The sequence below is a fragment of the Schistocerca americana genome, chromosome 3 (assembly GCF_021461395.2).
Source record: "Schistocerca americana isolate TAMUIC-IGC-003095 chromosome 3, iqSchAmer2.1, whole genome shotgun sequence".
NCBI classification, from domain to species: Eukaryota; Metazoa; Arthropoda; class Insecta; order Orthoptera; family Acrididae; genus Schistocerca; species Schistocerca americana.
The window spans coordinates 212,980,811-213,052,899 of record NC_060121.1 but is presented as its reverse complement, the minus strand read 5'-3'; positions in this window follow the sequence as shown (position 1 = coordinate 213,052,899).

The window sequence follows — 72,089 nt, the reverse complement described above, 5'->3', positions numbered from 1 at the left end:
GACCTCTGGTCCGGATGCATGCAGTGATTCCTTTGGGAAGGATGTGACGAAGTCGTTGTACTTTCTGCCGAAGAAGCTGGCCCACAGCTGTTGTAACTGGGCCTTGATATCTTGAATAATGGCACAGTGACAAATTCGATGTCCGAGCTGGTCAAACACGTGTGATTTGGAGAACTTGCTGGCCACGAGAGCGCAATATCATGCACACAGTTCATAGTGCCACATGGCATATGTGGACAAGCATTGTTCCTGTTGAAAAATGGCACCATGATACTGTCGCATGAGGGGTAATACATAGGGTCCAACACGTAGGGACTGAGGTTGCCTGTTACATACCGTTTTGCTGTCCAAGTTTCCTCATGTCGTGTCTGACGCCAGGAGTTTGAAACTTCTTTATTTAAATGAGTGTGTCTGTATTTAAATTGCAGAATGACTGAGAAGATGAAACTTCTACGTTATTTGATTCTGAAACAGCTGAGTAAAACTGAACGTACTGAGTCTACTTTCTCTTTACTTTTTCTTATCATGGCAACACTGACCCACAATACTCTAGCGCAATGCTATCTGACTGCTCAAAAAAAATTACAACCTTACTTCAAATAATTAGTTCAGAAGAATGGCCCTGACTAAAAAGAAATCTTAGCGATAACCTATACATTTCATTAAGCATTTACCTCATAAAAATCTTCATTACGCCAACTACTGTAGTATAGCGAGCGTCAGTACTGAAACCGAGCGAGGTGGCGCAGTGGTTAGACACTGGACTCGCATTCGGGAGGACGACGGTTCAATCCCGCGTCCGGCCATTCTGATTTAGGTTTTCCGTGATTTCCCTAAATCGCTCCAGGCAAATGCCGGGATGGTTCATTTCAAAGGGCACGGCCGACTTCCTTCCCCGTCCTTCCCTAATCCGATGAGACCGTTGACCTCGCTGTCTGGTCTCCTTCCCCAAAACAATCCAACACCCTAGACTTACACACATACTCACTTCAATACTGAAAGCTAAATAAAAGATTCTAACTACTAAAGCCACTAACTACTAATAGGCATATGGTTAGCAAAGGAAAGTTTTTGTTGCAAACCGAATAATGCATTTTTTTTACCTTAATAATGTGACATTCAGTTCAAACACGTATATAAATCGTCATTGACATCTAGTACAAGGGTATATAATCATGAACAGCATTCAATCTCCAAGTCGAACATGTACAGATCGTTAGTCTACGCTAACACTTCAGACCTCTACTCTACATCCATCACTGCTGGATGGTCACCTCCAATTATCCAGCAATACTTCCATCACTGCTGGCGACTAACTTCCAACTGCCCAACAGTACTGGTGATTCACTTCCAACAATGAGTCCAACCAGCCACAGCGTCCCTTACAAAAAAAGCGCAGTAAGAGATCTAATGCAAAGCGCTACACAGCGCTGCCAACACAGAAGCAGCCCACTTACAAGTTATACCAATGCGCCGCGTCAGAACCATGAAAAATGGGACCTCTCCCCAGGTCGCCATCATAACCACCGACAATGATCATCTGGGCTAGTGTTGAAACGCAATTCATCACTGAACTCAACTGGATGCCATTCATCAGCGGTCCTTGCTTCTCGGCAACACTCCAGTTGTTTGTGTTATAGTGATGTATGTATCAATGTGCATGTTGCTAGGGCCTCCTGTAGGGTGAACTGTTCACCTGGTGCAAGTCTTCTTAGTTGATGCCACTTCAGCAACTTGGCGTGACGAAGATGATGAAATGATGATGAAGTCAAGAAGACACCTGGTTCCCGATTAGAGAAAGAATTCCACTGGGCCAGGAATCGAAACCGGGAGCCACGCATGAAATTCTGTCGCACTGACGCGGACGTTACGGTGTTAATGGCAACCAACGCAAGGCACAGTAATTCCCTAGTCTGGGCGCTGCAAGTTTCCAACCAACGGATCAGGTTGAAACAGAGTATTGCAGGGAATGTATTACCTACTGGAAGGCAGGCGCAGATATGCTTGTTGTTTAGTAGGACGATCGTTCCCATGGTGGACAGCCGTGTTCGTCCGGAACCTTGATGATGAGTATATGCACCCTCACGTTCCCATGCACTCCATCACTGGACTACTCTCCCCTTAAATTCGGATACTGCACGATTCGACCGTAAGATGATGAGGTCCCATACTCCGAGGAGTGTAGGGGACGATGCAGGAGACCTGCACCGACGTACTAGGCAAGGTCCTAGCGGAGGTGGCTTGCCATTGTCTTCCTCCGACCGTAATGGGGATGAATGATAATGATGAAGACGACACAACAACACCCAGTCAGTTCGAGGCAGGAAAAATCCCTGATTCCGCCGGGAATCGAATCCGGGACCCCGTGTGCGGGAAGCGAGAACGCTACGACAAGACCGCGTGCTGCGGACTCCGGTCGTATGGAGACCCACAATGAAGAGCCGTTAAAACTCCGTCAGGCACTGACAACGATGTCACTCACGAGTTCAGAGCATCTCCATGTTCTTCACAAGGATAGTTCCAATCTAAACCTGCTCATGGTCCTTATATACCCTGCTAAGCCTATTAACAACACTAAACGTAAGCAACACTGTTACAGTCTGGTGGCCACTCTACTTGTCACACAGAATTGCAACTCTGATCAGTTACATACTCACCACGCACAAAGTTACACTGGCATCCTAACGTGCTTTCTGGGTACTTCACGTTTTTCTCAGTCAGTGTATTAGTTTGGTGCGTAAGTTCGTAGCGTTTTTGTTTGGCATGTTGCTGTACTTGTTACTATGTGGTTATTTGTCGATTGTCATTTTTATTTGTATTTCACTGTTGCTATTTGAGTTTACATATTATCATTTAGTCATTTGGAGATACCGAGTGAAGCAATGGACGATAGAAAATTGAGTGCCTAGTGGAGAAATAAGAATATTTCCAACATGCTCATCTGAGTCCAATAGAGAAGTGACAGTAGTGGGGGCACCGGAAACATCTGTGCCGTGCATGAGGATAACGCCAGTGGAAAGAGCACGGCAGGAAAATGGTTTTCTCGTTTTAAGGGAGATTGTTTTGACATTAGTGACTCTCCACGTTCAGGAAGACATTAGGGGTTTGACGAAAGTCGTTTAAACGCATTAATTGGCAATGATCCACGTCACTGTACACGAGAATTGGCAAATGTGATTAACTGTGATCATTCCACCACCGTGCGACATTTGCATGCAATGGGGAAGGTTCAAAAACCAGGTGTATGGGTACCGCGTGCCCTAAGACAGAATCACAAAAGTCAGCAGGTGGCTACATGTGCATCTCTGTTTGCTCGTGAACAATACCGACCATTCCTGACCTGCATCCTGACTGTTGACGGGAAATGGTGTCTTTATGCTAACATAAGGGAAACAAAGACAGGAATGTTGCACAGGTCACACCAATATTCAAGAGCGGTAGTATTAGTAATGCACTAAATTACAGGCCCATATCGTTAACGTCGACATGTAGCAGGACTTTAGAACATATATTGTGTTTTAACATTATGAATTACCTCGACGAAAACTATCTATTGACACACAGTCAGCATGGGTTTAGAAAACATCGTTCCTGTGAAACACAACTAGCTCTTTATTCACATGCAGTGCTGAGTGCTATTGACAAGGCATTTCGATCGATTCCGTATTTCTGGATTTCCGGAATGCTTTTCACACTGTACCACACAAGCGGCTAGTATTGAAATTGCGTACTTATGGAATATGATCGCAGTTATGTGACTGGATTTGTGATATCCTGTCAGAGAGGTCACAGTTCTTAGTAAATGACGGAAAGTGATCGAGTAAAACAGAAGTGATTTCTGGCGTTCCCCAAGGTAGTGTTATAGTCCCTTTGCTGTTCCTTATCTATATAAACGATTTGGGAGACAATCTGAGCAGACGCCTTCGGTTGTTCGCAGATGACGCTGTCGTTTATCGACTAATAAAGTCATCAGAAGATCAAACAAACTGCAAAACGATTTAGAAAAAAATATGTGAATGGTGCGAAAAGTGGCATTTGGCGCTGAATAACGAAAAGTGTGAGGTCATCCACATGGGTGCTAAAAGGAACTCGTTAAACTTCGGTTACACGATAAATCAGTCTAATATAAAAGCCGTAATTTCAACTAAATACCTAGGTATTACAATTACGAAAAACTTAAATTGGAAAGAACACGTAGAAAATGTTGTGGGGAAGGCTAATCAAAGACTGCGCTTTATTGGCAGGACACTTAGAAAATGTAACAGACTTACTAAGGAGACTACCTACACTACGCTTGTCCGTTCTCTTTTAGACTACTGCTGCGCGGTGTGGGATCCTTACCGGATAGGACTGACGAACTACATCGAAGTTCAAAGAAAGGCAGCACGCTTTGTACTATTGTGAAATATGGGAGAGAGTGTCACAGAAATGATACAGGATTTGGGCCGGAAATCGACAAAAAAAAAGGCGTTTTTCGTTGCGACGGAATCTGCTCATGAAATTCCAATCACCAACTTTCTCCTCCGAGTGCGAAAATATTTTGTTGACACCGACCTACATAGGGAGCCACGATCACCACTATAAAATAAGGGAAATCAGAGCTCGTACGGGAAGATATAGGTCTTCATTGTTTCCGCGCGCTATACGAGATTGGAATAATAGAGAATTGTGAAGGTGGTTCGATGAACCCTCTGCCAGGCAGTTAAATGTGATTTGCAGAGTATCCATGTAGATGTAGAAAGGAATGGTTGAGTCCAAACGAAGCAGCAACTCCGGCGCGCATCCACGAAATAATGTTTTGCATCAGGTGGCTCAAAAATGGCTCTGAGCACTATGGGACTTAACATCTCAGGTCATCAGTCCCCTAGAACTTAGAACTACTTAAACCTAAGGACATCACACACATCCATGCCCGAGGCAGGATTCGAACCTGCGACCGAAGAGGTCGCGCGGTTCCAGACTGAAGCGCCTAGAACCGGTCGGCCACATCGGCCGGCTACTGCATCAGGTGAACTGCGACGGAGTAGTATACTACGAATTGCTTCCCCGACGTGTAAACCATCACTGCTGACATTTATTGTCAACAACTGAGACGTCTTGATAACGCATCCCAAGAACAACAACCAGGAAGACTGTGTGAAGCTACTCCATGATAAAATCCGTCCGCGTTCTGCTAGACTGACAAGAAACACCATACAGGCGTTAGGTCGGAAAGTCATTCTGCACCCACCTTATTCACCTGATCTAGCGGCCTTAGATTTTCTCCCTTCCTCTCTCTATCGAACAGCTTTTAACGAACTTCTTTTCCAGATTAAAATACGCTCCGAACATGGCTCGACAAGTTCTTCGCTCAAAACCACGTGATTACTACAGTCGTGGAATCGAAAAGTTACATCAGCGTTGTCACACTGTTGTAAACAGTGAAGGAGAATATATTACTGATGACTAAATGTTGTGTTTATCTGTTGTGTAAACTTAACGAAAATACGCTACGAACTTATGCACCAACCCAATATATTGCTCCTATGCTATGACCATTATCAGTAGCACATTTTTCCTAAAATTTCTTTTCTTGATATTGTATTGACATATAGTCCTCTCGACATAAAAACATGCATCACAGTAAGTGGATAGAATTAAATATGAGAAGAGTTTTTGGCATTATTTTTATCTATTAAAACTATATGCTGCACTGGGCCTCGAACGCAGAACCTGACCTTTCGCGGGGAACGCTTTTGCCGGTTGAAACGTACTGGCAAGTGACAAGCCCCGCCGTCACGTCTCCACTTTTGCCAGCAGGTTTCTCCCATATTCCGAATTTCACAGAAGTTCTGGATTCCTTGCTGCACTAGCGTACCTGGCTGAAAGGATACTGTGGAGAGGTTGACTTAACCACAGACAATGCATCTGTTTCCACAAGTGAAGCTCTGCGGGCAGTCGTCATCTGTGGGTGCGGAGATGAATCCGTAAGAACACGGGCCGCGATTGGCAATGTTCTTGGTTTGAATCCTGGTCCAGTACTCAGTTTTAAACCGCAAGGAAGTTCCAGAATACCGTACACTCCGCTGAAGAACGCAAGTTTACACGCGGATGAGTATTATCGATTGTTACTCTACCTGAAGATATGCCATCTGTCATTTTCTAGACATACTGCTTCAGTCCCTTTCATATTAAGCGGAAGACCCAGAATTTTTATAAAACAGACCTTCCAACTTCGCACTATTTCTGCTTCGTGTAACAATAAGACTGGTAGCAGTTCACTTCTCCATACATCATCTTGTTGGTACAACGATGATGAAGATGATGATGATGTGTTCTCCTCAGTAGGCAAGTCCAGCACTGCGAGTTGAGATTCTTGAAAGGATCCAGTGTCAGCGGAATTTCATGTAACAGTCATTTGTAATACCTCGCTTACTCTCACTTTGTTTAGTAGACTAGTCTTCTATTATCTTTTGCTATTTTATTTCTATGATGGGAGAAGGACTGCATAGGCTGCTATTTTTATTGACTATTTGAATTTCACATCAGCACCCTGTTTTACTCTTTACCGTAAGCCTTACCATTATTAAGGTACGCAGTATGTAGATCTGCGGGTAATTGGATGCCTATATATACCAGTAGTTAGCAGCATTTTTTTTCTTACTTCCCTCTGCAGAGTCTTTGCAACTTTCCATTCAGTCTTGTTCAAATGTGGCTTAGGAGTTAATAAGGCTGACATATCGCCATTTATACAGGGTGTTACAAAAAGGTACGGCCAAACTTTCAGGAAACATTCCTCACACACAAAGAAAGAAAAGATGTTATGTGGACATGTGTCCGGAAACGCTTAATGTCCATGTTAGAGCTCATTTTAGTTTGTTCTTCCACCTACGCTCAATGGAGCACGTTATCATGATTTCATACGGGATACTCTACCTGTACCGCTAGACCAAGTGCCTTTACAAGTACGACACAACATGTGGTTCATGCACGATGGAGCTCCTGCACATTTAAGTCGAGGTGTTCGTACTCTTCTCAACAACAGATTCGGTGACCGATGGATTGGTAGAGGTGGACCAATTCCATGGCCTCCACGCTCTCCTGACCTCAACCCTCCCGGTACCATATGTAGAGACTCTTCGTGCTCGTATTGTGGACGGCTGTGATACAATACGCCATTCTCCAGGGCTGCGTCAGCGCATCAGGTATTCCATGCGACGGAGGGTGGAAGCATGTATCCTCGCTAACGGAGGGCATTTTGAACATTTCCTCTAACAAAGTGTTTGAAGTCACGCTGGTACGTTCTGTTGCTGTGTGTTTCCATTCCATGATTAATGTGATTTGAAGAGAAGTAATAAAATGAGCTCTAACATGGAAAGTAAGCGTTTCGGGACACATGTCCACATAACATACTTTCTTTCTTTGTGTGTGAGGAATGTTTCCTGAAAGTTTGGCCGTACCCTTTTGTAACACTCTGTAGTGTCCTCCTAATTGGACAAAAGCGTGGCGCTTCGTTGGTGGTTTCTGCAATTGGTCAACCATACCCAACTCTGTAATTACGCGGCAGACAAGCGAGGGAATCTAGAGTAGTTTAGAGAAGAGACAGATCCTAGTGACGGAATGGTGTGCGGATCGCGCACTCCGAAGCACTCTTAGTGTAAGTTCCAGCTGTGGTCGGAATCGGCTAAAAATTTCACTTTTCGATGTAGGTAGTCCTCAACTAACAGAATAGTGCTCTTTAGTCACGTTTGAAGTGAATAGTTGCTTACAAGGGTGTAGTCCAATCCGACATGTCGAAACCTGCCCTGTAATTTTTCATATAGAAAAAATACATCGAATGGAATGCACTGCCAAAATTTCAGCTGTTAAGGCGCACTGTAATTATTTTAAAAAGTTGCTCATATGTTCCCCACAAAGAGCCCCTTATACACCACTGGCCATTAAAATTGCTAGATCACGAAGATGACGTGCTACAGACGAGAAATTTAACCGACAGGAAGAAGAAGCTGTGATATGCAAATGATTAGCTTTTCAGACCATTCAAACAAGGTTGGCGCCGGTGGCGACACCTACAACGTGCTGACATGAGGAAAGTTTCCAACCGATTTCTCATACACAAACAGCAGTTGACCGGCGTTGCCTGGTGAAACGTTGTTGGGATGCCTCGTGTAAGGAGGAGAAAAGCGTACCATCACGTTTCCGACTTTGATAAAGGTCGGATTGTAGCCTATCGCGATTGCGGTTTATCGTATCGCGACATTGCTGCTCGCGTTGGTCGAGATACAATGACTGTTAGCAGAATAAGGAATCGGTGGGTTCAGGAGGGTAATACGGAACGCCGTGCTGGATCGCAACGGCCTCGTATCAGTAGCATTCGAGATGGCAGGCATCTTATCCTCATGGCTGTAACGGATCGTGCAGCGATGTCTCGATCCCTGAGTCAACAGACGGGGACGTTTGCAAGACAACAACCATCTGCACGAACAGCACGACGACGTTTGCAGCAGCATGGACTATCAGCTCGGAGACCAGGCTGCGGTTACCCTTGACGCTGCATCACAAACAGGAGCGCCTGCGATAGTGTACTCAACGACGAACCTGGGTGCACGAATGGCAAAACGTCATTTTTTCGGATGAATTCAGGTTCTGTTTACAGCATCATGATGGTCGCATCCGTGTTTGGCGACATCACGGTGAACGCACATTGGAAGCGTGTATTCGTCATCGCCATACTGCCGTACCACCCGGCGTGATGGTATGGGGTGCCATTGGTTACATGTCTCGGTCACCTCTTGTTCGCATTGAACTTTGAACAGTGGACGTTACATTTCAGATGTGTTGCGACCCGTGGCTCTACCCTTCATTTGATCCCTGCAAAACCCTACATTTCAGCAGGATAATGCACGACCGCATGTTGCAGGTCCTGTAGAGGCCTTTCTGGATACAGAAAATGTTCGACTGCTGCCATGGCCAGCACATTCTGCAGAACTCTTACCAGCTGAAAACGTCTGGTCAATGGTGGCCGAGCAACTGTCTCGTCACAATACACCCGTCACTACTCTTGATGAACTGTGGTATCGTGTTAAAGCTGCATGGACAGATAAGCTGTACCTGTACACTCCATCCATGCTCTGTTTGACTCAATGCCCAGGCGTATCAAGGGCGTTATTACGGTCAGAAGTGGTTGTTCTGGGTACTGATTTCTCAGGATCTATGCACCCAAATTGCGTGAAATTGTAACCACGTGTCAGTTCTAGTATAATATATTTGTCCAATGAATACCCGTTTATCATCTGCATTTCTTCTTGGTATAGCAATTTCAATGGCCAGTAGTGTAATAGCGGTTTGTACAGGCGGTCGTGCCGAGCGCGCGAGTCGGAGAATAAGCATACGCATTCCTGACAAGAAAACTAACCACCGCGTAGCGCCTAGTCCAGAGTGCTGACACGCGAATTTTAAGTACTTAAAATACACCAAAATGCCTGAAATAATTACATAGTCGAATAACTTGCAGTTTATATGGAGAGCTAAACAGTTGTGATTGTTACACAAGTGCATAGTAGAGGAAAGAAAATCAAGGCAATCAATGATCTTACATTACAGACGACTTTCATCAATTGAGGCTTTAATTTGTAGACGTGAAATATTTTACAACATTTCCTGTAGCACAGCTCTTATGATAAGTTTCAATTATTGTATAGTTTGCTAGTCATGAAACTCTTTCTTGTTTATTTCTTGTCCTAACACCAGGCACACCTCATAACAAAAAGAATTAATACATTCAGGCACTCCACAGTAATTGCTAGTTTCATTTAGATAAAACTGGGACGGAGAAAGAAAGATTGTATACCGTACGTGGAAGACGCCTGGAGACGCTGGAAGGGTTCAGATTGATTACATAGTGGTAAGACAGACATTTCGAAACCACGTTATAAATTGTAAGACAATTCTACGTGCAGATATGGACTCTGACCACAAATTATTGGTTATGAACTGCAGATTAAAACTGAAGAAACTGTAAAAAGGTGGGAGTTTAAGGAGATGGGACATGGACAAAGTGAAAGAACCAGAGGTTGTAGAGTGTTTCAGAAGGAGCAATTGGGAACGACTTTTGTGGCACAACTTTACTAGGAGAAGGAATCGGTTGGTAGGACACGTTCTGAGGCATGAAGGGATCACCAGTCCGGGGCGATACGATCTTTATGAACAGGGGCTCTGTCTTCTTGGAACAGAGCCTCACCACTGAGGAACAAATATTGTATTATGGGATGGATCCATCAGCCGAACTGGTTTCATAAACCTTGTCAGTAATGCGACCTTGCAGAGTAAGCATGAAATACCACATTATGACTCCCAAACTCATCATCGAACCCACACCATGTTTCACTCTTCGGATATAAAGTACGCCGGAAGTTGGAAACAGAATGAAACAAAAAGCCCACCGAACGACTTTTTTCCATTGCTCCACAGTCGAGATTTTATGGCTTTGGTATCAAGTTTTCCTGTTGTGGGCATTTCCATCACTGATGAGTCGTTTTGGAATTTCAGCTTGCCTTGCATTCCCTGTTTATGTTTCATGTTTTGGTGCTGACAGGGTTCGCGAGTGCGACATTCGGTTCTGCAGTGATGTTCACAGCTGTCGTCCTCTTATTTTTCGTCACAGTCATTTCCAGTGACCATCTGCCATGATCACTCAACACACACGTTCGTCCGCATTGTGTCTTGGCGGATGATGCTTTTATACTTTGCCTGTATTTGGTATAAATCTTCTGTACGGTGCCTGTTGAATCACCAGATATTTCGGCTGCCTCGGTTATCGTAACACCCACCATACGTGTACGAACAGTCTGCTGACGTTCGAATTCCGTTAGCTCCGATATTACGCACTCATGACTACACAGAACACTGTGCCGACCACGACTAACTTGCAATATATTACGTGTGCCGTTCGTCGTTCAACACAACGGCGCAACCTGCAGGTTTTACTGCCACCTGTAATTATGCTCAAGGATGCATTTCTCAGGGTTTTTATATATTTTTGTTCAACCCCTGTAAATCGTATTAGAGGCAGTCATGTGATTCTCATTCGCATAAAGGGAGTATCATTCTTTCCGTTGTTGTTTCGTGCGTGATGGAAAGTATTAATATTATCAGAATAAGTTTGGTGAAGAGTAACTGCAGTCATTCTAGTCATGGTTCAGGTATACTGTGTGGAAATAAGTGATTTTTACATATTTCAGTTTTTTTTATATTTTGAGCTTTTCCTCATTACAGAAGCTTATCTCCAACATAATACTTTACTCGGAAATTACTATACAAAGAATAAACGTTCTTAAACTATATTTTCAAAATATTCCTCCAGGTGTTTCGATCTTGTGTGTCCTCGTCCTCTGTGCCCATTCTCCTCATTGTGTGCTGTGCATTTTGGAGCCAGGTGGTCATAGGTCGTCCTCTTCTTCTTCTCCCCTCCGGTTCCCACTCCAGTATCAATTTTGATATTCTGGTTTTCTCCTTTCGTCGTACATGCCCGTACCACTGTAATTTCTTCCTATCCATTACGTCATATATTCTTTCATTTATTTCCATTATCTTTATTACTTCGGTGTTCCTTATCTTTTCTTTCCTGGAGATTCTTGCCGATCTTCTCCAGAAGTCCATCTCTAGAGCTCTTAATTTTTTAATGTGCTTCAGGTTAATTGTCCAGGTCTCCGTTCCACACAGAACCACACTCTCTAATATAGATGTGTATATTAATTTTTTAGTTATGCTCATTACATTCCTGCTTCATAAGACTGAGTTAAGCATCCCAATGACCTCCGTCCGCTACTATTTCCTTTATTGATTTCTGACTCTGATTTTCCCTCGATTTCTAAAATGGATCCCAAATAACAGAAAGTGTTTCAGTTTTTATTTAGTTATCAATAGGAAATGCTGTACTTAAATGTAGTCATTATACACCTAATAAATGTGATTAACATTAGATTAAAAATGTGAGGCAAACCAAATTCACCAGTACAGTGCCAGAAATTAGTTGATACCACGAAACAAAACGGAACCCCTGAGAGGTAATTTTGCCTTCATAAAGCGAAGTGAACGCTGATTGGTAACACGAGCTTCGAAATAATTGGTGGTTAGTGGAGTTATCATAAACAACGTCAGATATGCTGATGACAGTGTCTCACTTGCAACCGGCCTAAAACATCTACAAGACGTACGAAACACTGTTGCTAAAGAGAGCAATGCAAATGGGTGACGTTTAAACATCAAGGGTGTTGTGTGAGGTACTGCGTGTGTCAGCATCGACACAAAGAAGGGAGGAGAGAAGGTCCGATGGCCGGTGGCAAGAATCCAAAATGATCTGTACAAAACACTTCCAAATTGTTAGAACAATTTATTTCTAAAGAGGAAAGAAACGTAGCTCAACTTGTCGTTATGATGCGGCTTCACGTTCTTCCTGTGCCTCCTACTTGCAGTTACGTTTATACGTTATTACTGCTTAGCTGGGCGTAGGCTAAGTATCGTCTTCGCATTAGCCATGGCTGATGTTCTCGAAGTCTGCGAATCCTGTCTTCCTGGAGGTGTGGCGTTGTCCGCTCTTTCAACTGGCCGCGCGGGTCAGCGCCTTCTTGATGCTGTCTCGCGGCCTTGCGCTGGTCACTGTACAGTCGATGCTTTATGACTGCATAAGGAGAACAATGCTGTTAATTGTCAGCAAAACCCTAGATCAAATCCAGGGCACTCTTGCGCTCGGGAAAGATAAGGTTGAAAAGCTTTCATTATAAAAATATCTAAGGTCTCAGAGCAACGATAACTGGGATTTCTCTCAAGAAATTAGCTGCAGAACTGAACAGTCCACAAGATTTTTCCAATGAAGAAACTTCTGACAAATCGTGACTTACGTAAAACGTCGCAGTATCGCCAGACTTTTAAGATTTTTAACTCGATTACTTCCGCGTATAATGCTTAACAAGTACTACCTGTTGCAACCAATAATTCAAAAAATATGAAAGGCTGACGTGATACAGGAAGTCAAAGTTTTCCCTGGCTACAAACCTAAACCAGCGATTTGAGCTGATCATAGAATCGCTGTGCAGAAAAGCCACGGACAAACAACAAGCGATGCTACCGTTAGTCATTTCTTGGAGGACGAGGCACTTGAAGAAGAAGAAGAAGAAAATTATAAACCCTACATGATTTTTGTGTGCTTTTCGAAGGGGAACGTTTAAATAGAATGTGCGTTTCGCGACATTTCCCTTGACTTAGTAATATTCTTTGGGAAGAAGCGTTACTGACACGCCTGCCACATATCTGTATAGAAGCCTTGTTTTCTTAAGGCCTAATTTTTGAATTTTTTGCTTGAACTGTGATTAACAGCTCATGATAAATATGAGTCCACTATTTTCGAAAACAATGACCTGACCGGTGTCAGTTTTATCTATTATTTGCTGTTCATTTTCGAACTCCTTTCATATTTAACTTATATTGTGTAACATGTTAAGTAAGGGTATCTCAATCCAGCTGCGACTACGGCCTCACCTAGATTGGTAGTGGAAACATCATCTTGCAGCTGAGTCAGCGGTGTGTGTTTTTCTGGCTAGATGCCACATCCAGGTAACTTACCTGGACGAGCGCCATCAACGTACTGTCTGGCTCACAGTATTAACTAGTTGTGGATGTACTAACTAAACATAAGAGTCAAAACACAAATTGGTAAAATCAGTGATTATTTAATAGTTGGTGGCATTGACATTTCCTACACTGTCTGCTCGACACACTAAAGTTCACATGATCACAGATGAAGAGCCCACGGGAAAAACGAGGTAAGTAACATTTAGTACATTATTCAGAAGAGCAGGTTCAATATTTCAAAATTACAAAAAAATTCTTAAATATTCTAATCGAGAGTCCACAATATACCTACAATGCCAAATTCAATTATTGTAGGGGAAGTACCTAAGAAAAAATAACAGTTGAAATTAAGTGATTAAAAAAATGCGGGCAAAGAAAATACATCTTTTCCACGAAAAGAACTTGGTAAGCCCATTACTTTTTGGTTGGATTTCGTCCCATCTTTGTGTTGTTTAGCTTTGGAAATTTTGCTTTATTAGTCTTGAATTTTGGTTCGTTATGTAGTAGATTGGAACAGAGATTTCTTGCGTCTTGATAACAAAAATCTTGCGTCTTGGCCAAGAAACTGTTTATGTTTTTGAAACTCTGCATATGTTTCGTAAGATATTGGCAGGAACTTCAGACCAAACTTCAGACCGCGAAAACCGACAACGGTCGCCATAGCAGTGTGCTGACCACATGCCCATCCATATCCGCATGCAGTGGCGCTTATCGGCTGACGCTGGCACGGCGATCGGTCAGCACCGTTGAGCCTTCCGAGGCCTGTTAGGACGGAGTTTAGTATTGGCAGGAAGTGTGAAAAATATGCTTCTAGAATTAGTTACCTGCACAACGGTCTTCCTTTATCTCACAAAAAGTTTCATATTACTAAACATACAGGGTGTTACAAAAAGGTACGGCCAAACTTTCAGGAAACATTCCTCACACACAAAGAAAGAAAAGATGTTATGTGGACATGTGTCCGGAAACGCTTAATTTCCATGTTAGAGCTCATTTTAGTTTCGTCAGTGTGTACTGTACTTCCTCTATTCACCGCCAGTTGGCCCAATTGAATGAAGGTAATGTTGATTTCGGTGCTTGTGTTGGCATGCGACTCATTGCTCTACAGTACTAGCATCAAGCACATCAGTACGTAGCATCAACAGGTTAGTGTTAATCACGAACGTGGTTTAGAAGTCAGTGCAATGTTTACAAATGCGGAGTTGGCAGATGCCCATTTGATGTATGGATTAGTACGGGGCAATAGCCGTGGCGCGGTACGTTTGTATCGAGACAGATTTCCATAACGAAGGTGTCCCGACAGGAAAACGTTCGAAGCAATTGATCGGCGTCTTAGGGAGCACGGAACATTCCAGCCTATGACTCGCGACTGGGGAAGACCTAGAACGACGAGGACATCTGCAATGGACGAGGCAATTCTTCGTGCAGTTGACGATAACCCTAATGTCAGCGCCAGAGAAGTTGCTGCTGTACAAGGTAACGTTGACCACGTCACTGTATGGAGAGAGCTACGGGAGAACCAGTTGTTTCCGTACCATGTACAGCGTGTGCAGGCACTATCAGCAGCTGATTGGCCTCCACAGGTACACTTCTGCGAATGGTTCATCCAACTATGTGTCAATCCCCATTTCAGTGCAAATGTTCCCTTTACGGATGAGGCTTCATTCCAACGTGATCAAATTGTAAATTTTCACAATCAACATGTGTGGGCTGACGAGAATCCGCACGCAATTGTGCAATTACGTCATCAACACAGATTTTCTGTGAACGTTTGGGCAGGCATTGTAGGTGATGTCTTGATTGGGCCCCATGTTCTTCCTCCTACACTCAATGGAGCACTTTATCATGATTTCATACGGGACACTCTACGTGTGCTGCTAGAACACGTGCCTTTACAAGTACGACACAACATGTGGTTCATGCACGATGGAGCTCCTGCACATTTCAATCGAAGTGTTCGTACGCTTCTCAACAACAGATTCGGTGACCGATGGATTGGTAGAGGCGGACCAATTCCATGGCCTCCACGCTCTCCTGACCTCAACCCTCTTGACTTTCATTTATGGGGGCATTTGAAGCTCTTGTCTACGCAACCCTGGTACCAAATGTAGAGACTCTTCGTGCTCGTATTGTGGACGGCTGTGATACAATACGCCATTCTCCAGGGCTGCATCAGCGCATCAGGTATTCCATGCGACGGAGGGTGGATGCATGTATCCTCGCTAACGGAGGACATTTTGAACATTTCCTGTAACAAAGTGTTTGAAGTCACGCTGGTACGTTCTGTTGCTGTGTGTTTCCATTCCATGATTAATGTGATTTGAAGAGAAGTAATAAAATGAGCTCTAACTTGAAAGTAAGCGTTTCCGGACACATGTCCACATAACATATTTTCTTTCTTTGTGTGTGAGGAATGTTTCCTGAAAGTTTGGCCGTACCTTTTTGTAACATCCTGTATATCATTATATCATCGATGATGCCATAAAAATTTGTCAGGTCCCTACACTTGATACTCATGCCTGATGTGTACGACTAGACCACCAGAACATTCCTAATCTACTGGTGCCCAGGTTCCACTGTAAGTAGTCCAGTGTTTAAGCAACTTACCCTCCTTTACAACCAGAGTTTCTCTTAGCGGTCGTGTCTTCGAAGAACACTTCAGTTTGTAACATGCTTTTAAAAACGTTGTCATGTCTCACATAATTTCTTGTTGGACAGGAATGACTTCGTAAGGCCTTGGATTGCCTCTTGCGGTACCAAAATGCTTAATACAATCTTTTGGTAACTCTGTAGTACTTCTCTGTTTCTTCAAACAACGAAATTTTTATCGTATTCCATGTAAGAGTGTCCTCTTATTGGAAATACTGCTTTGGTACCATGTAATCTCTCAGTGGTGTGAACTACAAGGTGAAGGTGTAAAGGAACTGCATAGTTCTTATTATGTCCTGAGCATAAATCACAAAATATTACAAGGGCCGGCCGAAGTGGGCGAGCGGTTCTAGACCGTTCAGTCTGGAACTGCCCGACCACTACGGTCGCAGGTTCGAATCCTGCCTCGGGCATGGATGTGTGTGATGTCCTTAGGTTAGTAAGGTTTAAGTAGTTCTAGGTTCTAGGGGACTGATGACCTCACAAGTTAAGTTCCATAGTGCTCAGAGCCATTTGAACCATATTACAAGGATCTTTACTTTCGGAACAAGGATTTCACTCTCATAATTGCGCAAAAAGCTAATACATTGAACCGTTCATTTTCTCCCTACACGTTCATTGTAAGTATAATATACTGCATAACTCCTAGAAATTTGATGAATGTGGAAACTGTAAAACCATATTGGACGAACGTAATAAAAAGCAGTGGTGCTGGTACTTGCCAAGGGTAGGATTTTTTTTGTAGTCCATGCATACTGCTTCATTTTCCTCTATCGTTTGACTTTCTTGCGTTGTTCTTCGCTTCCTTGAATAAAATATAACAGCCCTTAGCTTATGAACCTGGTATTCCGTTACAAGTACTTTAATTTAAGTTGTAATTTCTAACTTTTCTTTTTCAGATATATTTTGTTAAAGCTTTGCATTGAAACCTTTTAATTCTGCATGAAGTTTGTCAGATGTTGAGCAGGTATGCGTATGCAGGTACCCCAATGACAAGCTGAGTTTGCTGTTAAATATTTTCGATTATGTCCCGTATGCAACAGGAAGTTCACGGTATTTTTCTTCATATAATTCATGGAATTTTTTATTGATAGATTTTCTTGGAGGTGCAGTCTGTCTATCTTTCTCTTGTTGTAGTGGGTCTGTTTTCCCTTAAATGCACCTATGTGGCTTATTACGGCTGCATCATTTTCTTTGGACAGTTTCAAAGGCCAGTTAGCAAACATATCTCTTTTCTCTTTGGGAGATATTCGAGTATCCTTTCTAGTCGACCTATTCTGCCGAAAGGCCTTCATTGCTTTGCATGAAGTAACAAAAGGCAGACTGCAAACAACAATTCCACTCATCGTATCATTTCGCTTGATTCTTACAGTGTGTCGGAAAAAGCAATCTCTGGCACTGGAATCGTGATGCTTAAGCCTTCTACGAGCAAATAATGTAACGGAAATTAAGCTGGTTAAATAGGAAGAGTGATCGTTTCAGTTACCTAAAAAATTAAAATTCCTGATAAGATGCTCTTTTTATTGTGGGGTCTGATCTGCTTGAAACACTCAAACAGTGAGCATTAGCAGTCGCTACCTAACTCTCGAGACATTACCCAATAACCCTACAGACATTACTCATGCTACCATTACTTATCTCTTTTTAGCTAATCGATTAACACATGGTTTCTCACCATCTTGTAATGATCCACATATTTTGAAAACCGTGAGAGGACGGCACTACTATCACACCTCAAACTAAACACTTTTGCTATAAGGAAACAGCACAGAGTAAGAAACTCAATCGATCTCGTTTGCAGTCGCAATCTAACTGATCTAGCAGGTGTAATGTTAATAGGGGAAGCAAAACCTGGACTTACCCCATTCTTTCCGTGAAAATACCGACTTAGAATGTTCTTTCCGTTACCACTAAAAATGCAGTCCTTTGTATCTCCGTGACTTGCCGCTTTATTTCAACGTCATTTTAACTGCCTTGAATACCAACGACTAGCAAACCGAATGTGCCATAAACTCATTTCCTGATTAAATGGACTTCCGTAGGGTCTTCAAATATGAAAATTTTGCTTTATAATACTGAATTCAAACAGGTCGTATTGATTAAATACTTATCTGTATAATAAATTTGTGCGGACTTGATCTTGAGTGAATTATATTGACTGTATTGTCAGGGACGATGAATTTTGGTGATTCATCATGTTCCTGAGTATAAGAATCTGTGAAAAGGGGACTCCCCCATTTTCAACATACAAAATCTTATCGTAACAGCGGTATTATTGGATTAATGCGGTTATATGTATATGCTGATACCAGTCACAGTTATAACCAGTCTTTGTTTTTATATAGTTTAGAGCCATCTGTGGTTTCTTCAGGCAACAAGGCATGACAATGACTTAATTATTATTTATATTACTGATATAATGAAGTCTGTTATCGTCAGTTTGTTAAGTTGGCAGCGTCTTTCGTAAGTTCAGTTCATTCGCTTCCCGCATGTTTGTGTACTGACTGATGTAGTGGTCAAGCATCTGTGCTCGTTTTGTAGAACTTCTCTATATTGTTGTTGACCACGAATCACACAGCACCAGGTTTCCGATAACAGATTCAGACGTAGTACATTGTACACATGCATAACATCACGATGTAAGTTCGCACGAAACGTCACAACAAAAGTACAAGTTGGTCGTTATGTAAACACTCATGGCGTCGTACGATCTGCGCCTAAAGATGATCCTCTCAACAAACTATCAATAATATAGTTAACTGAATAACGTCGATGACATTTAAATGTTTCGTATTCTTCGTTGACTGAACATAAGCTCCAGTGGCATGAAAGGCGTCACAAGTCAATTAACTTCTTTGACAGTTTCGTAATTTTATTGGAAGGTATTAACGGTAGAAAAATAGAGTTTGTTGTTTCGATTAAATTATTTGCAATTCGTGATCGGTTTGCGATAAAAAATGTAGCACTGGATTTGGTTGGAGTAGGGTTCGGACTGGGGGGGTTGTGAGGGCGTGAGCTCAATTTTACAAAAAAAAAAAACAATTATCAAACATAAAATATTGTTTTTGAGAAAAGAAAAATAATAACGAAACAGTATTTCTCGTACAGCCCAACACAGTTCGAGGAGACAGGGCTCAACAAGAGAATAATTTAACTCCAGTTAGGTTTAAGTTGTTCTAATTTCTAGGAGACTGATGGCCACAGAAGATAAGTCCCATAGTGCTCAGAGCCATTTAAACCATTTTTGAACCGGGTCTAATGTTTCCATTCAGACACTCGTCGAGCAGTCTGGTTGGGCTGTGCAAGATAGGAAGAGGAAGGCTCAAGTTTCAAATTCCACGTTTAAGAAATCGTACACCCTGGCGAATTGTTCAAACGTACCGTCGGTTGACCATGGAAAGGAGTCCCGTATGGATGACATACACTACTGGCCATTAAAATTGGTACACCAAGAAGCAATGCAGATGAAAAACGGGTATTCATTGGACAAATATATTATACTAGAACTGACATGTGATTACAGTACCCAGAACAACTACCCCTGGCCGTAATAACGGCCTTGATACGACTGGGCATTGAGTCAAACAGAGCTTGGATGGCGTGTACAGGTACAGCTGCCCATGCGGCTTCAACACGATACCACAGTTCATCAAGAGTAGTGACTGGTATATGGTGACGAGACAGTTGCTCGGCCACCATTGACCAGACGTTTTCAATTGGTGAGAGATCTGGAGAATGTGCTGGCCAGGGCAGCACTCAGACATTTTCTGCATCCAGAAAGGCCAGTACAGGGCCTGCAACACGCGGTCGTGCATTATCCTGCTGAAATGTAGGGTTTCGCAGGGATCGAATGAAGGGTAGAGCCACGGGTCGTAACACATCTGAAATGTAATGTCCACTGTTCAAAGTGCCGTCAATGCGAACAAGAGGTGACCGAGACATGTAACCAATGGCACTCCATACCATCACGCCGGGTGATACACCACTATGGCGATGACGAATACAGGCTTTCAATGTGCGTTCACCGCGATGTCTCCAAACACGGATGCGACCATCATGATGCTGTAAACAGAACCTGGATTCATCCGAAAAGAATGACGTTTTGCCATTCCTGCACCCAGGTTCGTCGTTGAGTACACCATCGCAAGCGCTCCTGTCTGTGTTGCAGCGTCAAGGGTAGCCGCAGCCATGGTCTCCGAGCTGATAGTCCATGGTACTGCAACTGTCGTCGGACTGTTCGAGCAGATGGTTGTCGTCTTGCAAACGTCTCCATCTGTTGACTCAGGGATATTGTCGTGGCTGCACGATCCGTTACAGCCATGCGGACAAGATGCCTGTCATCTCGACTGCTAGTGATACGAGGCCGTTGGGATCCAGCTCGGCGTTCCGTATTACCCTCCTGAACCCACCGATTCCATGTGCTGCTAACAGTAATTGGATCTCGACCAAAGCGAGCAGCAGTGTCGCGATACGATAAACCGCAATCCCGGTAGGCTACAATCCGACCTTTATCGTAGTCGGAAACTAGATGGTACGCATTTCTCCTCCTTACTCGAGGCATCACAACAACGTTTCACCAGGCAACACCGGTGAGCTGCTTTTTGTGTATGAGGAATCGGTTGGAAACTTTCCTCATGTCACGCACGTTGTAGGTGTCACCACCAGCGCCAAACTTGTGTGAATGCTATGAAAAGCTAATCATTTGCATATCACAGCATCTTCTTCCTTGTGGTTAAATTTCGCGTCTTTAGCACGTCATCCTCGTGGTGTAGCAAATTTAATGGCCAGTGGTGTAGTAATAAGTATCGTTGGCGTAGAGAAACAACTGAAATAGTTGAAAAGAAACAAGTCGTCAGTTTCGAAAAGAATCGCAGTTCAACTTTACAATGAGTACGCTACGTCACTGACCCCTTGCTTAGTTTACATGTATCCCGAATCTCTCGACCAGCTCAAAGAGCCAAGCGACTGGAAAAAAGCTCAGGTGACTCCTACGTATAAGAAGGATAAAAGAGCGGACACGCAAAATTACAGAGCAATATCTTTAACATCGATTTGCCGCAGAATTCTAGATGATATTGTGATTTGGAATATAATAAGTATCCTAGAGGTAAAAGCTCATGTCTACAAATCAGCATGTCTTTATAAACCATCGTTCGTGCGAAACGCAACTTGCTTTTCTCACATGATTTATTGCGAACTATTGATGAAGGGCAGATACCATATCTCTAGGTATCCAAAAAGTATTAGACGCAGTACCCCACAGCAGACTGTTAATGAGGGTACGTGCATACGAAATAGGCTCCCAGATATATGACTGGCTCAAAGACTTCTTGTCCTCGACGGCGAGTGTTCATCGGAGACAAGGATAACAACAGGAGTGCCCCAGGGAAGTGTGATAGGACCGTTGCTATGTAAATGATCTGACGGACAGGGTGGGCAGCAACCTGCGGATGTTCGCTGACGATGCTATGGTGTACAGGAAGGTGTCGATGATGAGCGCCTGTGGGTTGATACAAGATGACCAAGACAAAATTTCTGTTTTGTATGATGAATGGCAGCTGGCTCTTAATGTAGAAAAATGTACGTTAATGCGGATGAGTAGGAAAAGCACACCTGTAATATTTGGATACAGCATTAGTAGTGTCCTTGAGCCGTGGTAAAAATTGCCGTTTTGAAGAGCGCGCTGCAGCGCGTAGTGTGAAGCAGTCGCCCTCCGTTTCCAGCGGTGGCACCGCTGTGGCCATCGCAGCTTTGGTGTCTCGCTCTGGTGGGAAAGGGGAAAGGTTGCCTGTTCACATGCATTTAAGGGGCGCTATGGGCTCGCCAATCGGTCAGTCTGGGCCAGTCTCTCGCGTCCCCAGCTTGCTAGTCTGCCTCTCGTCCGCATTTGTTAGGCAGTTAGTGTCTGTCTGTCGTTCGGAGAGCTAGTATGTCTGTCGTTCGGATCAAACTTTAAAGCCGGCAAAACGAGAGTCTTTCCACTCCGCCAGTAAGAGAACTCAGCGAGTGATCGCCTGGTCGGGGCTTAGTTCCTGCATCTGAGTCTGCGCGTTAGGCCGCCAGTCTGCTCGAGTTCGCTCATTGGCGGTTGGATCGATGGGTTGGTCGGTCGCGCACTGAGACACAAGATGACTTGTCCGTCTTGAGCGTCGGCGCATGTGAGGTCGCCACGTGAGTCCAGTGGGCCGCGCCGTATAGCGAGGGGTAGTGACTTCGCGGTCGACACGAGAGCAACAGGAGTCAACCCACGACATCAGTCTGGCCGGTGCGAGCTGCGACGCCGTGAGACGGGAGATCGGCGCGCCTTCCTCCGTCCGTTGAAGCGGTTAGCAGCGGACGGTTCGCGAGTGCGGTTTGGGGGTGCTGCGCCAGGTCTTCTCGAGAAATAGCAGTTTATTAGAAGTTAAGTGATTGGTAATGTGTTGTTTGATTTACTCTTGTTAAATTGTTTTCTTAGCGAGGTCACCAGCCGTTTTGCTTTGGGGTCGTCCCACCATTCTTCTCCGTTTGCCCACCCGCGGGAAGGTGGTTGTTTATAAATTGGGTGGTCCGTTTTACCCTTGTGGAGTAGGGGCGGGTTACAGCAACCTGCGGTTCGGGTTGTTCGGTAATCTCCCTATTAATCTTCCGTACGTTAGCTGCCTCTGTCATGTTTGTCGGATTTGGTGTGTTAACGAATTTATTGCTTGGAGTGTAACGGCCTAATACCTGAAATATGTTTTGATCTTTGGAAACTTTTATATTATTGCCTACGATCTTGAGAGGCGGTATCCGTATACTGTAGAGCATCTGAACTATTGTTTGGCCAACCTTGTAGAATTTTATATAAGATTGCATTTCATGGGCTTTTATTTAAATGATCATTTTAGTATATAAAGTTGCCACCCTTTCAGGGTAAGACTTTTCTTAGAAGTTAAAATCAAGTTGCACCTGCAGTGGCAAGGTTAATATTTCAATTGTTAGTGTTTTGTACCATTTCCATCCCTCCTACGGGGGGTGCATAGTTTGTGTGCCTGTGTAAATAGTTAAAACTCTTAGTTTAAAGTCATCTGGTGTGTTGCAGATTTGCACCAGTGTACTCTTTCAGAGGCTGTTGTGAGCGGTCGTAACTACGGCCGTGTCAAAAGAGAGCGGCAAGGTTCTCTGCCCAAAAGCTGATACAGTAAAAACTTGTTTCTTTCTGCCTCTGAATAAATTGTAACTTTTATATTTAGAGGATGCTTTTTGATTATAATTTTAAATCTGTTTCTTTTAAAAAATGCTTTTAGGCACTATTAAAGTGAATAAAATTCCCATTTGTTGAAAGGAATTTGGTTATGATTTCATCAGTTACTCCCTGCCAACTACTTCCATGCTTACATAGTGTGATTAAATGTGTTAATCTTCTTGATAAATCGCTAGTAAATAAAATAAATTCTTAAGAATAATTTTATAAAATAAATCACGGTACAGTCCTACTTGACACAGTCACGTCGTTTAAATATCTTGGTGTATCGTTGTGAAGGGATGTGAAATGGAACAAGCGTATGAAGATTGTGCTAGGGAAGGAGAATTGTCGACGTCGGTTCATTGGGAGGATCTTGGGAAAGTATGGGTCATCTGTGAAGTGAGACCTATTCTTGAGTACCAGGTCGGATTGACAGAAGTTATCAAAGCAATTCAGAGGCGAGCTGCAAGATTTATTACCGGTAGGTTGGATAGTCATGCAAGTGTTAGGCATATGCTTCGGGAGCTCAAGTGGGAATCTCTTGAGGCGAAAAGAAATTCATTTCGAAGGACAATACTGTGAAAGTTTAGAGAACCGGCGTTTGAAACTGACTGCACAACGATCCTACTGCCGCCAACACACATTTCGCATAGGAGCAACGAAGATAAGATACGAGAAATTAGGGCTCATACGGAGGCATATAGACAGTCGTTTACCCCTCGCTCTATCTGCGAAAGGAACAGGAAAGGAAAAAAGTAGTTGTAGTGCAGGGTACCCTCCGCCAAGCTTCGTACGGTGGCTTGCGGAGTATATATGTAGGTGTAGATGTAGGAGCAAACTTTCTACAGAATATAACACCATGAACCAACGATGAAGCCGTTCAAAAGTTCAAACTGAACATTCTTCTCTAGTGTGACTGCTGAGACAAACGGTGTTTCTTAGGCTGGAGCATCTCTGAAAGACTGCACCTGGCTTAGGTTTCTATCTTTCTTGAAGGATTCTTCGAACACTACATTTTTTGGTGTGGTTGGGCGAAGTGAATTGCTTTCGCGGCTACCTACGTTGGCAGTCAGTCTTCGTCTCTAACACGATTATGATGCTTCAACCCGTCCTTTAAAGAAACGTGCCATTTCGTGCCAGCCATCTTGGGAACTTTCAGCTGTGCATTAAAATAAGAAGCCATCAGATTATGAAAGAGAAGAGAAGCGAAGAAGCAGTTGGCTGCTCGGTCACTGGTAATACTGGGTGTTGTCTGCAGTTGTGATGCAGCGTAAGAGATCGACTACACTGACCAAACGGGATGAGCATACACTACTGGCAATTAAAATTGCTACAGCAAGAAGAAATGCAGATGATAAACAGGTATTCATTGGACAAATATATTATACTAGAATTGACATGTGATTACATTTTCACGCAATTTGGGTTCATACATCCTGATAAATCAGTGCCCAGAACAACCTCCTCTGGCCGTAAAAACGGCCTTGACACGCCTAGGCATTGAGTCAAACAGAGCTCGGATGGCGTGTACAGGTACAGCTGCCCATGCAGCTTCAGCACGATACCACAGTTCATCAAGAGTAGTGACTGGCGTATTGTGACGAGCCAGTTGTTCGGCCACCATTGACCAGACGTCTTCAGTTGGTGAGAGATCTGGAGAATGTGCTGTCCAGGGCAGCAGTCGAACATTTTCTGTATGCAGAAAGGCCCGTACAGGACCTGCAACATGCGATCGTGCATTATCCTGCTGAAATGTAGGGTTTCGCAGGGATCGAATGAAGGGTAGAGGCACGGGTCGTAACACATCTGAAATGTAACGTCCACTGTTCAAAGTGCCGTCAGTGCGAACTAGAGGTGACCGAGACGTGTAACCAATGACACCCCATACTATCACGCCGGGTGATACGCCAGTATGGTGATGACGAATACAGGCTTCCAATGTGCGTTCACCGCGATGTCGCCAAACACGGATGCGACCATCATGATGCTGTAAACAGAACCTGGATTCATCCGAAAAAATGATGCTTTGTCATTCGTGCACCCAGGTTCGTCGTTGAGTACACCATCGCAGGCGCTCCTGTCCGTGATGCAGCGTCAAGGGAACCGCAGCTATGGTCTCCGAGCTGATAGTCCATGCTGCTGCAAACGTCGTCGAACTGTTCGTGCAGATGGTTGTTGTATTGCAAACGTCCCCATCTGTTGACTCAGGGATCGAGACGTGGCTGCACGATCCGTTACAGCCATGCGGACAAGATGCCTGTCATCTCGACTGCTAGTGATACGAGGCCGTTGGGATCCAGCACGGCGTTCCGTATTACCCTCCTCAACCCACCGATTCCCTATTCTGCTAACAGTCATTGTATCTCGACCAACGCGAGTAGCAATGTCGCGATACGATAAACCGCAATCGCGATAGGCTACAATCCGACCTTTATCAAAGTCGGAAACGTGGCGGTACGCATTTCTCCTCCTTACACGAGGCATCACAACAACGTTTCACCAGGCAACGCCGGTCAACTGCTGTTTATGTATGAGAAATCGGTTGGAAACTTTCCTCATGTCAGCACGTTGTAGGTGTAACCACCGGCGCCAACCTTGTGGGAATGCTCTGAAAGGCTAATTAATTGCATAGCACAGCATCTTCTTCCTGTCGGTTAAATTTCGTGTCTGTAGCACGTCATCTTCGTGGTGTAGCAATTTTAATGGCCAGTAGTGTATAATATCATGAACTAGTCTGCGTGACAGTTCTGGGGAAAAGCTGCCACGGAATAAAATCAATATTTTATTTACGAGTAATACTTGTGAACAACAGGCGCTCTCACTTTTCAGACCATGGCTAGTTCTATCGGAGCACTAGCGTCCGTCACTGGAGATTGAATATTGGTGACTACAGGGTTGAGAGTAAGAGCAAAATGTTGTTCTATTTATGGAAATGCCAGCCTAGACATCGTAATTTGTAAAAGAAGGCCGTGTTTCACACGAGTTGCCCCGCTAATTCCTGCTCATACATATTCTGCACGGCGGAGTCAAGCTCGTTACCCTGTTTCTGTAAATTAGTTGTGCAGGAGGAAGGTAGACGACGTGGCTATAATTGCCTGATTTTGGCCTAAACTAGGTAGAGGAGAATACTGAACGAACCCTAATGAGATGCTTTGAAACAAACTTAATTTGATGAAACGACGAAGAAACTCTTTGGAGCAAAATAACGAGGGAGAAATAAGTGGCAGAAGTACTCGTCTGCAGTCTGGGAGGACAGCCCTTAAGAGGCTTTGCGCAAATTACGCTGACGCTGGAGCTGCTGGAGGAGGGGCTCTATATCGAGAGAGAGAGAGAGAGAGAGAGAGAGAGAGAGAGAGAGAGAGAGAGAGAGACAGGTAAGGGAAGACATTGTCTAATTAAAAAGTCAGTTACTAAGATAAAATACAAGTGCCCAATATCAACGTAATAATGTCTGAAAAAGTAGGCATGACAGTAAATAGATCGTAACACTTATCGCTCAATAAGAAGTATGTGATGACTAGGATAACATAAAAGTCATGACAGACATGAAAGGAATGAAAATCTGTAAAATAATAATCTGATTGTAAAGATACGGAAGACACAAATCTCTTTCATCTTGCTGATACTGAAAGGTACAGTTGACAATATTTTCAACACTTACTGATTTACAGAAAGACACTCAGGCAAAGAGACCTACAATACTGAAACATTCTCTGTTATTCAAAAGTACCTCTCTCTTAACTCCCCGCTCCCTCTCTCTCTCTCTCTCTCTCTCTCTCACGCATATTTGTGCACGCATGCACGCACACACACACATCCAACAACCCCGCCCCCCCGCCCCACACACACACAAGTACCATAGCAAATACATCACAAAAAATCACACCTTGGCGAAAACAAAACTATGAACTAGCGAGCGGCGAAATTAACATATATACATCATCTCTGTTTATTAGAAGGTGCTATACCAGCTGAGTGTGAGTTGAGAATGGTGATAAAAACTAGTTCATATAATTGCAATCAACAAAACAAAAAAAAGGAACAAAAATGTGTAATACTACGGAAAACACAGGAACAAAACATGCAGCACTTTTAATCTCGAAAAAGTATTCGGAAGTACGAGGGCTTGATGAAAAGTGGTGGTTAGTGGTTAGTGTTTAACGTCCCGTCGACAACGAGGTCATTAGAGACGGAGCGCAAGCTCGGGTTATGGAAGGATTGGGAAGGAAATCGGCCGTGCCCTTTCAAGGGAACCATCCCGGCATTTGCCTGAAACGATTTAGAGAAATCACGGAAAACCTAAATCAGGATGGCTGGAGACGGGATTGAACCGTCGTCCTCCCGAATGCGAGTCCAGTATGCTAACCACTGCGCCACCTCGCTCGGTGAAAAGTAATGTCTCCGAATTTTATATGTGAAAACTCGTAAAGCTTCTTAAGAGAAAACAAATGTTATTCCTATTATAAATGTTTATTCTTCATACCTTCACATTTATTTCTCATCAGAGTCAATGGCAATGAACACCCTTCTCCCAAAGAGAGAGAGAGAGCAGCTAGTTGATACCGTCATTGTCGTTGACGGAGCCACAACCTCACCTTTACCTGCAGCGGTTCATCACTATCAAAGCGAAGTCCTCGCAGGTGTTCCTTAAGTTTTGGAAACAGATGAAAATCTGATGGGCCAAATGGGGACTGAACGGCGGATGATTGGTGACACTGAATCCAAGGCGTCAGATTGTTGCTGAAGTCACAGCGCTCGTTTGTGATATGGTATTTTCGTGCTGAAGGAGAGTGTGCTTCATTATGGACGAACTCTTCGAATTCGAAATTCGATTACAGCACGCTGTTTCTCAGGCACCGACATAATTACGTTACGCACCGCCACGTTACGTGCTACAATTCGGAGCCACCTAGCGGCAGAGGGGTGCAAATATGTAGAATTAATGTTTGTTTTATTTAAAAGCTTAAATAGCTTTCACATAAAGTTCGGAGGCATCACTTTTCAATGCGCCATCGTAATAGTTCTTTAAACAAAATGTTTCTACTTCTGTCAAGCTAGAAAAACGCATAAAATCAAGCCAATCTGTGCAGTTTACAATTATGTAGTTTCAGCTGATAAAAAAGTACATGTTACAGTTTTTAAGCTTAAAATAAATCATAGATATCAATAAACTTCATAAATAGTGTTCACAGAAACAAAACGAGATACAATGGAAATGACACATAGCTGTTGAAACACGTTTGGGTATAGAATAGAAAGAAAGATACATTGCATTTCGCAGAAGGCGTAGTTTTAAAACCGTAAACTGTTACCGAGCATGATCTTGCGTTATTTACCGCATTGGATCTGCATTCGGGAGGAGCTGGACTCAAATCACTGTTCGACCATTCGAATTCAACTTTTCGTGGCTTGTCTAAATGGATTAACTCGAATGCCACACTGGCATATTTGAAAAGGACACAGCTGATTTATTTCCTGATCCTTGTCTACCTTCCCTATAACTGCGTCGCTAACTACATCGTCGACAGGACGTTAAGCTTACTTTCTTCTTTCTACGGTATTACACTAAGTCACGACTTCATTATCATCGATGTCAAGGATCTTACCTATTGGACTGTTACACCTCTCCCTCGTTGACGCAGTCTTTTTAAAGGGTGGTCGATATTTCCTTTTCCTCGGGAATTATATGGCAAACCAATATTCGTGATTGTGTTGTCTTCCTCACATTTTGCCAGCTGACGAAATAGGCTTGGCGATAATTTTCCGGTAATGGATATGAGGATGACCTAAAAAGAAAATAAGAAAGTGACTTAGACGGTGTTCGTCTTTCAGTACACTGCAAGCGGTTGCGGAGCAACAAAATTTTTTACCATAATCACACTGATGAAACGTGTTTCTAGATGGAACTTCAAGGAAATAACAATTTACAGATTTTGCGTTTGTTCAGTTCTACAGAGGGCTTGTAGGTGGAGAAGTCATACTGTTCTTTGAGAGTCTGAGACTGTATTCATAAAATTCAAGGTAAAGACTCTACCTCGAGGACGATATGCTTCCTTTCGGACATCTCCAAAAGAACAGACACCATTTTGATCCTGAAACTACTATGAATCAATACACAAAGGAATTAAAGGCATTAGCTGCCAGTGGGCATTGATTTATATGACTGTTGCACTAGCACGCCTCCCATCAGAATCAATATCTCAAGTTACTCCACACACTACTGAGGTAGTGCTCCTGCTCTTTAGCCTAACTTCTCGCGGTATGATTCCTTCAGTGCGGATGCGCACAAAGATCGAACTTTTACGGAATTCTGCGAGATGCCGCGAGTAATGAGGATAATGCGCAAGGGCGACTACATTAGTGGTGAGTGGGGCAAGTTTGGTCCTTTTATGGCTTTAAGTTGGCATCACTGGGATGAGCCCTGCTCAGCTGATGTATCAACATATACATTTTAAGATGGTGAGTCCGCTTGAAACGCCCACGTTAGTTCTATTACCCGTTTTTTGCTTGCTGAAGGCGAGAAACCAGTGAATATATACTGTAGAAAGTCTAAAGTTTGTGGTGAAGGATGAATGAATCGTGCAAACTTTTACAAGCGGGTAGAGCACTTCAAAAATGGCCGTGACTCAGTGAATGACGAACACCGACCAGTTGCACTTTCAACTCCCTCACTTGAAAGTCGAACTGATGACATTATTTATGCCGAATGCCATGTGGCTGTGGAAATGATAGTTGATAAGGTTTAACTTACTACTGGCACAGTTCAAAACGTTATCTGTAATAAGTTGAAGTACCGCAAAACATGTGCAAGATGGGTCCCAAAGGAATTGACGCGACTACACAAGGAAACAAGATTGACAGTGTGCACAGAGCTAAAGGAACGTTATGAAAGAGAAGGTGAGCACGTCGTCAACAGAATTTTAAATTGGGATGAAACTTGGGTTCAATATTATGAGCCAGAATGAAATAGACAAAGCATGGAGTGGACGCACACCAACTCTCCTGTCAAGAAAAAATTCAAAGCCCAAGCATCAGCAGGAAAATTCATGTTGACGGTATTTTGGGATTCTGAAGGTCCAGTTTTTTGTGATTATGTCGAAGAGCAGCATAGAATGAACAGCCAATACAACTCGGAATTCCAGAATGAGACTTTCACTCTGCAGCGGAGTGTGCGCTGATATGAAACTTCCTGGCAGATTAAAACTGTGTGCCGGACCGAGACTCGAACTCGGGACCTTTGCCTTTCGCGGGCAAGTGCTCTGCCATCTGAGCTACCGAAGCACGACTCACGCCGCGTCCTCACAGCTTTGCTTCTGCCAGTACCTCGTCTCCTACCTTCCAAACTTTACAGAATCTCTCCTGCGAACCTTGCAGAACTAGCACTCCTGAAAGAAAGGATACAGCGGAGACATGGCTTAGCACAGCCTGGGGGATGTTTCCAGAATGAGATTTTCACTCTGCAGCGGAGTGTGCGCTGATATGAAACTTTCTGGCAGATTAAAACTGTGTACCTGACCGAGAGACGTCGTGGCTCTCAGAGGAGAGGTATGACTCTCCAGCAAGACAACGCACGTCCTCATATTGCCCAACTAACGCGTGAAACCAGCGACAAAATGGGCTGGGAAGTACTGCCTCATTCCCCTTACAGTCCTGATTTAGCACCTAGTGATGTCCATTTGTTTGATGCTCCGAAGGAGGCATTACGTGGGAAGAGGTTGCCGGCTGCTGTGGCCGAGCAGTTCTAGGCGCTTTAGTCCGAAACCGCGCTGCTGCTACCGTCGCTCGTTCGAATCCTGGATGTGTGTGATATCCTTAGTTAGGTTTAAAGTAGTTCTACGTCTAGGGGACTGATGACCTCAGATGTTAAGTCCCATAGTGCTTAGGGCCACTTGAACAATTTTTTTTGTTTTTGTTTTTGTTTGGAAAGAGGTTCCAGGACAACAAGGACGTGAAAAAGGTTGTTGGAAATTGGTCCAAACATAAAGATAGAGTTATTTGAAGCCGGAATAAAAAAGCTTGTAGCCCGTTGGAACAAGTGCATAGATGTTCAAGAGGATTATGTTGAAAAGTAGAAAAAGTATTGTTTTGTAAAAATAAACGCTTTTTTCTCCAGACCAATTTGTCTATTTAATTATTGAATGACCCTCGTAATTAAGGCAATGAGGGCGGCTAATGTCTTTAGTTTCTTTATATCTTGATTGATACTGTGGGAAAGAAAGTGTCGCAGAAGACTCTCAACTAAGAAATAGTTGCTGCTGGTTATTTGTGCAGCGCTGGGTCGCCGAAACCAAGCGACACACTGCTGGTGGGTATTTGACCAATGAAGATTAATTTGAAAAGAAATGTTAGGTACATGAAGAAACTTGTCACTGTTTTTCTGAAGAAAACGTGCTTTTTGCCTACTGTTTCACTAGACATCCAGCGTGGAGAAACTCTTGAATAACACGTAGCACAATGACAGGCTCGAACATCTGCCTTTTAACTTTGAAGAATCTGGATTCCACAACAAAAATCTTGGCCTACTCAGTATTGTTGAGTCGTAACCACACTCAAGTCAAAATTCTAAAGCACGGTCGTCAATGAAAAAGAACACTTAGCACTGAAAGTAAGTTTGTTACGAACACCAACGTACAGCCAGAACAGAACTAACCTCCTGAACGGAGAGCAGATTAGTTTATACAAGCATTGGGCGTTATGAATATTGCTATTAACACACACATCTAATATTTCAGAATATACACACAGTACAAATAAGATATATCAAGAACTTCCCAGAAATGATAAATACTTACTGGTGGCCAGGTTTGAACTGGCGACCCACAGCATCCCTTCAGTTGATAGCAGCCACTAAGTCACGCTGAATACGCCACAATTTGCGCCAACATTGTAACGTACCTTGTCAGCCTGACCCACAAGCCTACAATATTATTGCAGACCCAGAAATACTGAGCAATAAAAGTGACCGTCTATGGGAGCTTCAGTTCTATTCTGTCTGCCAGCAGACCTTTTCGTAGTGCTTTTAAAGCATTTTAGTATGAGTGGCACGTTGTCCGTAAGCACGAAGAAACAACCGAGGGGAGTGAATCATTTTGTGCGCTCAGAAGGACTAAAGCTGTGGAACATTTGCAACCGTCCACGAATCTCTGAATTGTTGCAGAGTTAGTGCTTGTTGCGTACCACACCAACTGACAGACAAGCAGGAACTTTCGGGAATACTGAAATCCTAAATAAGACGTTTTGAAGATGAGAGGGATTTTCTCAGTGAGGTAGCAACCGTTCACGAGGCATGGGTCCATCACTACTAACCACAGAATAAGCTGCAGAACACGGTGCGAAAAACATTCGTCTTCTCCTACAATGAAAACATTCAAATGCCAAGTTACTGCAGGAGAGCTGATGATGATCGTGTTTTACGATATGAGCGTCCGTTGCTGATTCATTACACTCTTGTAGGTCAAACAGTGAACAGTGGTAGCTTCCGTGAGCTACTGAAAGATCTGAAAGCCAACATCGAAAGAGATGGTTTCAAAAGGTGTGATTTTGCTTCAGGCTAATTTTCATCTTCGTACACACTGAAAAAACAATCAGAAGCATTTTTAAATGGAACTATTTACCTTTTCTGTCGCATTGCAAATAACGTCCGAGGAAGACTTTGACTTAACATACGCGATACTTGATCAAACTGGGACAGCGAGTCGCAGCACGAGGGGTGTTGCGACATGAACAATAATTGCAAATGACAAAATTTATTCACGACAAGTAAATTAAAATTTAGACTCTGCTGTACTGAGCATTTAAAAATCCTTCCAAAGACTTGATAAACTTAAACAATCTTAACACATTAAACAAATATATAGATAGTCCAAAACAGATCGGGTGGTACACACTCAATATATCTTACCCAACAGAGCTCTTAATGAACTCAATTAACAACAACTAACTGCTCCAAATAATAGTGAATTATACGTTGCTCCTAAGGGGATTTTTAAGAAACAGGTGCACATCAATCTGGGCACACAGTTATCCTTGCCCACAACAGAACTGAAGTTTAGTTAACAGAACCTGAAACCTTTCTTTAGAATACGTAAGAGAAATCTCTACACAAATACGTCGATAACATGAATCAACAGTGGCAAAATGTTTTCCTTAATGACGTGAGCCACAGTTACAATTTTTTCTGACAATTCTTTTTTAACCCAACCGAACAGCTACCAGAGATAATATTTACACATAATAATAATAATAGCAATAATAATAATAATAATAATAATAATGGCATTCATACAGTTATTATATTTGGTACTTTCGTACAACTACTATTCATCCAAGAGTCATCATAATTCGAAAATAACCAAAATCTCTTATTGTAAGGTTTAGCTCTAAATATGACACTCAACACTGTTGCAATTCATTACTATTTCCAAAATGACAGAACGTGACAGCAACAAGGACACAAAAATCGCCGAGCGGTCTCAGGCGCTGCAGTCATTGATTGTGCGGCTGGTCCCGGCGGAGGTTCGATTCCTCCCTCCGGCATGGGTGTGTGTGTTTGTCCTTAGGTTAATTTAGGTTAAGTCGTGTGTAAGCTTATGGACTGATGACCTTAGCAGTTAAGTCCCATAAGATTTCACACACATTTGTACGTTCTTTTTTGAACAAAAATCTCTTAATCTTAATTTGCCACAGAACAGTATAACAATAATTTACTTCATCCAACAGGGCAGAAACTGTTACACATGATAACCATAAATACATAAAAGTCTTAATTCTTAATGTGCCTTAGGACAGGTTACTGTAGTGCACTACATCCCACAGAGCAGAAACTGTTACGCGCGACAACCAAACGGGATACAATTAAGCTCAGCTGGAATCGCTAGAGAGAAGCAGTTCGACACGGTGACCTTCAAGAAACTAATTATCTGCACGAGAGTCTGCTAGGAAGCAGTTCAGATTCGCAGTAACACCATACACGACGGCTTAACCAGACTGAATAATTCAGTGCAACGCCGCATTAAATGTCTCATCATCGTTCGGTGCCTTGCTCCAACAAAGCACTGTTAAACAGGATCCTTTAGACAGACTGAATACGCACTACAATAGCGTCAGAGACATCGGATCGCTACTCGGTACCTTGCTCCAAGAAAACACCGTTAAATACGATGCTTTGTACACATGCAGTACGCACTATAACGCTGTCGAGTATGTCCTATCATTCCTCATCATTCCTCAATGCATTGCTCCAACAGAACACCCTTTCGAATTTAAGACCATTGTTATTGTTGTGTTCCTAAGTCCAGAGACTGGTTTGATGCAGCTCTCCATGCTACTCTATCCTGTGTAAGCTTCTTCATCTCGAAGTGCCTACTGCACCCTGAATCCTTCTGAATCTGCTTAGTGTATTCATCTCTTGGTCTCCCTCTACGATTTTTACCCTCCACGATGCCCTCCAATACTGAATTGGTGATCTCTTGGTGCCTCAGAACACGTCCTACTAACTGATCCCTTCTTCTAGTCAAGTTGTGCCACAAATTTCTCTTCTCCCCAATCCTATTCAATTCCTCCTCATTAGTTATGTGATTTCCCCACCTAATCAGCAGCATTCTTCTGTATCACCACATTTCGAAAGCTTCTATTCTCTTCTTGTCCAAACTATTTATCCTCCATGTTTTAATTCCATACATGGCTACACTCCATACAAATACTTTCAGAAACGACTTCCTGACACTTAAATCTATACACGATGTTAACAAATTTCTCTTCTTCAGAAACGTTTTCCTTGCCTTTGGCAGTCTACTTTTTATATCCTCTCTACTTCGACCATCATCTGTTACTTTGCTCCCCAAATAGCAAAACTCCTTTACTACTTTAAGTGTCTCATTTCCTAATCTAATTCCCTCAGGATCGCCCGACTTAATTCGATTACCTTCTATTATCCTCGTTTTGCTTTTCTTGATGTTCTTCTTATATCCTCCTTTCAAGACACTGTCCATTCCGTTCAGCTGCTCTTCCAGGTCCTTTGCTGTCTCTGACAGAATTACAATGTCATCGGCGAACCTCAAAGTTCTTATTTCTTCTCCATGGATTTTAATACCTACTCCGAATCTTTCTTTTGTTTCCTTTACTGCTTGCTCAATATACAGATTGATTGACATCGGGGATAGGCTACAAATCTGTCTCACTCCCTTCCCAGCCACTACTTCCCTTTCATGCCCCTCGACTCTTATAACTGCCTTGTGATTTCTGTACAAATTGTAAATAGCCTTTCGCTCCCTGTATTTTGCCCCTTCCACTTTCAGAATTCCAAACAGAGCATTCCAGTCAACATTATCAAAAGCTTTCTCTACGTCTACAAATGCTAGAAACGTAAGTTAGCCTTTCCTTAATCTATGTCTTAAGATAAGTCGTAGAGTCAGTATTGCCTCACGTGTTCCAATATTTTTACGGAATCCAAACTGATCTTTCCCGAAGTCGGCTTCTACCAGTTTTTCCATTCGTCTGTAAAGAATTCGAGTTAGTATTTTGTAGCCGTGACTTATTAAACTGATAGTTTGGTAATTTTCACACCTGTCAATACCTGCTTTCTTTGGGATTGGAATTATTATATTCTTCTTGAAGTCTGAGGGTATTTCGCCTGTCTCATACTTCTTGCTCACCAGATGGTAGAATTTTGTCAGAACTGGCTCTCCCAAGGCTGTCAATAATTCTAATGGAATGTTGTCTACTCCCTGGACCTTGTTTCGACTTAGGCCTTTCAGTGCTCTGTCATCTTCATCTACATCCTCTCCCATTTCCGTAATATTGTCCTCAAGTACATCGCTCTTGTATAGACACTCTATATACTCATTCCACCTTTCTGCTTTCCCCTCTTTGCATAGAACTGGGTTTCCATCTGAGCTCTTGATATTCATACAATTGGTTCTCTTTTCTCCAAAGGTCTCTTTAATTTTCGTGTAGGCAGTATCTATCTTACCCCTAATGCTATATGCATCTACATCCTTACATTTGTCCTCTAGCCATCCCTGTTTTGCACTTCCTGTCGATCTCATTTTCGAGACGTTTGTTTTCCTTTTTGCCTGCTTCATTTACTACATTTTTGTATTTTCTCCTTTCATCAATTAAATTCAGTATTTCTTCTGTTACCCAAGGATTTCTATTAGCACTCGTCTTTTTACCTACTTGACACTCTGTTGCCTTCACTACTTCATCCCTAAAAGCTACCCATTCTTCTACTACTGTATTTCTTTCCCCCATTCCTGTCAATTGTTCCCTCCTGCTCCCCCCTGAAACACTGTACAACCTCTGGTTTAGTCAGTTTATCCAGGTCCCATCTCCTTAAATTCCCACCTTTTTCCATACAGCCACTGATACATCGTACCTGTTCTCCCACTGACGTGTGCGTAATCTCAACTCTTCGCTTCTGTCCACACTAGGTGATAGATACAAAGGAGGACGGCACGCCCTAAGTACAGGCACTTGCTCTCCTCGATTCACAGGCATCACCCCAGTAAGGGGAAATTTGGACAGCATGCCGTGAGCCAGGCACACTCGCTGCTAACCTGGTTCCACGCTGCACCCGCTTACTTCCTCTCGACTGGGCGGCTACTTCCTTCTATTCTACGGACGTTTGCATTCTCCCAGCTTTTTTTTCCTCTGCGACTACCTCTAGAAGGCGTTGCTAAAAATTTCTCTGGAACAGAGTTGCCGCTAGCGTTGGGCGCAGACCTCACTGGAATCGCCGCTACGGCTCACAGATGGTAACACGACAACGGTATGAAAACACCACTGTTCCGCCGTCAGGGACGAGGTCCAGCAAACGTCTGCGTACTGTGATAACTGTAAGCAAACAAGTACACGAACATGTCTCCTTTCTTTGCTAATGATAAGTCCTTGCAGTATTCGTAAAGGTTGTTTTCGGTGGTAGCATTAATGGGAGATTTACTATCTTTTGGTTCAAAAAATAGATTTTTTAATTGTTTTTTTGGATCCATAAAAGTGTTTAGAATCCACCCCTGAAACGATTTTTCCGAATACGGAACGGAAATGTTTGTTATTCGCGGTTGAACAAAAAAATGCACCTGCCTGAAATCAGCCTTTTTCACGCAGCACTTTTTTCCTTCGGAGGACGAGTTATTGTCCCGGTGCTTGTGAGGAACCACACAAAATTTAGATGAAAGTTTGAGCGCGTGTGCTTGGAAGTTAGCCTCCAAGCATTATCATTCTGGTGCGAAGACTGTGGAGATTGCGACTTTCCTGGCAGTGAGCAGCTTCAACGAAGAGTATTCAGCAATTCTGAAGACCATGACAACGATGGATGTCACCTGGGACTCTATTCGACGCAGTTCGCCAAGCATTCGGACGACCACCGGATTCAGGAGGAGAAAATCGCTTGTCACCGGCTGTACGAGCGGCTCTGGAGCAGCGCAGGATGTCCCAGATCGAGTAGAACGCCCTCTATGAGGAAGTGGAACGACTAGTTTATGGACCCGGAATAGCAGATTGAACGTACGTTGCATAATATTCCATTTATATGTAGTCAAAACTTTAATTACGTTTTTCTCGAAATGACTTTCTTTTTATCGCGCGGCATGGTAACTTCAAATCTACTTAACCGATTGGCATGATTCTTTGTTTCCGACGAAGCTAACTAAATTGTCTAGGAGTTGTACCACTTTTATTCCGATCCATCAACTATAAATATTTTTACTTGGCCGAAGAAGTCGAAAAATCGATGAAAAATTCCCTATTTTTTTCAAATGGACGCCATTTTGTTTTCTATGGCCCAAATAACTTAGGCGAGGTACAACTCCTAAAGAATCTTACATACTTCGCTAACGTCAACTCAATGTTTATTTCAGACGAGCCGGCTGACCTGTGATATACCGCACGTGGGGATCTACAATGAAATTTTGTTTCGTTCCGACAGCACTTCCGCCTTTGCTCTTCCACATTTCCGGTCGACAAAATTCCAGATTGTAGAGAAAATATCAATAAACATTTTGGCCACATTTGACACTGATATCTATAACACAGCCGGAGAAAAATATTCTCAAGGAACATGCTTTTTTCGGGCCAAAGATAGTAAACCTGCCCTTAAATGCTTGCTCTGCAATGCTGTTTCATAAGGGAGAAGTATCGGTAGCGCTAAAGTACATTAATTTATACATGAGTCATCTCTGTTCTGTCATACGAGTCCGATAGAATAGACACCAAAATTATTTCGTAATCAGCACATGTGGTTCTTGGACACAGTAATAATTGCACATTCTACACCAACAGCTCTGCATAGACTGTGCGATTTTCGTGTCCATTTTTTTTCTGGGGGGGCAGGGGGGTGAGGAAGGCTGGGGTATTTTCCAGAGGGGTCAGGGGAGTGGGATAAAACAGCACAATAGGTTGAGGGAAGGGAGGGGACTGGTGGAGACATGGGGAATTTTTCAGAATGATGTATTATCCCCAGGGGTTCATAAATAAAGGGAAGGGGAAGGGGCTGGCCGCGGTGGCCGAGCGGTTCTAGGCGTTACAGTCTGGAACCGCGCGACCGCTACGGTCGCAGGTTCGAATCCTGCCTCGGGCATGGATGTGTGTGATGTCCTTAGGTTAGTTAGGTTTAAGCAGTTCTTAGTTCTAGGGGACTGATGACCTCAGAAGTTAAGTCCCATAGTGCTCAGAGCCATTTGAACCATTTTTCCGTATGGAACATTGTAGAGACTCACATTTCCTTGAGCCTGGGGAAGGGTAAGGGACACAGCGAACTTCGAAGATCATCCCCTGGCTAACAAATAAACCCATTGCAGTTAACATGTTGAGAACCAGGGTATGCAGGACTGGAAGAGTTTGTGCCATGGAGGGATACTTGACGCTACGTACGTGTTGACATAGAGCTTATGTTTCAGAAAGTCAAGGAAGCAGAGGCAATGTTTAATGGGTCCAAACCTGACTTGCCGCATCACCTGTGTGCAGTTGAGGGCTGCAGAGCGCCACAGGTCGGCCATGAAATCGATGCCACGGTAGTTTAAGGTATCGATAAAACTGAGCAGGTCAATGCTCCTCTCAGGCAGGCATGTCAGATACACATAGGTCGCAATTAACGTACATTGAGGGAGCTGGCCGACACCTCTCCATAGATCGCCATCCACGCAGGCGCTACCCTGATATCGTCAGCACTTTGAAGGCAGAGAACCAAATCGTCTGCATAGGCGGTGCAATAAAAAACGATGTCCACTTAGCGATATCCTCGTCAGTCGTTACTGTAGTTTACAGAACTGTTCTAGGGCGAAGGCGTACAGCAGTACCGACGGGGGGCAGCCTGATCAGGATCGGCTACGCGAACTATCATTATAGAGGATCTGGGATGTAGCACCATGCAGGAGACATATGGCCACTTATAGTTTCTGCTTATCCAGTATGAAGGAAGTCACCTGCAAGAAATTAATGATCGACCTGATCAAATGTCTGGCTGAAGTCTACGGACACCAAAGCTATGGGCAAGTGATGAGATCGATTGAGGACAATCAGATACCTGTAGTATCAAAGCGCTGTCCAAATGTTGTACGCTCCACCTAGCGATGCTTGATCAGAAGGGGCCGTTCATGAAGTTGTGCTGCCAAGAGGTTTGTAAAAACCTTCATGGTGTTGTTTAGCAGGATCAAGGGGCGATAGTCTCTGACATGTGGACCACGGTGGGGATTGTGAATAGGGAGAATGAGGCCCTTTAGATAGGCATTGGGGACCCTCAGTGCAGAGAACATCAGTCCATGTTGGTGCTAAGGGATGTCGGAAAACACGATATTGTTTTGTTGGTAGGTCCCTCTCAGATAGCATCAATGTCTTCGTCTTCTGTTTGCCTCCAATTCCTATGCCACATCTCTGGTATAGTGCCAAACATGAGCCAAGAGGTTTCTTCAATGACAGCCAGTGAGTAGGGGTGCATAGTTATAGACTATCATAATGGGAGTCAACGGTGTGTCCAGTACTGCATTGTGTGTCGTGTTGCCTGCCTTTATCGTCAGTGACGTTTAAAATCAGGGCCTGGCGCCACCATCGCCTATCTGATAGACATCGATCATAAAGCAGTCCCCTAACACTTGGTAATAGAAGTTCAGGGATTCCCTCTTCCGAGCTGCCGAGTCTCAGTCATACGCCATCATGGCCCAGATGAGGGTAAGTTTTGCACGTTACTGCCACAGTGGCAACGTAGATGGGTAAGAGCCAAGGCGAAAGCGAAGGCGACATGAGTCCTGAGTTACCTCGACAATCGGGATACCCCAGTACGGCCACATTCAGTTTCCAAACACCCCTTCCATGCCACACCCTCTGCCGGTAGAGGTGACTGTGCAGACATACACCACATGCGACAGGATAACCTCAGCCAGTCGGGTTCCTCCCACTAATGAGTGAAAGACATACCAGTGAACAAATCGATTGGAAGAATAAGTGAATCGGGGGCGGTCGCCATGAACGTGTTCCTACGTGTCCAAAAGGTGGAAACAGTACGGGATCGTGGCAAGCTGAGTGCAACATTAATGAAATGACGTGGCAGCTTATCTTTGGGATCAAGGGCGGAATCGAATCAGGAAGATACAGTAGTTTACATCTATCTCAGAATGGGAGTAAAGATCCTTCAACGCAGTCTGAATGTTATTGAGAATAACACCAAAGCAGGTAATTGAGTTAATTCGTCTTGTACCATGAATAGTCGTACATTTCCAGGAAATAGTCGCGGATTAGGCTCAACAATACAATACAATGAGGAGAAGCATCACGACCATTTGAAACCAGCGTGTTGGTACACCTTTCGCATGCAGTACAGCAGCGGTTCTATGTGGCATCGATAAGACAAGGTTTCTGAGGAATGTGGTGCCATATCTACGCACAGATCATGCAGTACTCACAAATTATGGGTGAGTGGTTTATGGATGCGGCGCTGACGTCCGTTAGCATTCTGCATGTGTTCCGTTGTGTTGAGATCAGAGAAATTTGATGGCCAAGATATCAATGTGAGTTCAACATCAAGCTTCTCAAACTACTGCAGCACGATTCTGGTCTTGTGATAAGGACATTTTTTCTGCTATAAGATGCCACCACCGCTGGGGACCAGGTCCTATAGCGCATCACAGACTGTCAGTCGGCCATTGTTCCAGCCTGTGGAGACCAGCATTTCTCGTCCGCCTGAGCTTCCTAGATTATTGTGAATGCCACAGTGTGGGATGGGACACATTATCCACAGTACCCAGTAAAGTAGTGAGGCGAACTGCTAAGGACTGTCCACAGGAATCTGTACATGGAACTGTTCTATGGGTTTTAAATGGCTCTGAGCTCCATGGGACTTAACTTCTGAGGTCATCAGTTACCTACAAGTTAGAAGTACTTAAATCTAACCAACCTAAGTACACCACACACATCCATGCCCGAGGCAGGATTCGAATCTGCGACCGTAGCGGTCGCGCAGTTCCAGACTGTAGCGCCTAGAACCGCTCGGCCACTCCGGCCGGCTGTTCTATGGGAACTTACCCTTGATCCACTGCTAACAACTCTGGTTGAAAACACTCAAGTGTCAGGAGCCTATGCCGATTGCATACCGGTTGTGGTGGCAGAGGACTCAACAGCCAGGCTGGAGAGGTAAGCGTGTGATGCGCTCGCTCAGATAATAAATTAGAAATCGCAGAAAATAAGGCTACCTATCTGCTGCTCAAAGGCGGTCTCCTTTCTCACAGAATTCTTCTCTGAGAATCGGTGGCACTTCGGTGCGACGCATCGAGATGGGTAAGTATTTGGGCATATATTTGGACGAGAAGCGTAACGTTCACACATATATCTCTCAAGTCAAAAAGGGATAGTCAGCATACTGGGGGTGTGCCCAGTAGACATTAGGGTTGGATACAGAAGGTCTCTCTATTGGCTTCGCCAAAGGAATCTTCCCAAGGTGAGAGAAATAACAGGTCGGGAATTAAAAACCAAAACAAACTTGTGGAAAGGGCGTGAATGCGAAATAGACTGAGACGTATCGAAACAAGTCGCAGGGTATATGACATATTTACAAACATCAAGGAGAGGATGCTAATGAGTCATGTAAATCCATCTAGAAGTCTGATTTACTGCCTGACAGGTCATTGGTCATACACTGAATATATATTCAGTATAATGAAGTGTCCGACATATATATGTGCATGTGGCGATATTTGTGCACTGGACCATGTTGTACTACCCAACACATTAAATGTATTCACAATTGCGAATATGGACAACCATCAGCTGTACAATGGAATGATGGAAATGAAATTTTGTACTGGACTGGGGCTCGAACTCTGATTTCCCAGCCGGCCGAAGTGGCCGTGCGGTTAAAGGCGCTGCAGTCTGGAACCGCAAGACCGCTATGGTCGCAGGTTCGAATCCTGCCTCGGGCATGGATGTTTGTGATGTCCTTAGGTTGGTTAAGTTTAACTAGTTCTAAGTTCTAGGGGACTAATGTCCTCAGCAGTTGAGTCCCATAGTGCTCAGAGCCATTTTGAACCTGATTTCCCCCTTATCGTGAGCAGTAGCCTTACCATTTGGCTACCCGTGCACAACTCATGGCCAAGTGCAAACTTCCATACGTTGTCAACCATGTGTCGACGACCTGTACTCATACATCCATTCCGTATATTCCCATACAGGCGAGACATTCCACTTGAAAGTCGCTTGCCCGGAGTCGGCGGATAAATACGATGCTGGAATGTCTGTGGTATTTTGAATACTATGCAAAGTTCCTGTGAACATGCATGCATGTCCAAGGGAACTTTGCATTGTATTCTGAATAACACACGCACTGCAATACTGTATAGTACGTTGTACTGTAGTGTCCAGCCTGCGAAGATGTGTGGACTCAAATAACTCGTATTATTACACTAAGTGACATTGTTGGAACAAACAAACACTGTCCAAACAGGCCTTGAGGGCACCATGTCATCCTCAGCCCTTAGGCTTCGCGGGATGTGGATAGAGACAGGCAAATGGTCAGCACATTCCTCTCCCACCATTGTTAGTTTTGGAAACGGTACGGCTACTTCTCAATCAAGTAGCTCCTGAATTGGCCTTACGAGAGCTGAGAGCATCACGCTTGCCAACAGCACTCACCTGACCCAGACGGTGACCCGTCCAAGTGCTAGCGAAGCCCAGCAGCATTTCAGTGATCTGACGGGAAACAGTGCTACCACTGCGGCAATGCTGTTGGAAAGTGACGTAGTTATAGACAAATGGCAGTTTGTGAACGAGGTAGCAAATAACATATATAGGAGAGAAATTAAAAAAATACTAAGAGAAACTCAGTCGTAGCTGATAACGCTGAATACTGCAAGTCAATGACTGAATATCACCAAGGGTTCATCATCGCCAAAATTAATTTCAACTCAGAGGACTACCAGAAGCAGTGGATGTGTGACCAACAACGTGACAGCTGTTACAGAAGCGGCAGATAGAATGGGAAATTGAAGGTGACTGCAGTGGCTCTGCAAGCAGGAACAGACTGTGGGATGTTGGTGTGCTGAATCCGTTAGCTTCCTCTGGTTGACATCACTGGGACTGGGGATGATAGCTCTAGCTCACCTGTGGTACCAGCTCAGGTCTGATATGTGACAATGGTTTCAAATGGTATGCGTTTCCTGGGACTCCAATTCTACAAATCTGGCATGCTGTCACCAGCAACAAGGGACTGATATACTTTTTCTTTTTGAGTCATCAGTCTCCTGACTGGTGTGATGTGGCCTGACACGAATTCCTCTCCTGTGCCAACCTCTTCATCTCAGAGTAGCACTTGCAACCTACGTCCTCAACTATTTCTTGCATGTATTCCACTCTCTGTCTTCCTCTACAGATTTTACCCTCAACAGCTCCCCTTAGTATGATGGAAGTCATTCCCTAATGTCATAACAGATGTCCTATCATCCTGCCCCTTCTCCTTGTCAGTGTCTTCTGCATCTTTCTTTCCTGTCCCATTCTGCGCACAACCTCCATATTCCTTACCCTATCAATCGTCTGTAGCACAACATCTCAAATACTTCGATTCTCTTATCTTCCGACTTCCCCACAGTCCATGTTTCACTGCCATACAATGCTCTGCTCCAAATATACGTTCTCAGAAATTTCTTCCTCAAAGTAAGGCCTGTTTTTGAAACTAGTAGACTTCACTTGTCCAGGAATTCGCTTGTTGCCAGTGGTAGTCTGCTTTTGATGTTCCTCTTGCTCTGTCCATCATTGGTTATTTTGCTGCCTAGGCTGCAGAATTCCTTAACGTCATTTACTTCGTGACCATCAATTCTGATGTTAAGATTCTCGTTGTTCTCATTTCTGTTATTCTCATTGCCTTTGTCTTTCTTCCATTTACACTCAGTCCTTATTCTGTACTCATTAGACTGTTCGTTCCATTCATTAGATCATGATTTCTTCTTCACTTTCACTCAGGATAGCAATGTCATCAGCGAATCATATCATTGATATTCTTTCACCTCGAATTTTAATTCCATTCCTGAACCTTTCTTTTACGTCCGCCGTTGCTTCTTCGATGTACAGATTGAACTGTAGGGGCAAAAGACTACATCCTCGTCTTACACACTTTTTAATCAGAGCACTTTGTCCTCGGTCGTCCAATCTTATTACCTCGTGTTGGAATACTACCCGCCTCTCCCTAACGCTTGCCCTATTTTTCTCAGAATTTCGGAGACATTGCACCTTGTTACATTGTCGAACGCTTTATCCAAGCTGACAAATCCTATAAACGCGTCTTGATTTTTCATTAGTCTTGCTTCCATTACCAACTGCGATGTCAGCATTGTCTTTCTGGTGCCTTTACCTTTCCTAAAACCAAACTGATCATTTTTCATTTTCTAACACGTCCTCAACTTTCTGTTACATTATTCTTATCAGCATCTTAGAACGCAGTACGTCATTATCAATGGAGAGAAGTCTTTTGAAGTAAGTGTGATTTCAGGTGTGCCGCAGGGGAGTGTCGTAGGACCGTTGCTATTCACAATATACATAAATGACCTTGTGGATAACATTGGAAGTTCACTGCGGTTTTTTGCGGATGATGCTGTGGTATATCGAGAGCTTGTAACAATGGAAAATTGTAGTGAAATGCCGGAGGATCTGCAAGGAATTGACGCATGGTGCAGGGAATGGCAATTGAATCTCAATGTAGACAAGTTTAATGTGCTGCGAATACATAGAAAGGAAGATCCTTTATCAAAAATGGCTCTGAGCACTATGGGACTTAACATCATAGGTCATCAGTCCCCTAGAACTTAGAACTACTTAAACCTAACTAACCTAAGGACATCACAGACATCCATGCCCGAGGCAGGATTCGAACCTGCGACCGTAGCGGTCTCGCGGTTCCAAACTGACGCGCCTAGAACCGCTCGGCCACACTGGCCGGCGATCCTTTATCATTTAGCTACAATATAGCAGGTCAGCAACTGGAAGCAGTTAATTCCATAAATTATCTGGGAGTAGGCATTAGGAGTGATTTAAAATGGAATGATCATATAAAGTTGATCGTCGGTAAGGGCCGGCCGCGGTGGCCGTGCGGTTCTGGCGCTGCAGTCCGGAACCACGGGGCTGCTACGGTCGCAGGTTCGAATCCTGCCTCGGGCATGGGTGTGTGTGATGTCCTTAGGTTAGTTAGGTTTAAGTAGTTCTAAGTTCTAGGGGACTTATGACCTAAGATGTTGAGTCCCATAGTGCTCAGAGCCATTTGAACCATTTTGATCGTCGGTAAAGCAGATGCCAGACTGAGATTCATTGGAAGAATCCTAAGGAAATGCAATACGAAAACAAAAGAAGTAGGTTACAGTACACTTGTTCGCCCACTGCTTGAATATTGTTCACCATTGAGGGATCCATACCAGATAGGGTTGATAGAAGAGATAGAGAAGATCCAACAGAGAGCAGCGCGCTTCTTTACAGGATCATTTAGTAATCGCGAAAGCGTTACGGAAGTGATAGATAAACTCCAGTGGAAGACTCTGCAAGAGAGACGCTCAGTGGCTCGGCACCGGCCTTTGTTGAAGTTTCGAGAACATATCTTCACCAAGGAGTCAAGCAGTATATTGCTACCTCCTCTCTCTCTCGAAGAGTCCATGAGGATAAAATCAGAGAGATTAGAGCCCACTCAGAGGCATACCGACAATCTTTCTTTCCACAAACAGCCGCGCGGGATTAGCTGAGCGGTCTAGGGCGCTGCAATCATGGTCTGTGCGGCTGATCCCGGCAGAGGTTCGAGTCCTCCCTCGGGCATGGGTGTGTGTGTTTGGCCTTAGGATAATTTAGGTTAAGATGTGTGTAAACTTAGGGACTGATGACCTTAGCAGTTAAATCCCATACTATTTCACACACATTTGAACATTTTTTTTCCACGAACAATACGAGACTGGAATAGAAAGGAGAACCGATAGAGGTACTCAAATGACCACCCGCCACACACCGTCAGGTAGCTTTCGGAGTATGGATGTAGATGCAGATGTAGATGCATGAGCTGTTAAGCTGATCGTGTGATAAATCTCGTACCTATCAGCTCTTGCAGTCTTCGGAATTGTGAGGATGATAATTTTCCGAAAGTCAATGGTATATCGCCAGACTCACCCATTCTACACACCAATATGAATATTCGTTTTGTTGCCATTTCCCCCAAAGACTTTAGAAATTCTGATGGAATGTGCCGTGGCAGCCCACTTCATACATCGTAGCGCCTACTGCATCGGCATCCCACTTCATGTCCCACCAACACGGGATGCCTGCATTACAGGGCGTATATTCACCAGGAAAACCTTCGTCGTCTGTGTTGTCAACACAAATATTTACCCGCAGGTCTCCACCGAAGGCTGAGGGGACCGCTACCCGTTCGCGGAGCCTGCAGAACAGCTTCACTATAGGTCGCTGCTAGCCCAGAAACTACTTTTATACGCCAGGCACTTGTTCGCAAATAGTTCCGGCAGATACATCAGCCAGACGAGCTTTATAGGGGGGCGCAATGTCGGCAAAGGGCAATTCGACGCTCCGCTTGGAAGTATACAGAGCTGCCACGGCCAGACGCCTCTTATAGCTGGCCTATTTCCTGCAGATGGACTAGTTATGGTCGACAAACATCTTGACATTGTAGAACTGTTTTAGTGTGATCTCTTCCCGTGATGAGACGCGTCTTTTCTATTATTACTTGTTATTGTATACTTGTGACGATCCGCAATTGGGATAGGGTCTGTTGTTCTTTTGAAGATTGTATTATTGTTTCGTTTTGGTAAGTCCAATAAATTGTTTTCGGACTTGTGTTCCCCACATTTCTATACTGCTAGCACAGAAACGTCAGAATGTTGTCTATCCCTACTGCCTTACCTGTCCTTAAGCCCTCCAAGGCTATCCTAAATTCTTATTCTAACACTTTATCCCCTTTCTTCTCTAAATCGACCCCTGTTTCTTCTTCTATCACACCAGACAAATCTTCTCCCTTACACAGGCCTTCAATGCACTATTTCCACCTAGCTGCTCTCTCCTCTGCATTTAACAGTGGAACTCCTATCACACTCTTAACGTTACCACTCTTACTATTAATTTCACCAAAGGTTATTTTGACTTAAATATATGCTGAGTCAGTCCTTCCGACTATCATTTCCTTCGCGATTTCTTCACATTTTTCATGCAGCTATTCCCTGCACCTCCTATTTATTTCATTCCTCAGCGACTTCTATTTCTGTTTTCCTGAATTTCCCCAAACATTTTTGTACTTGCTTCTTTCATCGATCAACTGAAATATTTCTTCTGTTATTCATGGTTTCTTCGCAGTTACCCTCTTTGTAGCTACGTTTTTCTTTCCAACTTCTGTGATTTTTTTTATAGAGAAATCCATTCTTCTTCGACTGTACTGCCTGCTGAGCTACTCTTTATTGCTATATTAATAACCTTTGAGAACTTCAAGTGTATCTCGTCATTCCTTAGTACTTCTGTATTCCACTTCCTTGAGTATTAATTCTTTCTGACTAATCTCTTAAACTTCAGCCTACTCTTCATCACTACTACATTGTGATCTGAGTCTATATCAGCGCCTGGATACGCCTTATAACCCAGTATCTGATTTCGGAATCTCTGTCTGACCGTGATGTAATCTAACTGAAATCTTCCTATATCACCCGGTCTTTTCCAAGAATGCCTCCTCCTCTTGTGATTTTTGAACAGAGTATTCGCAATTACTAGCTGAAATCTATTACAGAACTCAATTAGTCTTTCTCCTCTCTCATTCCTTGGCCCAAGCCCATATTCTCCAGAAATCTTTTCTTTCACCCCTTCCTGTACAACTGCATTCCAGTCCTCCATGAGTATTAGATTTTTGTCTCTGTTTTCTTTTCGTAATATGATTTGTTTATGCTAAACAGTCTGAAACTGAGTCCTTGTCTCGTTTATGCTTAATTTGTCATTTCGCTAGCTTTTTCAACGCAATAAAATTTATTGTTTGAAAATGACAAACAAACGTATTTATAGGGAAGGTTCGAAGAGTGATTCTAATCGTGAAGAAAACGTATCGATTGGTAAATGAAAACCATTTAATCGATATAATTTCATCAAAATGAGAGTGTTTCGACATCAGCAAAGAAAAAGCCAACTGTACTGTACTGCCATTGCTAATGAAATGGTTTGTTCAGTTTCAGTATTAAAATAACCACTTGAAACTTTAAGCTCTTGTTTGTTCAGAACAACATTTTTCAATTATTCGAAGAGATTTCGGGATTGCAGCCGGTCGTCGTGACTTCGCTCCATGTTTTTCGACTGGGCACCTGCCAGTCATCTTCAGGTGAGCCATCGAATACTGACGAAGAATTACTCCGGTCCACCTTATATAGCTAGCTGAGAGTACTGCTGCGCATGCGTCAGTGTCTTGGTGACAGAAGGATCGCATCGCCAAGCGGCAGCGCCCTCACATGTGGGACTGCAGAGATCGTCTTGGACGTTGCAGATAGCCGCAGTCATCGGAGTATTCTGGCGCCTTCGTCAACCTATTTTACGTTTAACCAAGAATATCTGAACAGACTGACGGCATCTCCATGGGCAGCCCCTTCTCTCCCCTGTTAGCTAACTTTTTTTATGGAGATTTTGAGGAAAGAGCACTTGCATCAGCGGTTCTTAAACCAACCGTTTTTTTTTTTGAAGGAACGTGGATGATACTTTCACTGTGTGGCCCCGCGGTGAAGATAAGTTAATGGAGCTATTACATCATCTTACCTCCATTCGTGAGAACATTCATTTTAATATGGATTTAGAGAAGGACGTTTGTCTCTAATCCCTGGATGTTTTGGTTAGACGGAAGAGTGACGGATCTCTGGAACTATTTGTTTATCGTAAGCCCCCTCCACACAGATCTGTACCTGCGCTCTTCCAGTTGCCATCATCCATCCAAAACCATGAGTGTGCTTAAAACCCTAGTACACAGGGCCCATGCAGTATCAGATCCAGCTAGTTTGCTTAAAGAGCTTGTACATTTAAGGACAGTATTCAGAAACGATGGATACTCAACCCGGCAAATTAACAGGACATTCTCAGCTAAAACTAAGAACTGGGAAGTGGATGAAGAGGAAAACGCGGCAGCAAAGTCCCCAGCTTTTCTTGCCTTCGTTGAAGATATTTCCTTCAAATAACAGGAATTCTTAGCGATTTTTAGGTGAAAGTGGTTTCCCGCCCACCATCTAAGATTTCGGACATGCTGGGATCAGTGAAGAATTTGTTATTGCGCAAGGCGGGAATTTACAAGAAACCTTGCCAGTGGGTTATAGCCTATATAGGACAAACAACACGCACAGTGGAAGAACGTTGCACAGAACATAAATGTTGTACTCGCCTTCTGCAAACCAGAACGTCTGCAATTGCGGATCATTGTATCTCCAACGGACATTCAATGAAGTATGACAAAACATTAATTTTGGACACAGCAACATCTTTAAGGGACTCCGTTCAAATACACATCGCGGGAAACCTAACGAACCGTGATAGCGGCTACCAGCTGGATAATGTGTGGAATCCCGTCATCTCCGAGATTTGCCGCCAGGATATTCTGATGTGGAAACGCCGAAGACAACTGATCTTCGCAGTTCCACCAGCGAGGGCGCTGCCTCCGGGCGGTTTGGTCCGTCGATCGCCGTGACCCTGACTAGAGATGGGTCGTTCGTGAACTAACGGGTCCAAAGGAACGGTTCACCAAGATGAACGGAACGAGCGAGGAACGAATTCTAAAGAACGGTCTTTCAGAGTTCGCTTCTGTCGCGGCTTTCTACTTATAGTTTCAGGGAACGGGAAACGGCTGGTCTCGTTCCCGAAAGGCACGTCGACCGGTCTCGTTCCAGCCTCGCTGCCGTTCCCGTCTGTCTCGGTCTCGGTCTCGCTCGGCCGGACTCGTCCTTCTTCGCGTGGCCACTCGTCGCAGTTCCACTGCCGATTGCTCATAGTTAGTTCAGCATCGAGTTGTTGTTCGTTTCGCACGCCCATTCTAGATCTGTTTCAAACCTTTTTTGAACTCTCAACTTCTAGTTCTTTTCGTATTCTATTACGTGCCCACGACCGGTAATTAAAATGTGTTTTATAATTACGTCAATTACATAAAAATTACTTAGTATGTAATACATACATCTTTTCAGGTAACAAATCAGCTTACTTCACTATTTCGATAAACAACAGAAGAAATACTCGTAAAAAGGCAAGATTTTTTGTTATTACACATGCAAAGGACGTTGGCACGGCACACGCGAGTGGCCATTTTCCGTCTTTTTTTTATCCAAGGTAAAAGAGCATGTTCATGTTATGGACGGCAGGCCGACTTGCAACCGAATGAAGCCCGCGCTTCGTAATCGAGTGTATGGTGTCACATTTTGTAAAGGGAATATGATAACTTGTGCAATATTATTTTAGTGGCACAGTACTAGACTGCTCATTGTCGCTTACCAATCGTCATCTATTGTTTCGAAGTTGTTTGCATCAGCTTATTTGTTATTTCTTCACTGACTAATTATTACATGTTTATCCTGTTCGTAGCGGTCAACAAATCGTGCGTTATTGTCGAACAGTCTGTACTCTGAGCCGGTTTTCCGTGCGCCATCTTATATTATTTCACTGCGATCAGCCACATAGCGCTACAGTTGGCTAAACGAGATGTTTTGCAGAATCTCGAAAATTACAAGTGTGTGAGAATTCTGTTGTGAATAAAAACTCTGTACTTCAGGGGGGAGGCAAGTCTCCCTCTTGGTGCCTTCCATCTTCAGTCACCTATGTTACTAATTTTCAATTTTTCATAAGGACCATGTACAATGAACGATGAACGAGTAAAAATGAACGGTTTCCAAAAAAGAGTGATCTCCAGTGAACTAGAACCCAAGGATGAACGACTTTGCCCGTCTCTAACCCTGACGCATGCGCGGCAATACTATCAGCGCGTTATAAAGACGGACCGGCCTAAGTCTTCGTCAGTCTTCCATGGTTCACCAAAGATGACTGGCAGGTTTCCAGTTGAAATATCGCTGGATGACATTTACAACAACGGGCTACAATCCCGAAATCTCTTCGAACTAATAATTCGCTGGGAAAATATTAAATTTAACAATATTTCTCAGGTTGGCCGGAGCTACAACTCATGAAATCTACATGGAATTAGATTATAGCCTCTTGTAACGTGTAAGTCAGCGTTTTTCTGCTGTTGTACGTGGGATTTATGCGAGGTATTTTAATTTCGATCTTTGGTGCACGATTTTATAATTTTTTTGTTGAAAAGTTAATATTTTTTTCAGAGCGCCGCCATTTTGTTAAATAGCACTTTCTTAATATCCGTATCAGTTTCGAAGCAGTTTTTGAAGTTTTGTCCTAGTATGAAAATTGTGGCTTTCAGATTTCCCACCAACCGCCCTCGCAGTCTGTGAAGGCCTTTCGTTCATGTAGCTTAGGGTCCTCTGGGTGCAAGCTTTTTACTTAAAATACGTAATAAAATCCTAAGTCGGTACAATAAATATCTTAAGTCAGTTTGGTAATTTGTTATTTTATTTAAAAAAAAATGAATATCGGTTCCAAACTAGAGCGTCGCCCTGATCTACCACCTTAAGGGTTTCGGGTGTTTTCCAGTTCGTTTAATATTTTATAAATATTCTGTTTACAATTAATTTGGCTAATTACTGAACCTGCTTAAATTACAAATTATGAAGTAAATGTTGATATTAGTTGTATACAACTTTCCGTAGGTAAGTGAAAAGACGCCCCACGCAGGATTCTATCTCGCACGTGTCGTTATTGTAATCAATAATAAATAAATAAGAATAAAAAAAATGGCAACCGATTGTCTTCTTTGACGAGTCCGTGTTGTTCGTAGAGCATCATCAAAATTGGAATATCTGTGCATGAGGGCTCTGACGAAAACAAACGTTGCCAGATTGCATTCGTCATCGTACTGTGATATTCGCTATTTTTAGCTTCATTAAAACAGCAAAAAGTTAACACTTTCAGCCAGAAGGCGAATACTTGTTTATAAAGAATGATTAATGTATAATAAGAATTTCCTAAATACTGTAATTCGACAACTTTGGGCGGCAATATAAACAGAAGAATACTGTTCGATATGCGATCCTTCATTATTTTGTTCGCTGGAGAACATATGAAGCCTTGAGCGCAAAACACTTGTACTGTTTTTCTTAAGTAAGATGGACGCAGATTTGTGGCGGTCTTATCTTATTTTTACAAATGTATAAAAACGTGTTCCGTCTAAATTTGAGTGAAGTGTAAAAAGAAGAACTGATATAACTTATCGTGACGACGCACGGGCGACTCAACAGGACAATGGCTATATAAAAGAGCGCTCAATGGAAATGAAACGGACATAAAAATCTACCGTCATTTTGTACTATGCATAAGGTACGATATGTGTTTTAGTTATAATAAATATTTGTTCCGGAAATATTGAATCGTTTAGCAGTGCTCATTCCTGTCATCTCCTAGGTATTATTTTCATTTTAATTATGCATTTTGCTAAGATTACAGACACCAAGATCAGCAGTCAAATGTGCGTGTTACATTGAAAAAAAAAATTGTTTTATCGTCTTCTTGCATCAGCTTTAATATTGAATTCCCCTTTTCCGTTATGTTACAGTTGTTTTTGCGTCCTTAAGAACTTTCTGGTCCCTTAGGAAACTGTTTTGTCATAACAATAACTTCACAACCGTATATGATCGTATCTACGATCATGGAGTAATTAGAAAGACGATAATGCAATTTCTTAATCAATAGCACGCCAGCTGTTACTGCTTCAAGCCACGTGAAACTGCAAGTAAAAACTATTCACACTTCAAAATGCAATATCTTATGACAATGGTCAATCCATGATTCTTACGCCAATTGTAATTGATAAAACAGTAAACGAAATCTCAAATCCCATCTTTTCCATTGAGTGATAACATCACTTTTATTTTATTGCATCAAAGTACGCACCCGGCACCTGGCTCGGTATGTGTTGTCACTGAGTACTCAACACACTTACCTCTGGTACTCATAGCCGGTAACTCGACAGCGGGCGTTACATAAAAAAAATGTGTGTGAAATCTTATGGGACTTAACTGCTAAGGTCATCAGTCCCTAAGCTTACACACTACTTAACCTAAATTATCCTAAGGACAAACACACACAGCCCATGCCCGAGGGTGGACTCGAACCTCCGCCGGACCAGCCGCACAGCCAATGAACGCAGCGCTTCAGACCGCTCGGCTAATCCCGCGCGATCGTTACATCACTTACGTGTTATGGCGGGGGGCGGTGTCCTATCAACGAGGTCTCCATGACGTTACCTTTCAACAACATAACGCGAGACTCCCTATCAGCCGTGCTGTACTGACCTACCTCGTTATAGAGGGCGTCCGACTGCTGCCCGGGCCATCTCATTCTCCAGAACTCTCACGGGCTGTCCAGAAACTGACACCCCAACTCTCCCCAGCCACTTCGATTGATGAAATTTACCATAGATTTGAAGCAGAATTGAGTGGCGAACCCGTGTCTGCAGTCAAAGCTGAGTTTGACTTGATGCCCAGCCAGGTTACAGCTATTCTTGTTGCCAAAGGAGGCAGCTCTGTGTACTAAAGTATCATTGTGAAGGAAAGATCCATAAGCAACCTGGAAGACGGATGGAACATGGTTCTTCAACAGTTACATCGGTAGTGCCAAGGAGACAACCGCCTGTTCCATCTGAAAAAAAAAACAATATACATACTATTTGGAATCTTCTAAGAGATCCGACCATGGGATTAAGCAACACGCCCATAAAGAGAAAGCCCATCACCGGATACTTCGGCAGTTTTTGGACGAACGACAAAATTATGGACCACTTATTGAAGAAATGAGCAAGAGAGTCAGGAGAAAGATGAACAAAATTTAGTCTCGCCAGTTACAATTGTAAACTACTAATCCAAACAATAATAACGTATGATAACGCTGTCTTAACTGCGACAATGAGATACTGTCCAAGCGTTTGGGACTACGGACTTCTGCTCGTAACTCCAACACAGATAGTTAACAGGGTGCAACGTGGAATACTTCTTCATTGAGGGAGTGTCATTCGCTTACTCCTTGGAATATGCTTTCTTTTAACAACGAAATCAGTTCATCGTCTTCATTTTTTACTTGTCTTCCTTATTCTGTTTTTGGGTTAACCAATTCAGCATCTGCATGGATCAACTTCTGTGCGAATATCTTCATGATAAAGGCTACTGATGCCTTCTTCAATACTGTTTGTTGTTTTATGGAAAAAAGTTTCCAAGAGTCACAGTTGATAAAAGTATACCTATTGCTATTTGTTAAAGATTCTGTACCGTTTTTTATGTTCCTCCTTTTGAAGCTCCCGATCAAGAACGAATAGATTTTCATTTCTTCTCTGCTATTGTCACTGAAGAAAAAAAATACACGGCATAAAGAGAGATGGAACACAGAACGTTGCAATGCACTGAAACAAACACGATGTTTGCTATATTGTTTAATAGGTTTTTCAAGGGTTGTAAGGCTGAGAGCATGTTTCCCAGTGATCGAATGACGTATACGCCAGGAGGTCCATCGGGTCCCACGGCTAATGGGCACCTTACACGGATGAGCCAGAACAATATGACTCGTGCCCACAGGGAGGTCGAACGCCTCCTGGCGGTGTTGCAGGTAGGTGATGGAATAAGGAGGGAATGTAAGTGGAAAAAAGACGAATTGGCAGTCGTTATAGCGAAGATATGGGCCGTAAATACGGAAATCCACTGATATACGGTTTTGACAAAGTACACTTTGTTATAGTCCTGCAGCTGGAAACGAGAATCTCTGAACCTCGAAGCTGGTAGCCTGTTGGCGCACTAACCAGCGAAACTGGTTGAAGGCTGTTGTAATAAGTAAAACGCTGTATGGTATTGGACGATCACTTCTCATCACAAAACAAGATCCAGGATAGGCAGCGATCTGTGGCAAATCTGACGACAGTGAACAATGCTGGTGCAGACACAAGTGGTTCGGAGCACGAAGGCCATTGTTGAAGAAGATGCTGCACATCACACAACCCCTACGCGTTCCTCTTTTGACCCAACGACACTGTCTCTCGTATTATTGTAGCGCGTACGGCATCACTAAATTTTCGCCGTGGATCAATAGAATCGTGCCGCCTGTCGAATGAATCGCATTTCTTGTTACACCAGGTCGATGGCTGGGTCGTTACACGCCGTCATCCAGGGAATGGCTGCATGAAATATACACTGCGCCACAGATGCAGGCCAGTGAGGACAGAATATACACTACTTGCCATTAAAATTGCTACACCAAGAAGAAATGCAGATGATAAACGGGTATTCATTCGACAAATATATTATACTAGAACTGACATGTGATTACATTTTCACACAATTTGGGTGCATAGATCCTGAGAAACCAGTACACAGAACAACCACCTCTGGCCGTAATAACGGCCTTCATACGCCTAGGCATTGAGTCAAACAGAGGTTGGATGACGTGTACAGGTACAGCTGCCCATGCAGTTTCAACACGATACCACAGTTCATCAAGAGTAGTGACTGGCGTATTGTGACGAGCCAGTCGCTCGTCCACCATTGACCAGACGTTTTCAATTGGTGAGAGATCTGGAGAATGTGCTGGCCAGGGCAGCAGTCGAACATTTTCTGTATCCAGAAAGGCCCGTACAGGACCTGAAACATGCGGTCGTGCATTATCCTGCTGAAATGTAGGGTTTCACAGGGATCGAATGAACGGTAGAGCCACGGGTAGTAACACATCTGAAATGTAACGTCCACTGTTCAAAGTGCCGTCAATGCGAAGAAGAAGTGACCGAGACGTGTAACCAATGGCACCCCATACCATCACGCCGGGTGGTACGCCAGTATGGCGATGAAGATTACACGCTTCCAATGGGCGTTCACCACGATGTCGCCAAAGGCGGATGCGACCATCGTGATGTAAATAGAACCTGAATTCATCCGAAAAATGACGTTTTGCCATTCGTGCACCCAGGTTCGTCGTTGATTACACAATCGCGGGCGCTCCTGTCTCTGATGCAGCGTCAAGGGTAACCGCAGCCATGGTGTCCGAGCTGATAGTCCATGCTGCTGTAAACGTCGTGGAACTGTTCGTGCAGATGGTTGTTGTCTTGCGAACGTCCCCATCTGTTGACTCAGGGATCGAGACGTGGCTGCACGATCCGTTACAGCCATGCGGGTAAGATGCCTGTCATATAGACTGCTAGTGATACGAGGCCGTTAGAATCCAGCACGGCGTTCCGTATTATCCTCCTGAACCCACCGATTCCATATTGTGCTAGCAGTCGTTGGATCTCGACCAATGCGAGCAGCAATGTTTCGATACGATAAACCGCAATCGCGATAGGCTACAATCCGACCTTTATCAAAGTCGGAAACGTGATGGTACGCATTTCTGCTCCTTACACGAGGCATCACAACAACGTTTCACCAGGCAACGCCGGTAAACTGCTGTTTGTATACGAGAAATCGGTTGGAAACTTTCCTCATGTCAGCACGTTTTAGGTGTCGCCAGGGATCGAGACGTGGCTGCACGATCCGTTACAGCCATGCGGGTAAGATGCCTGTCATATCGACTGCTAGTGATACGAGGCCGTTAGACTCCAGCACGGCGTTCCGTATTATCCTCCTGAACCCACCGATTCCATATTGTGCTAGCAGTCGTTGGATCTGGACCAATGCGAGCAGCAATGTTTCGATACGATAAACCGCAATCGCGATAGGCTACAATCCGACCTTTATCAAAGTCGGAAACGTGATGGTACGCATTTCTGCTCCTTACACGAGGCATCACAACAACGTTTCACCAGGCAACGCCGGTAAACTGCTGTTTGTGTACGAGAAATCGGTTGGAAACTTTCCTCATGTCAGCACGTTTTAGGTGTCGCCACCGGCGCCAACCTTGTGTGAATCCCCTGAAAAGCTAATCATTTGCATATCACAGCATCTTATTCCTGTCGGTCATATTTCGCGTCTGTAGCACAGCTTCGTGGTGTAGCAATTTTAAAGGCCAGTAGTGTGCAATGGCGTAGAATGAGTTGGGCTTTTAAGGGATCTGTAGTGGTAATCGTAGGCGTCACATCAGCGAACTACACGAACATTGTTGCGGACCACCTGAATCGCTTGAAGTCTCCCCAATGGCGATGACATGTTCCAGAAGCATAACTGTCCGTGTTGCAAGGTCAGAATCGTGCTACAGTTTTTTGAGGGGCATTATAGTGAACTCAAATTGAGTTCTGTGCCCACAAGAACATATAACGGGCGCCAGGTGCCCGCAAACCAGCATCCCGTAATTTTCGGGAATTGCTTGACATGTGCGGAGACATCTGGTGCCACGTGTTTCTGGAATGTAGTCCAGAACTTGTAGAATCCATGCCAAGCGGTATCTCTGTTGTACAGTGTTTGAAAATTGGAACAATACGCTATTAAACACGTGTTTTGGCTCAACTGTGTATACCGCAGTGGACGCGACCGTCTCGGGCAACTCCAAGTTGACAGTCTTGTTGCCGGACTCGGCAGCTAGTGGACCAGTGGCGCCTTTGGCACCCGTCGGTTAATAAGCTTCCCCCACAGTCCATAAAACACAACGCTGCAAAACCTCTGTTGGTCAGTGGATCCACTCATGACGTCACGAGTATTACCATTAGTATCCCTCGACTAACAGGGGCCTAAGGCAGGTCTTGTTGTGGATGGGATCACGTACCTGATAGGCAAAGCACCGTCGAAATGCCTGGAAGCGCCAGTGATTACTCCCGGTCGTGATTGCGGAGCTGTGGATAAGGCGTGAATGTTGAATCTGCGGGTGTCGGCAAGCGTCCGCACCGCTACAATACTAAATATCCTTAATTAATAAGTAGAATTTCGTTATTTACTATCTGAGCCGTGTGTGGCTCGTGTTCGTGCCATATCTCATCTGACATCCTGTTTCTCACTGTACTACCACCTCGTTATGTTAATTTCAATTATGGTGTCGCTGAGTTGCCGCCTTTCCTGCCCGTGAGCGGCAGCAGCGTCTCTTATCTATATAAGCCCTGGTGTATTATCTTTGCTGACTGCTACTACTTCCCGGTTGTCCTGTGTTCGGGGTTAGTTCGGATCTTCCAGTGAGTTGGAACGTGCCAGCAGTTGGCTGGGACCTGACAGTGTTTGAGTTGGCACGCGGCACAAGTTCAGTCGGGGCGCGGCAGCAGTGAGGTCCGGACCGCCATGACTCGCCCGACGGTTGCCGACACACATGATTGGAGTGGCGACGACTTTGGTTGGTCGTCGGTCGGTCGCCTTGCCGGACGACGTGTATTTGGCCGGCGATCGCTTGTGTGTTGACTGTGTGTGCCATCTCGTGATTCGTCCCTGTTATTGTGCAGTCACTACCGTTAACATTGTCTGGTTCTTCGTGCAAGTGTTCGTCAAACTGTGTGTAGTTTGTGTGATTTTGACTGACAAGTTACTTTAAATATTGTCGAATTACTGGCTCTGAGGAGTCGGTCGTTTGGCGTGGAGCAGTGAGGAATTCTCGGCGGGGCGTAGTTTGGCCGGGGCCCGCTGGCTGTCTCTACGCGGTGTCGAAGGGTGTGGCGCTGTTCCCATTGCTACGAGGTCCGTGACTAACCGACCCTGCACACGAAAGTTGAATTTTGATTTAACCTACCAGCAAGTCAAGACTGTTCACATTGTGTCGTTTGGAGTTCGTTGTCGGCTGTTGGGATATTCCCGCGAGCAACAACGTGGTTTTCAAGTTGGAAAATTCTAGCCACCCTTCAGTGGAATTTCACTGTATTTCGTTATTTAAATTAAAGTGCACCAGCGGAATCTTCTGCCTTGTGGCCGTTAACGTTCCGGTTACCTGCCCTGGAAATTGACGTAAATTCCAAGCAGTGCAGTTTCCTCATCGTGTTGTTCCTGTCGAGCACGGTGTGTAGTTTGAAAGCTCCGTGTATGATTGGTTGTGGGTGCCAGTATCTTGTATGTTGTTCCGTTGAACTCCCTGTTGCGCACTGGTCGCTGAAGTGGAAGTTATCTTGTCGGTGGGTAGGCTGACTGACGGTCGGTTGGGTTGTCATCGGATCGTGAATGGATGGCCCGACTGCCTGTCTCACCTAAGAGAGCGTTAGTGTTTGAATTAAGGGCCGACCCTCGAACATCTTGGCGGCCTTGTGTGGACTGCCTTATTTTTTTAAAATTTGTTATTGTTATTGGTACTTGTATGGCTAATTCAAATGGCTCTGAGCACTATGGGACTCAACTGCTGATGTCATTAGTCCCCTAGAACTTAGAACTAGTTAAACCTAACTAATCTAAGGACATCACACACATCCATGCCCGAGGCAGAATTCGAACCTGCGACCGTAGCGGTGTCGCGGTTCCAGACTGCAGCGCCAGAACCGCGCGGCCACTTCGGCCGGCGGTACTTGTATGGCTGCTGGCCGGTTTTGTGTTTTAAATTAGAGTTGTTTTGCTCTTAAGGCCTTCAGCCTAGTTTAAAGTACTGTTTCACGTAAGCCCTTGGGCATTATAAAAATTTTTTGAATTTTCAAGTTTTCGGCCTTCAACTGATTTGAATTTAACTTGTTTACTTCAACCTACTGAATTTTTAAGTCTCCGGCCTTCAGCCAGTTCGAGTTTCAGTTGTCTGTTCTTAAGGCCTTCAGTCTAAATTAAAGAACTGTTCCACGTAAGGACTTTGGTACTTAAAAAAAATTATGTTTTGGAGTTTTAAGTGTTCGTCCCTAAGCCGATTTGAATTTAACTTGTTTACTTTAGCCTAACTAAAGAACTGTTTTAAGATAAGGCTTCCTTTTTAAATTTCTGATTATGCTTGCGTTTTAAGTTATTTGCCTTCAGCCGTTTTTAAATTAAAGTGGCTTTCAGCCGGTAATTAAGTCCCAAAGATTAAAGCTGTGTTTTAAAAAAATTTTTTGGGCTTTTGTAATGTTTGATCAAATAATAAAGTTGTTATGTTCGCATGTAACTAACAGTCCCTTATTTTGGCCCCTTTCCACAATTTATTCTATCTGTCCTGTCCTGCGGGTTAAGCAGGGCATTTCACTATCCTTCCTGGTGTTACAATTTTCAGGGCCAGTAGTGTAGTACATCAAAATAATTCGTGACTGACAACGTATTGTGTCTTTACTGCCTTTCATGTTAGCGTGAAATTCGTAGGTCGCAGATCCCGTGTCTCAAAGAGAAACAAGAGGGCAATGGTTGCAAAGTAGTTCAGTGTAGCTTTCCAGCAATGCTCGGATCGCACGGAGGGTTTTTTTCCGCCTCATTTCCGTAATGCCGTTTCCGTTGCATCTGGGTCGTCGGAGTGAGACGGTGTGAAGTGGCGAGCGGCTCTGGCGGTCGATGTTAGGGTGAATAGTCGCGTGGGCGACACGTGGGCAGCTGTCAGCCGACCATCACCCGCCTCCGCCACGCCTCGCCCCCTTTCTCTCAGACGCCTCTTTCCGCGTCAACTGCGAAGTAAATATAGCCACAATAGCCGCCTTTTGTGGCTGAGAACTAGGGGGTGACGCACTTCGCGATTCTTAGCGGAAAATTCAGTGTCGTTTCTGAAAGCTTCGCTCCTCGTATGGCAGTACATTGCAAAATTCACATTTATTAGACATTTTCATAGCCATGTCTCGTAAATCAGTCGCGCTGGTTATGGAGTGTGTATTATAGTCTCATTCTTCTTCTTTTCTTTCTTATAGAAGTAGGCTTATAATCTGCTCCTTCTTCACATAAGCCACTATTTCCTCGGTCTTCCTGTATCTAGGAGATAGAGAGAATCCAAAGAAGAGCGGCGCGTTTCGTCACAGGGTTATTTGATAAGCGTGACAGCGTTACGGAGATGTTTAGCAAACTCAAGTCGCAGACTCTGCAAGAGAGGCGCTCTGCATCGCGGTGTAGCTTATTGTTCAGGTTTCGAGAGGGTGCGTTTCTGGATGAGGTATCTAATATATTGCTTCCCCCCCCCCCCTTATACCTCCCGAGGAGATCAAAAATGTAAAATTAGATAGATTCGAGGGCGCACGGAGGCTTTCCGGCAGTCGTTCCTCCCGCGAACCATACGCGACTGGAACAGGAAGGGGAGGTAATGACAGTGACACGTAAAGTGCCCTCCGCGATACACCGTTGGGTGGCTTGCGGAGTATAAATGTAGATAGATAGGTAGATAGATCTCTCTTTCCTTTATTTCTATAGTCTTTTACTTGCCCAGCTATTCTTTACATCACCAATTTTTTCTATACGCTTCCTCTTGTTATGCCGTATTCTATTCCTTTATTCATGTAAAATGTATTTAGTTCTTTCCATATTTCAAAATTATTTGTTTGATCATTCAGAGTACATCCTGTTACTTTCCTTAAAAAATTCATATCAGCTCCCTGCAATCTTCTTCGATGTTTCGTAGTTATTGTCCAGGTCTCACTTCCGTATGTAGGCACAGGTGCTGCCATTACTTTTCAGAACGTTGTCTTTGTGTCTTTCCTGGTTTTAATGGCTAATGTTTTGAGTATAGCCCAAAATATCACTCGGAACTTGTTTAACATACTGGAGATGTCATATCGTATTCATAGCTTATACCACATTCTAATAGCTGGATGTGAGGTACCTGTTCAACTGATTTTCCATTTAACATTACTTTACAGTGTACTGGGTATTTTCCTCTAAAAGCCATAACTTTTGTTTTAATTTTGGATATTTTGAAGTTACAGAATTTGTTAAGTCCAAGCGATGTAGAGCGAACTGTCAATCATCCTCCGTCTTTCTTAAAGTTATTTGGTCAACAGAAAATAGTACCCTATTTAAAAGTATATTTTTAGCTATTACTTTCACTCATGTGTTAACTTCTTGTTTCCATTGTCTAACAATATTTCAATATACAGGGTGTAATGGGCATAAGTGCAGATACGTCTATTGGTGACTAGGACTGTGTACTGAACCATTTACGTCATCTGCAGACAAATGATGATAAGTATTACAACTCATATGTTTTTAAGTGGGTACTAACTCGATGTACATTTAGAGAGAGCAATCCATTAACGCTTGTTTTCCGCTGGGTAGCAGGTCAGGTGTTGAAGTGCGGACACATTGATGCAAAACGGTGATTCTATACCGACAGGCATCGCCCACTTAGTGGTGCAGTTACGATCGGGGAGACAACATCAGGTCGTAAAATTTGTGACATGTATGTGAGAAGGCAGAGAAAAAAGATATTAAACTGCCACATATAGAAATAACTGCAATTATACCCGTTATACCCTGTAAGTAGTGGGGAGTTGGCGGCACATGCTCAATTTTGATATCAAATTGATATGCAAATTAATTAAATTGATCAATTAATCACCACCACCCCCTCCTACACTCGCCCACCCTCGCCCCCGACCATGCCCACCCCCACCCCCAGAGGACATGTTTTTCTCAGCCTGCACATGTGCCCCAGCCCCCCTCCTCCCTCTCTCCACCCCTCTCCCTCCCCCAACCCATCGTATTGGCGGAAACTTTGAATTTTGGCGGAAATTTCGAATTTCGGCGGAAATTTCTTTGTCCCAGGGCTGTGCTGACATCCCACCCACCCACCCGCCCAGTAATTGTCAGGAAATTAAAATTGGAAGTGCCCTTTCAGGGACTCGAACCCTGGTTCTCCTGGACGGAAAGCTGAATTGCAACCCCCGTAACACAATTACACCACCAGATGCGCTTGGAATTGACGGGAAATTAAAAATGGCGGTGTCCTTTCCGAGACTTGAAACCGGACGATACTAGATGGATAGACCAAGTGCACCCCCTAACACGTGCAAACTGTCCAGATGCGAGAGAGGAAGGTTAGGTTAGTGATCCATGCTGCAGCTCGCGTTGGTGCTGTTTGTAGGTTTCCACCCTCTGTTGGAGGCCAGAAGGTATCGTTTGGTTGGCATGGTTGCGGTTGTCGGTCTTCTTGTGTTGACTGGCGCCACTCGGTTTCGCAGGCGTTGCCTGTCCGCTAGTGGCAGCAGCGGCGGTTATCGATTTGTTTTAACTGTTGCCCTATCTTTGGGGCGACGTCATTATTTTTTCGGGTCGTGTGAGTGCGTCAGTTCGGTTGAGGACTCAGGAGGAGCCACGTCCGCGCAGTGACAGAACACGCTGGCGGTACGCATGGATTGCCAGATGGTTGGACTGTGGTCACGAGGGTGCACGAAATGCCTTAAGATGAGTGCATTTCAGTTCAAGTAGAGAAACCTCCACAACTGTGATATCTCGCGATTCTCCAGTGACCTGGGTTCGTGTTACTGCTCATACTGCCGCCGAGGCGAAGAGCAGCGAGTGGAGTGCTTTCTACTCTCGTGGTAGTGGATCCTTTCTCGTTCTGGGCGCTCTAAACACAGTATTCTGGGGAATGTAGTGCAGACCGCCAGTTTCGGCTTTGGCTTATTGTTCCATCGTTGCATTTGGTTTATCGGACGTCAGGTAGCTTCAGCAAGATTATCATTAGACACTCGTTAGACTGTCACTAGTCTGAGTTACCATCTTCTGAAGTGAATGCAACTCTTGGCTGCCTATCTCTTTGCTCGGGAAAGTGTTTGTTGCATGACCTTCTCAGAGGTCGATTCCTGAAGCACCGTCTGTGGCCCCTTGTGTTACAAAGTTTACCATCATCTTATTTTACCCGTTTGGTGATCAGTTGCTTGCTTTTTTAATTAACCTTTGCTATTTATTTGCTGTTTTACAGCAGGTTTCTAAATTTTGTATGTTATTTCCGTTCCTGGCGTATAACGCCTTCAGCCGTGATTGTGGTCATTTGCCTTAAAATTTTAATTTGATGTTTGTATTTACGCAGTATGCCTTTAATATCTTATTTACTGCCATTCCTAGCGTCTGGTGTCTACTGCTGTGTTTGTGACGCCTTTAATATGTCAATACCTGTAATTTGTAAGTTGCAGCGAGTTTTAAACAATTCTAAATTTATTGCCATTCCTGGCGTGTATGGCCTTCTGCCCAGATCACAGTGGTTTGTTTTCAAACCATTATCTGATGTATCTGTATTTAATGGTGATTTGCTAGCTCACTGAAAAACCTTATTTGAGGAGTTGTTTATTCCTTCATTAATAATGTGTGGTGCCGGCCGGAGTGGCCGAGCGGTTCTAGGCGCTACGGTCTGGAACCGCGCGACCGCTACGGTCGCAGGTTCGAATCCTACCTCGGGCATGGATGTGTGTGATGTCCTTAGGTTAGTTAGGTTTAAGTAGTTCTAAGTTCTAGGAGACTGATGACCTCAGCAGTTAAGTCCCATAGTGCTCAGAGCCATTTGAACCATTGAAATAATGTGTGGTATTTTACTTATTGTTGAGTCTGGAATTACTGATTTAAGTTAAATTGTGTTTAACTGTAAAATGCAACCAGTAGGAACTGATTACGGCCCCGTCCACAATCGTAACCGGATCCTTCCTTCCCTTGACTATGGAAATGAAATGGAAATGAGCGTTTGGCGTCATTGGCCGGGAGGCCCCTTACGGGACAGGTCCGGCTGCCTTGGTGCAGGTCTTATTACTTTCGACGCCACATTTGGTGACTTGCTTGCCAGATGGAGATGAAATGGTGATGATGATGACACAACACCCAGTCGCTGAGTAGAGAAAGCCCCCGAGCCAGCCGGGACCCCTTAGGACGGCAGTCACTCATGCTTATCATTCAGCTATTGGGGAGGACTATCTTGACTATTAGGTCTCAGTTCGTGTGCTTTATTTACTTTGGTCGGGAAACTGATGCAAAGATCGATCCTAATTATAAAATTAATCACAAAGGTCAGGCATAATTACACAACCATATGCATAGTGCTACACAAGGACGGCATAAAATCGCAATAAAACTCAAAAGCTGCTGATACCACACAACTGGATTTATCCTGCAGGGACGAATTTTGCAATACCACTCGAAACTAGCGACAGACACACCCAAACTCTACCCTACACCTACAAGCCGGTGGGAAAAAAGGCACAGAGTGAGGTACTATCTTTATTCTTTTTGGTGGGAAATACATTCAACTGACGAGATGCTGGTGTTGGACATAGAGGAGTTTAAAAAGTGTATTACCTCTAAGCAAACAGTATCTATCGCTGTTTGACATCAGAGTTCGCTACAGACACCTGCTCAAAAACCGTCTTTCAGCCCAGGTAATCAAAGCCAATACACGCTACCACTACTGATGGAAAAAAATGCGTCACAGTTCTAAATACAATTCGAAATTGATGTGAAAAAAACCAGCACTTGTAATGAACTGGTCATACTGCAGCAATAGTACTGGGGAAAATCGTCGCCTTAAAAGACTGTAGAGGGGGTGGTTGTTGAAAGTGCATGTCGCTTGCACAGACCAGTGTAAAGCTTCATCGCCTGTACTGTAGGAGAACCTTCTCCCAAATGTTATCAGTCGCAGGAGAGGGCCCCTGTTTCGTTGTTTGACACACCACTTTTTCTACTGTAACACGATTAGTACACTGCCATTCAATTTGTTTTTTTTTTTCCACCACGACTTCGACGTCTTCTCTCGATGTACAATCACAAACTGCAAAAAACCAAGGCCTTTTCCCTTCCCCTCACTTCTCCCCCTCCCCCTCCCCCTCCCACCTCACTTCATACATCTACGGGGAGGACATATGCTTCTTCAAATGGCCAGATGGTCCACAGAGCTTCTCGTGCCCCTGCTGCCCACCCTTTGCTATTTTTCTGCCGACCCCTGTATGGCTGTAGATCCCACTAGGCCCTCCGTGGTCACTCGCAATATGCGGCATGCCTTTGAGGTGGCGCCCCTTAGCACGAAAGGGAAAGTTACAGGTATAATCCACCCCATCCAGAGAATGGTCCAGATGGACCACAACACTCAGCTTTCCACCATACGGCCACCACCTTAAGGTGACCAGCACAGTAGCGTGTATAGTCAACTAAACAATAGGAGATAAAAGGATGGCCGCTTTAAGTGAAACTTGTTCGCCTAAAGTATAGTGACACAGCCGCCTTTCGTTCTGCGATGGAAAACAATTTCATTTGAAACTTCCTGGCAGATTATAACTGTTTGCCGGACCGAGACTCGAACACGGGACCTTTGCCTTTCGCGGGCAAGTGCTTGACGAACTGAGCTACCGAAGCACGACTTGCGCCCCGTTCTCACAGCTTTAATTCCGCCTGTGAGGACGGGGCATGAGTCGTACTTGGGTAGCTCAGTTGGTAGAGCACTTGCCCGCGAAAGGCAAAGGTGCCGTGTTCGAGTCTCGGTCCGGCAAACAGTTATAATCTGCCAGGAAGTTTCAAATGAAATTGTTTTCCATCGCAGGAAGTTTCATATCAGCGCACACTCCGCTGTAGAGTGAAAATCTCATTCTGGAAGTTTCATTTGATGTCAACTCATCTGTAATCACGTATGTATTAAAAAAAGGAAAACATATTTGCGACCATAATAAATGTCCTCCTTCAACGAAAATAAGCAAAGTCCATTTTCTTTTAGTTTTATGAGCGAACTCGGTGTAGTTTTTATGTTCGACTGCAGAAAAAATATCTATATTTAGCAATTTCTTTCAGCTTTTGAACAAATTATACGACCTGAGAGTATCTCTCGCGGTCAGTGTGTGAAAATAAACTGTCATGCACGTGCGTATTACAAACATTTAAGACAATTTTTCACGCCATTGGCACACATGGCGAAAAAAAACACATTAATTTTACGTTTGACAAGAAGAAGCTATACTTGACGAAAACGTAGTTGTTTTGTACACTATGATAGGTCCCCTTTTACCAATCCGATGCGTTATCATACTAGCGTTTACGAAACAAATCGTGAGAGCCTGTCTCGCCCTGTGTAGGTAGGAGACTGAAATTTTGTTAAAATGATTTTGCCGCAACGAAAAAAAAAGAAAGAAAGAGACGCTTGTCAAGAATCATTTCGTGGCGCCCTGGCCATCTCTTCCAGGCGCCAGTAGGTACGTCATTGATATCAATTTGATAGGCTAATTAATTGAACTGATCATGAGAGTCACTTTGTATGGCGAGGAATTATTTTTTTTCAGCAGTCGAATTACTCTCGCCAAATAAGACAACTGGGAATCCTTGGAGGGAATACGATGTTCTTTTCGAGGAACACTACTGAGAAATGACATCTTAGGCTGACTACAAAGGGATACTACAACCCAGAACATACATTTCGCGTAAGGACCGCGCTATCAAAAACACAATCACAACGCCTATGTTACCATCACCCTGCATAAAAAGCGGTCTTGAGTCTACAGGCCCACACAGTTGCTGATAGTGTTAAGTTTTCAGGCAGAAATGCTGTCCACAATTTGGAATAAAGTCCATCCATTCAGCCACATATTTGCATTGGATACTGTAGACATCTTTCAATGATTAAAGCCACTGGTGAATCATATACGTGCCACTCTTGTACTTCGAAACGAGTCACCTTTTATCGAACCAATCTGCTAAGGACCCCATACACTAAGAACTACTGCGCTGTTTTTAGACAGTCCCTCTGCATGTTGTAACTGCTCCTAAGTCTCTGCTCTACCTGCAGCTTAGTCTATGTGATCCTCCTAATTTAAGTCTGACATGTACGGAGTTCAGAGCGCGCTATATCTGAAAGCTTCTGCATCCTGTGGGGAAATGGGATGAGATGAGTTAATGCGAGAGGAGCGCGTTTTGACCACTCTATGGAAATGGCAACATGGTGTCATAGCTTTGCCAACCGTGTACAGTGTTGGGAAACTTAGGAAGACTACACACCATACATGGAATGGAGGAAGGACGAAGATATTGTTACTGCATTGCGACAAATCTCCAAACTACATACAGCTACTGCAGTCCAAAGGTGATCTGTGCCTCTCAGGGTCCATTCATGTCCATCACCGAAACATATGTCCCGATCCTATTAAGTATACAGGTATTGGTTCATTGGAGCAGGTGCGTTGTGGTCGAAGTCGCTTCCACAGAATGGTGTAAGGTTTCCTCACTTGGATTGTAGGTTGAACATATCCAACAGACTATCAGTTACACGAGAGGGTTCCTGTATTGTCCCTTCATACGCAGTTTAATACATTGTTGTTTTTGCTTGTAATACACCCAATCAGTATAGACCACCAATACACTTTGTTTTTTCGACCATGACTTAAAGACCCATGTCAGCTGCTGCTAAACCGACATTAACGCTTTTCAGTCCTCTGGCTCTCACAGAAAACTGAACATCGCATGGCATAAACTATACAGCTACCATAACACAGACTGGTAGAAATAAAATACAGAAGCGGTGTTTCTCGTTGACAAAAATGTGAAAGACATCGCAACTTATGGAAACTGGAAGAGTCTGCGGTATTGTAGAGTGCTTCCAACAGCTATTCGAAGGGGATGACCTGTAGAGTTAATCTAATCTTTCCATCGACATAATAGTAGATGTTTCAGTGCTCTGATTCGAAAAGCATTGTTCCATCATTTTGCAGTCATGTGCATGATTACTGTTTCAGTATTGACCATCGCCGGAAGGTGCTGTTCACAACACACATCAGGTAGCATAAATAAAACAAAGGCACTGTTATCTTGTTGGATAAAAAATAAAAATGAAAACATGTTGAGGGCATTGTAGCATGTGGAAATAGAACGAGTCTGTAGCAATGAGGAATTCTTCTAAACAACTGTATTAAAGTCATCTCCTCTACATTCAATCCCATGTTCCACAGTGACAAGTAGCAGATATCCCGTGTTCTGCCAAGGTTTCCTCCATCTGAACGGAGTGGTGTCAGTCAATCATTGCTGACCGGTGTGGCCGTGCGGTTCTAGGCGATTCAGTCTGGAACCGCGTAACCGCTACGGTCGCAGGTTCGAATCCTGCCTCGGGCATGGATGTGTGTGATGTCCTTAGGTTAGTTAGGCTTAAGTAGTTCTAAGTTCTAGGGGGCTGATGACCACAGATGTTAAGTCCCTTAGTGCTCAGAGCCAGTCAATCATTGTGCAGTGATCAACAGCGTACCGAGTGGACGGTTGGGATGGGAAAGACACCATTGATATGGAGGGATGTACTGTAACACACACCATAGTTCATAGTGACATCAGTTTTAGCAATTTTACCCAGAAGGCGGAGAGAGCAGTATCTACCACATTCGGCGACCTGTGCAGAAACAGAGTGAGCTGAGTTAATGCTACAGGATCATGTTTTGACCATTCGGTAGAAGTGGGAACATGTTGTCGTACCTGCACCACCCATTTACAATGTTAAGGTCAGCGCCAAATGAAGCCTGTTCCTGCAACACAATGTAGTATAAAAGACAGTGGGAACAGTAAGGTGGTGTTTCTTATTGAGAAAATTAGGAAGACTCAACATTGAAGCAAATCCGAGTCCCTCAGGACCTATTCACATCTATCACCCAAACATTCTATCATCGTTATTCTGTACCACTCAGCAGAGAAAAATTGTGAACTATAAAAGCTCCACTAATTTCATTCGATTGATTTTTACTGCATCTCTCTCTTCCAATATATTGGAAACGAATACCGTCTACATGCCGGCATCTTGCACATGCGGCGATCCTGTTAAACATACAGGTATTTATCCATTGTAGCAGGTGGCCAGTGATCAACGTCGCTTGCACAGACCAGTGTAAAGCTTCATCGCCTGTACTGTAGGAGAACCTTATCCCAAATGTTATCAGTCGCAGGAGAGACCCTTGTTTCGTTATTTGACACACCACTTGTTCTACTGTAACACGATTAGTACACTGCCATTCAATTTGTTTTTTTTCCACCACGACTTCGACGTCTGTGTCAGATTCTAAACTGACATTAACACATTTGGTCCATTGACTCCCCAAGGAAACTAGACATCGCACCGTGTAAATCACATTATGTGATAATCAACAGTGTACCAGTGGACTGTTGGGATGGAAAAGACACTGTCAATGTACTGTAATAATAAGCATCAAAGTTGATAGTGCGATTAATTTTAGCAATTTTATCGTAATTTCAACACCGACCAGTGATGCGGCAGCATGCTTACCAATTTCTGTATCATCGCTAAACAGCCCCTCCACTACTTTGCGAGTACCATCACGAATGTAAGTATATGACTGTCCAGTACGTTCATTCATTGTACACATTATACACCAAAGTATACCAGACAGCGACCTACATGTTTCTAGCAATTTGGTCATAATGCGTAACTGACGATCTTTCTCTATGTGGATGGGAGTCACAGGGCTTTCTCGTATTTTTAGGATAAAGTTAGAGACTGAAAGATCTCCTCACATTGCCTTTGACCAACGCTCCCTGCAGCTGACCAGAAGTAGACCGCAACATTCCACGTTCCGTGTAGGAACAGTGCGAACCGAGGCTATAACTGCTGTTCTGCATCCATTCAAGAGCACAACGTTTCTCCATATGCGGGAATGTCGAGGAGGTTAGAACCCCTTATCGGTGTACAGTAGACCTGAAACTGTTGTGATGATATAACAGAAGGTTATGAACAAGAAATGGGTGGTTTTTATGCAAGATAGAGCTCCAGACGGACAGAGTCTTTTGCGTTTTACGTAAACCAATTGCACTATCAATTCTAAAGTATTGTTCTAGTGTCTGGCGTCATTACCAAGAAGGCACTGGTAAGAGAGAACATAAACACATGCACTCCTAAGGCTACAGTACTCTGCACTTAAAACACGCTATAATGTTAGATCGTTGGGTTTCCGACCTATTAGTCGTATGGAATGCAACACTGTTATTACCCCAATGTAAGAAATATAGTTCCAGTGCATGACATACATCCTCCTTACAGGTTTCTCTACGATAAACTATGGTGATTAACTGTAATATGAAAAACTACTTCCTTAAACCATCGATTCCTTGTGGTACACGTAGAATATAGCTTTCCAGAGGTTTATAGCTCCCCACTATTCACATCCAATGACGGTTCTGGAATTGTACTATGCTCGCATCAGTCCTATATAAAATGATAGTTGCCACGTGGAATTAGCCGAGCGGTGTAAGGCGCTGCTGTCATGGACTGTGCGGCTGGTCCCGGCGGAGGTTTGAGTCCTCCCTCGGGCATGGGTGTGTGTGTGTGTGTGTGTGTGTGTGTGTGTGTGTGTGTG